We start from the raw sequence: 54,028 nt of genomic DNA on the forward strand, positions 1-54,028 counted from the left end.
GTAACCATAGCAATAGTGAACAAAATAAAATCAAAGATGGCAACATCCATAAAACTGAAAGTCTTATCACCTTCTGACATGAAAAGAGTTCAATTGAGCCGCGAGTTATTCCGTCAAATCTTCATTAACTGACAGCAGCTTTTATTTGGGTAGAGAGCGGAGCATATTTGAGTCGCACGCAGAACACAAAACTGACGGGAGCAGCTCCGGTGGAAAACTGATTGGGGCACCGTTTACACTAGTTTTCGTTTTAAAACGCATAACTTTTACTAAGGTTAAGCCTATTGTTTACACTACTCCGGCGTTTTCGAGGTTGAAAACGGAGACTTTTGAAAACGCTGCAGTTTTAGTTTGAAAACTCTGGGGTTGCGTTTCAGTGTAAACGGACCAAAACGTAGACTTTTGAAAATGATGGCATGGCTGCCCACATTCGCTCTGGGTATTCTTGACGAGTGTGTAAACAATAACATCATGCTCATTATTGTACCCATAGATATGTATAGGTAGATGCCTCATTAGCGACTGTTTCTACGGGCCACGATACTTAAGCCACCCGCTATTTTGGAAAGGTATGCAAACCGTTGATCTGTATATACTCCCCATCCTCCCATGATTCCACTTTTACTATAATCAACCCAAATAAAGATACAACGCCCATTGAATCAGAAACTAGATTCTGAGTCAGAACAGCTCACTAATTGATGATTGTCACAACAAATACATAACAACCAACTACTCATCATATTTTCTCTGGGATTTTGTGTTGTAGCCAACATGTTTGAGAAACACATGATTACAACAATAAAAGAAGAAGAAATAAAAAAATAACGCAAAAGTCAAGGGTCACGAGCCCAACTAAAGCAGACACTGATCTCTAACATGGTTACTTAAAATTAAACAAATCAACATCTAAACCATAGTTAATTCTCAATAAGATCTTCTGTAGATGTCTGACAGAAATAAAGTCAGTCTGGTTATTAATAAGTGGAGCTGGTGATGCTGTTTGTGGGGTTGTTTAATCAGATCTTGAGAGATTTAATGCATTTTATTTCAGTTGATTTTATCTAAGGCTGTAACTAAAGTTAGTTGTTGTTCTTGTGCTTCTCTTTCATTCAGTGATTCTCTTTCATGCAGGTGTTCATCACAATTATCACTCAATAATCAATTAATTGCCATGTATATCTTCTTTTAGTGCACTAAACTGAAATAAGTTCAGAGTACTCATAACTGTTAGTTTTAAAACTTAAATAGTTTAAGGCAATCGGTTTACTCAAACGGTTTGAGTTACCCTAACTTGTTGGGTTTTACAGTGAGTGAGTCTGTTTTGCAAACAGACATAGCCCTACCATGGAAGAGTCTCTAGTGGTCATTTTTCTGTTTTAATTTGCACTGCACTACTTAGCTGTCAATTTCCTACTCAAACCTTGACAAATAATACATAGTTGAAAAGATTTCAAGACTCAAGTGTTGTATCTTTGAATATTCATTGATTATTATGGTGAGTGACGTAAAAAAAAACATTCCAAGATGGCAGCCGCATCTATGTGCCTAGAGCGGTCAAATAGGGCTTCTACATATGTCTATGGTTGTACCCATAGATATGTACAGGTATAGGTTCCCCATTCGACCGCTCCAAGCACGAAGATGTGTCCGCCATCTAAATAATAGGGAATCTACCTATACATTTCTATGGTTGTACCTGCATGAATGATCACGTGGAATGCGTTTTCGGTTGTGTAGTGTAAACGGAGATCGTTTCTGAAACGCAGCGGAAATGTCAGTGTAAACGGGCATCGTTTAGTGTAAACGCACTAGTGTAACCGGTGCCTGGATCTAAAATTTTCAGATGACACAGTTCATATCTCCGTCACTGTAAGTTTTTGAAACCACACATGAAAACACGTAACACACTGTAGACGCACATTTGTGCAGCAGAGCGGCTCTCTCGCATGATGTGACAGACAACTAGTTGTCCAGTCCTGTTCCATTCACACACCGCGTTTTCCGAGAATGCAGTTGTGAGTCCTGAAAATTTACAGATGTGAGTTCAGTTACAGAATGCGATTGTCACGCCCGTAAATAACTGTACTGTGTGTGAACTTAACCGTATTAAGGACTCCGATACAGGACCGACAACCGTATTCTGCTGCTGTGTGAATGTAGCTGTAGCTTCATAACAGTATGGTTGAACCACTAATGTCACATGGACTATTTTAACGATGTCCTTACTACCTTTCTGTGCCTTGAACGTTTCAGTTGTGTTACTGGCAGGATCAGAATGCTCTGAGATTTCATCAAAAATATCTTAATTTGTGCTCTGTCTTATTCATATTACTTTCCAAAATAACACAGCGCAATTTAATCCACAGGTGTTTGAGCAGTTTTGCTTTACTTATACTGAATGGCCCAAGTTGCTGCAAGCTATAGCCTATATTAGCTAGTTTGCAGCCTGGGACGAAGTGATAAATCTTGTATGTCTATAAAATTGTTATTTCAAATTTTTTATTTCATTGTTTCAAAATTTGTAGGAGGGATGATGTACAAGTTGAGTAAGTTGATGAGTGTAGCCCTATAAAATTAGCTCTTCTGTATAAGCTGTTCCCTTGGCAGTATACAAAATCAACCATCAATAAAGATTAAATAAAGATTTCTTTAGTTTAATAAAAATAGCTATATCAGACATCAGTGTGCCGTGGGAAGAATTGCAGAGACATGTCTGAAATCTTCAATCTTTATTAAGCTGTTTAAACAAATTATATTTTGCATGGAAAGAAAAGTAACGCTCCAATCTCGGGGTTTCCCCTCTTGAGGGCGCTCAAAGATAAACCATGAAAGGAATCATTTAGTAGCCTACACCTTAATACCTCAGGTGCAAAATAACAAATATGTAATACAACTAAAGAAAAACAGAAATAGTACAGATAGTAATTTATTACACTTTTAAGACGAAACCCCTAGTTCAGAAGAAGAGCTATTCTAGAGACTACATTCATGTAAAACAATAAATGTTTATTTTATTTTTTAATAAGTGTTAGCACTGTTGTTTGCTTATAGTGTGTGACAGCTTTTGGACACAGTAGGCGTGACGTCAGACTTAACAAGCAGATAGTCGCGCTAATGCATGGCTGGCTGTTGGGCTCTTGAATAATAATCACGTTGCCTGCGTTTGCCCAAAGTTATTTGTTGTCAAAACGCGGACGGTGAAAAGGGGTATCCGCTTGCCATGCTAGCTGCAAAGCCAACGCAAGTGACCGGGGAGAGGATTCTGCTTGGTCTTAAAGCCTTCGGCGAACGTGTTCCCGAACGATTTGTACAAAAAAGCCGAATGGTTCTCACTGTTTCCAATTTAAAGTTTTATATTCGTACGCTCTCTCATATTTAGATGGGCATAGGCAAAATCCTTTTTAAGTTAGGTGATCATATTAATTAACTTTTTTTTTTTAAATGGCAATTAAAGAAATGCTTAGATATTTATTTAGCCTATATAGTGATGCCTATATCTACTAAAAGCAAGAATCTAAGCTGCAAATAGCGTTCTTTGCACAAGGTAACACTGATTAAAATAGGGCTAAAATAGCCTATAAACTATACAATCTGCAATGAAAAGTTAACTTCACTTATAAAGTTTGTGTCTAATAGGCCTAGCTAAACTTACATTGCGTGGTGCAGAGTGTCAGAATATAAACAAAACAATCTCTCTCTCTCTCTCTCTCTCTCTCTCTCTCTCTCTCTCTCGATTTAGTGACAAACCTGTGAGCCTTTTGTTGAAATGTTAGCCAATAGAGACGGATTACGCCACTAGGCAGCAGTGATATATAAAGGGGGCTTTATAGACGCATTTGTACAGTTGAAAAGGACATGCTAAAGTATTTTCCGACAGTGAAGCAGGTAGCTGATAATAGGACTTGAAAACACAAACTGAAATGCAAAAAGGAACGTTCTTTAAAAGAATCCGATTATACCCGTCGCTTTGTCCGTTTAAAATGGAATATATATTCTGCTAAAACGTCTTCATTTCTTTTTAGGTAGGCTAGCTAATTCGTTGCTCGAATAAATATTCTCAAGATAAGAACCACAGTATCTTTCAAAGTCAAGAGACCGTTGATACTGACCATTTAACATCATGACAAGGTATAACTTTTTGTTGTGCTTAACGGTTCTTATTTCTTTGGGACTGTCCGGGAGCGATGAGCCGGACCTCTTTCAGGATCCACTGAGTGAGATGTCCTCGGATGCTGGAGTCTCTCTCTTTGATCTGGAGGATGTGGACTCTCCAGAGTGTTCAGCGTGCGTTTGGAGAGAACAGAGTAAAGTCTTACGGCTGGAAACAATCAAATCACAAATCCTTAGCAAACTGCGCTTAAAACAAGCGCCCAACATCAGCAGAGAGGTGGTTAATCAGCTTCTTCCAAAAGCACCTCCGCTGCAGCAGCTTCTGGACCATCACGACTTCCAGGGGGACGCATCCTCCCTAGAGGATTTCATGGACGCCGATGAGTATCACGCCACAACCGAGTCCGTCATCACCATGGCCTCAGAGCGTGAGTTACAGAACTTTTAGATTTTTTTTTACTTTTTTTATAAATTATGCAATGATTAAGCTAATGATCTAAACACTTTAAGTGTTCTCTGCACTCTTTAAAGGCAGTTCCGCATCTATTAAAAGTTTAGTGGCAAATGGCCGTTTATTAGATTTTGTATGGGACAAATGCGTAAGATTGATCATAATTGCATTGTAATGCTTTATAGATAGATAGATAGATAGATAGATAGATAGCCTATACACACACACACGGAATTTGAAATCTTCTTCATTTGGTTGCGCTCGTGCCCGTTTACGTATAGGCTAATAAATCAATAAAGACAATGTAAAAAGGCATGATAGGCAGATGCGCTCAATGTCGCTTCCGAGTAGGCTACATTATAATATATATATATATACACTCTTAGAAAAAAAGGTTATTTTGGGTTCTATATAGAACCTTTTCTTCTAAGAGTGTGTGTGTATATATATATATATATATATATATATATATATATATGTATATATATATACAGATTAGTATTAATTAAGTATTATTAGTAGGATTAATACATATTAGTATTAAAAATTATATGCTTTAAAGCAGTTGCCAAAGAACCGTCTTGCACAAGCAGGCTCTGTTGCCTTTAGTCTCTGGTAGAAAAAGTGTCCCAAAACACTACTATTGTTTTCCTTACAGCAGCAGCAGCAGCGCCTTACGACTGCGCTTGCCTTTAAATGTGAAGTTTATAGGCATAGCCCGTTTTTTCACTTTAGTGTGGACACAAAGCCCGTGGAGGAGTTTGGGTCGAGGGGAGTGTGTGACCTTTTCGCTGAGAATAGCCGGGGTTCAACAACATTTACACACATAATGTATTCCGCACAAGGCAGGTGAAAAGCCGAGCAAATAATCCTTTTTTTCTGACCAGAGTGAACAAAGATAGGTTTGTGTTCCCCTAACTAACCTCTGCGTTGATTGTCACACAGCCCACGTTCCCGCTGGCATAATGAACGCGCTTTACATTCAAGAGACGAATCACATAAATGATCATTTAACGGCTGCAAAGCTCATGGATGGCTTTTATAAATAGCTTTTTTGTTGTCATAGATTGTTGTTGTAGCTGTGCAGTATGAGAACAGCATGAAAAATAACTTATAGCTAGTCATTTTGACCATCACATGGTTCAACTTCAGGGAGTGCATTTACTCATGTATTAAACAGCAACGATATGTATGTATGTATTTATGTATGTATGTATTTATTTATTTATGTGTTTGTTTGAAAATTTATCTTTCAAAATATTTCAAGGAAGTAGAGAAGTCTCATGTAATTAGTCACATTTATGTTCTTTTTGTGCTCCATCCTTTTCAAATACTAATTTGAGTTCATTCAGTGGGCTTTCATTTCATTTTATTCTATTATATAATAGAATCTATATCTGTTATATAATATCCATTTTAAAGTTTAAAATGAATATCATAAAAATTAAACCATTACTATATTCTTCCAATATTTCTTCCAATGTTGTTTCTTTGCAGTTTTCTTTTACTTTATCTTTACTTTTACTTTTCCTTTATTATTATTATTATTTTCAGTAATCCTTGTTTCTTCAGCTTCCCTCTCCCATCACTGCATCCATGATCATCTCCCATTCTCATTCTTTATCACACAAGCAGTCAGTTCTCCACTAGCTAACGAAAGCAAATGCTTGTGACATTAAATGCAATCCCACAAAAACAAAACTGTCTCTTTCTGATAAAGATGCATAAATGTAAATGTAAAATGTTCTCGGCAAAAAAAAAAAAAAAGACGGTATTTCTCTCCTTATACCCCTTTATGTAGGCTACAGTATGCACATTACTAGTAGGTGTCTCATATAATAGCCTGTATAAAAATTAAATATATACAATATTGTAAAATAAGTTTCTTAACATATTGCTGCTCTAGTAAATTCAAAGGAAAGTGTCTTGATATATTTTCCCACGATTACAAGCTTATATTTTGGGTGTTAGATATAAAGGTGGATGGATAAATTATATATTAGATGCTGCACTGGTATGTTTTGTTCTGCCTCTGTTCTGAATTTGGCTGTGCATGTGTACAGGCCAGAGTAGAAAATTGACCATTACAACTCAGTTGTTGCCAGTCTATATATTTAGACCAGACCTTTCTCCCTTGTCAGTGAGTTTTCATAACAGCCTGTGGTTTTTGTTTTTTGTCAGTAATTTGTCTGCTTATACCCTCACCCAAACAGTGGTCATTATGCTCTGCAACACATTTCCAAGTATTAAGGTGTAGTGGTCACATTTCCAAACAGTGGTCATTATGCTCTGCAACATTATACTTTTTTATTTATTGTTTTTTTGTCTGTTTAGATAGCCATGAACTATCATCTAACAACCACCAAACTGTGCCAAATGCTAGGAGAAGACATACAAAAATAAAATACAAATACAAAATGTAGGGCTCTCATTATTATGAGAGACTGAATTATCTGAGATATATAATTTGCCATAACGTCTCTTTTTGTTCTCCAAAAATTGTACTCTGCAGTACACTCCCATAGAAACACACATTCATCAAGTCAGAGAGGAAAAGGCCTCCTATTGACAAGAAGGGTCAGAGAGTTCACAGCAATGTGATATATTGGATGAGGAGCCAATTAACCTCTTCAGGTCTTTTTCTTTGGCCGCAAAAGAGAACTAGTAGATTAAACAGTACTACCCCCACCTAAAATGTCAAAAAGGACGGGTAGGAGATTAAACAACACTACAAGCACTGCCTCCCCCACCTAAAATGTCTTTCTCTCACACACACAAAGTCACATACACACATATACACACATTCACAAACACCAACCCACTAACCACTCCCAACTAGGAAAAAAAACCAAAGGTCTTTTATTGTGTTGACCCTATAAAAGGGTAATTTCCTGAAGGTGCAGGAACCATAAACATTAGAAGAGAGAATGCTAAAAAGACAAGACGGTTGTCCGACCATCCTCTGATCAATGGGAAGTGTGTGTGGGAAGTTTTTTTAGTATTAATTCACCATGTGAACACCTGTGTCTTAGACTGCTTGCAGTCCTTCCTGTTCATCTGAGAGAATGAAAGAGGAATAAAATACAGGAAGAAAGCAAACTCATGTTTTTCTTTCCTGTTTTGTAAACACAAAATAATAAGTGAGGTAATTAAAGAACAGAAGTGTTGTAGAAATAATGCTTCATGTAGTCCATTTTGTGGCTAATAAAGTTTCAATGGAACTGAAGTCCGTTATACCCTGGGTACAATTTCACTGCTCTCTCAAGAATGCCTCTCTTTCTTTCTCTCGTTCTGTTTCCTCTTCCCACGCTTCAATGCTTCTCCACCCCTTCTGGAGCAATTCCAGACCCAGATAAGCAGGTACTGAAGTCATCACATGCGACAAATAAAACTGCCTCTCAAACATGTAAATATAACTATATATATATATATATATATAGCTCAAATAGTAGAGCATGGCGCTAGCAATGCCAAGATCCTGGGTTCGATTCCCAGGGAAAGCAAGAGCTGATAAAATGTAGAAACTGTAACTCGAATGCAATGTGAGTCGCTTTGGATAAAAGCGTCTGCTAAATGCATAAATGTAAATAGATATAGATAAATATAGATATAGATAGATTTATAGATACACACACACACATACTGACAACTCAAAACTTGTACTATTATGTATTATAACCTGAAAATATAATAGTGTGATCTCTCTGGCGTTATATGTGTACTGTTCTTGCATCAAGTAATTGTATCAAGATCATAGTTTATAAATCAAAACCTCTTTTTGATAGAGTAAGTGACTACTCCAGGTAGACCAGTGACAAGGGGAAGAAACCACTGAAAACATTGAACAGAGTGAAACTGCAAACATGGATGAGTTATGTCATTAAGACAAATTAATACAAAATAGTACTGTAATGAAGTGCAAAAACACAGCTGCCTTATCCTTATCAGCCATTATGAACCCAGATTATTCAGGAAGCTATTAAGAACTCATAATGCTGCAGTAAAACAATATTTCACTCCTCCCCCGCTCCCATTATTTTCCCTAGGCTCTCAAACCTTCCCTAGGCTCTTAAATATTTCTATGTACATTTTGGTGTAAACAAAATATATTATTTCAATCTTTAAATCAATAGTTTAATATTTTTCTTGTTTTCAATGTACAGTATGTATTTCACAGTGTTTCATGGGATTGTAGTTCTTACCCTCATTATATTTCCTCATTTAAATACTTTTTTGTTCCAATTCGAAGTTTGTAATGTTGTTAATCATCTCTGGTTGATTTGGTTCTTGGCTTGTAACTCTTAAACAAAGACCTATTTAGAAATATGATAAAAATGAACTGGAAAAATACTTCCAGAACTAAGGCCACTGAAAAAGAGGATGGGCACTGTTGCACTCTATTGTGGTGCTAGAGCTTTACAGTTTGAACGATATGACGTTAGAATGTAACAGCCAGCTGTTTAGCAACAAACAACCAATCATAAACTGAACAACACTTGCATCATTAAATAATGCACTTTCTACCGTCACAGTCACAGCATTTGAGTGAAAAATCTAAATGTCACCCTGTGATGATAATGCAGAATTAAATAAGTGAGAAGGCAAGGCATTATAGTGTAGAAAGAGCCCATGTGCTCTGTTCATCTAATCAGTGATATATATAAACAGATTTACAAATATACAACCTCAAAACATGGATACCCAGGATTCATTTGGAAGCCAAGCTAAAGACATATTGTTGTTTAATATGTCCTATTTATGAAGAATCACATGATAAACAGTTATAAGTATAGAATCACATACCACATGAAAACAGGGGGGGGGGGGGGGGGGGGGGGGTAATTCAACAATGCTGAACATATCTGTTGAGTAATATCAACAAAATATGCACCATCACATATGGGATATACAGAGAGAAAATGAGGAGCACAGAGGTCAGAAGATACCCCCTTTTTCATTGTCAGTCATCTCATTTTCAGGTGCCAAAAAGAAAAATAATGTCAGCAAACATGAATAGAATATAAATTAATTCATTTCATGAATGATTTATTTGGACAGATTGCCATTTAAAATTAGGCCACAACAATGATCTGTGAGCCAAGGGGGAACTGAAAAAAAAAGGCTCAGATGTTCTTTTTTTTTTTTAATGGAAACTAAAATGGAGGCACACATACAGCTTTAGACTTAGCAGTTAATTGCCTTAGTATTTAGTCTTTCCACATGTGTGTATGTATACATATATATATATATATATATATATATATATATATATATTTTGACAAATATATACATTTTGAGCAAACTATATTATATGTAAATTTGTGAGTCAACATAATTGTAATAGACGCTATCATATTAAAGGGGTTTTTAATGGCAAGTTTAATTCATATTTTAAATATTTCAGAATTTTTGTATGGTGACATATTTGCAAATTAATTGTAGTCATAGTGAAAAGTACTGTACAGAATAAAAATTGACTACACTTGGTTAATCTTTACCCAAAAGTTAAAAGACAGTATGGTAGGTAACGGTAAATCTTTAAAGCACATATTATTGCATAACATTTAAGCAGGTTTAGGGAAACCATCAATGTTCTTTATTGAGACAAATCTGCAAAATTTGCATAGATTTTTTGCAGCCAATTGATCAGCCATTTGTCAAGAAATTGTTTATACTTCTCTAGTACATCTGATATGAAGCCAGTTTTCTCCAGGTTTGTTAATAATAATAATAATAATAATAATAATAATAATAATATGGTATATTTTCTAGTTTTGTGCAACAGTAAGATTGCACCTTAATCACTGTTTCTAGATTCTGATGGCTCCAATGTATTCCTTAATGCATAAATGAGTATAATCATAAGCAATCTCATATCTGCACTTTTGTGTATATTTTCATTGCGCTTGGTTAATGTATACAATAGAGATTTTTTAGAACATTTTTAGTACACTAGCTAAATACCCCCATTATTATGGGGAGCGTGCAGGACATGCTTTTGTTGAGCATGGGGGGCTGCGCTGCCTAAACTGTCATAGGAGTCTTGTGCCTGGCCCTGTCCCCCAGGAGCATTCTGAATGAGGGTGTCACTTGCGATCTGTACCCCCCATTTTCTCAACACACACATTTTCTCTGTCCCATGTCCTCCCCCACTTCAGCTCTCCAATCTCCTGGGATAGGGGGCCAAACAAAGAAGGAGCGAGGCGCTGCGATGGTGGGGGGGGGGTGCTCTGTGGCCCCTGTCTTATTAGAAGGGTCGTGAACGTGTCAGAATGATTAATTTGCAGAGGTGCACAGGGATACCCTTGAGCCACATTTATCCAAAGTCTGAGCTCTCTAGCACACATATCCCTTGATGTGTGTTTGACATTTGCTATTAGGAAAATTAAGAAAAGAAAATAGGAATATGATGCATGCAAAAACAAATCCAAAAAATGCAAAAAATGTTGATCAACCTAGACAGGCATTACCACAGACTGTTTGTTTATAAAAACAACAACAGGTGATACATTACTGAAATATCTAAATTTTGACATTCAGTCATGTAGTATTTGTAGTTTTCTTTACAATTCCACTATTTCACATCACATATAATTAGTAATTCAATTATAATAATAAGTAATTCAATGATAATCTATTTGTTTAGTTGGAATAGTTTGAAATTGAACAAAAAACATATCAGGCATGGCCTGCAGAAGAAACCCCTGATATTACATGTAAATAAAAGTCCAAAATCTCTGAATTGTTTTTATCCCCTCCCCCATCCATCATTCAGTATTAGTCCCTAGAGAACTAAATGTCATTATCTGTAATGTGCTCTCGTTTTCAATATTAATTTCCATCCTGAACACCAGTCTTTACCATCAAACCATCTGAAACAGACATGTATTGATATACAGTTTATGAAATATGATTAAACGTTCAGTAGATTGGAAGGCAATGCAGATATCTTTAATGTAATCTTTAGGGCTTAACTCTAACCCCTGACCACTGGGGTTTGTGTGAATAATCTAAAGAGACAGGCAGCAGGGTATGTTTGCTATGGTCTCTGTCACTCTGTTGTCAGTTTCTGAACTTGTTGCTAAGAGCTTGTTGCAAGGCCTGTGAAAAGTATGGTTTTGCAAAAAGCTGCGAGAATCATCAAATAAACATGTCATTGTCTTGTGGCCTTTGGGCAAATATTTATTTTGCAATGTATAAAGCTGGGATGTTAAATGGGCTATTTATAAAAATTTTAGAGGTGCTTGTTTTTGCCATGTCTTCAAACATCTCATTTGAAGAATACAAACACAGTTTAGCATGTGCATTATGATGTCAATGTTATCAAGGGAAATAAATAGAAATATTTGCTAAGTAGGTTTTGCAGTATATACTGTAATATTGACTGTCAGCAGTTTAGGGGGCCTAATGGTTTAACCTGAAGGTCGCGGGTTCGATTCTCAGTACAGGGAGGAGTGAATTAACAGTGCTCTATTCCACCTTTATTACCCACAACTGATGTGCTCTTGAGCAAGGCACCAAACCCCCTAATCACTCTCCAGGTGCCCACTGCGCTGAATGTGGGTTCATTACTCACTGCTGTGTGTGTGTGCACTTGAATGGGTTGAGCACAAATTTCCGATTATGGAGCGGTTACCATACTTGGCCTACACGTCCTGTCACATTTGAAATGGGTACTAGTTCAAATTCAAAATATTGGAGAGTGTTGTTTCTCTTTAGAGCGTTGCTTTTTAGATGGATGCGGAGGGTTTTTAGATTAGGTATAATCTGCGATCTCTGACTCAGTTTGCTGGCTTTCCATGACTTCAATATCAGAATCAGAATCAGAATCAGAATGAGCTTTATTGGCCAAGTATGTTTACACATACAAGGAATTTGTTGTAGTGACAGAAGCTCCACAGTGCAACAGAAAGACAGTAACAGGACAGGACACAGGTAATAAAACTAAATAACAAGAAATAGCCAATAACCAATGTACAAAGCAGCAAAAAAATAAAAAATACACAATATATAATATATAATATAGGCGACTATGTATGTACAGGTCAAGTTTTGCTCTGAATGTCAATATGCTCTGTTTTCCACCATTTAGCAACTTGGGATGTTGAAATACTACTGGGTAAACTAGCAGTGGGTGAAATTACACAGCCCAAGACAAAAACAGACATTCTGACATGGAATGCACATTACAAATTTGAATAACTGGCTGTAGCACTATTTTTCGGAGAAACAAGTAAATTAATTTAACATGCTTTCTGAATATCTGCAAACCCATTATGGTATTTTTATGCTTTAGTACAAACAAAAAATTACATAAAGCATCTGTAAATAATTAAATAACAGATGAAAGGCAAAACAGAAAACAAATCACATTTAAAATGTTACAATGATCAAAGATTAAAAATCCTCCATGCGCAACAATGACAACTTTGTAGACCTTATGCATTCTTGTAGTCTGTTTCTACGGTGACCGGGAGGGGACGTCTTCGGTTCACTTAAGCTGTGTCTCATTTAGAAGGCTGCATCCTACGGAGGTCTCATTCGAAGGGTGCATACGTCATCAAGGCGGTCTCATTTCAGAAAAGCAAGTAGGACACTCCGAATGCGACCTTTGAATGTGACCTTCTTTCACTGGAATTTGGAGGATGCATCAGGTGTATCCTTCACTGGTACAGATAACGTCTCGGTTACGTATGTAACCCTCGTTCCCTGAAGAAGGGAACGGAGACGTCACGTCGGTGACCGACGAATTGGGATCTTGCTTAGAGAGACCAATCCCCTACGAGAGTATCTAAACAAGCCAATGGATATTGGCATGCGATTATTGCATCCAGCTGCCGCTAATCACAGCGTGAGTATAAGTAGGCAGCGGGTGCAGCGCATATTCAGGTTTTCGCTGAGGAGCCGAGCCGGTGACCCGGCCGCTCAGCGGTGGTACAGCAATCAAAATCAGTCGGTCACTCCGAGTCATTGGGATCCCTTTGATGACATTGGGAATTGGGATCCCTACCAAAGGGCCACGGGTACTGCCCCTTCCAGTGTCCTGTGGAAGCCTCCTGAGCCCCTATTTTTTGGCGCAGGTCAGGGCTACCACAGAAGACCAACTACTGTTGCCATGGCACTACCCACTCAGTAAGACTGGATAACACTCGGAAAACGTACCCGTTCCAGTTGGAACCGGACGCTACGGAAGCTCGCCCTTCCCGCTAGAGGTTCGGAGCAATTACGCATATGATGAACCTTAGGCACATATGGAGAATTAGAGGAAATTGTACCTCATGGAGATTGGCAGAAGACGTGCCGGGGAAACACGGGCTCTCAGGCTATACCGTGGACTATACACATATGGGGTCCAAAAGGCCTTTCATATGGAACCCAGCCCTCTACCGGTTCTCACGGATTCAACGAGTGAGGGCCTAGCGTCAGATGCTCCGCCACATCTGACTGCCGAGGGGACGGAGGAACTCGACAGGGTCTACAGTACGGACTCTCTGGAGCAATTTTAGCAAGCCGACCCGAAAACGGAGCCTCTCAGTGCTTCTACCCGTTTGAGATGAGAACACAGGAGGAAACCGGTTCCACACGAAGGCTATAGAACCTAGTGAACGTGTTAGGGGTCACCCAGCCCGCAGCTCTACAATATCTGCCAGCGAGGCGCCACGAGCCAACGCCCAGGAGGATGCAACAGCTCTAGTAGAGTGAGCTCTCAACCTGAACGGGCAGGGCACACCCTGTACCTGATAAGCCAGGGTGATGGCATCCACTATCCAGTGGGCCATCCTCTGCTTGGAGACGGCCTTCCCCTTCTGCCGGCCTCCGTGACAAACAAAGAGCTGGTCTGAGGTCCTGAAGCTTTGTGTCCTGTCAACGTAGCATCTCAAGGCCCGGACGGGACAAAGCAAAGCAAGGCTGGGTCTGCCTCCTCCGAGGGCAGCGCTTGCAGGCTCACCACCTGGTCCCTGAAGGGAGTAGTGGGAACCTTGGGCACATAGCCAGGCCGGGGCCTCAGGATTACCTGGGAGTCAGCCGGCCCAAACTCTAGGCACGAATCGTCGACCGAAAATGCGTGCAGGTCCCCTACCCTCTTGATGGAGGCCAATGCAAGCAGGAGCAGAGTCTTCATTGAAAGAAACTGCAGCTCAACTGACTGCAAAGGCTCGAATGGGGCCTGCTGTAGTGCTTCGAGCACTAGAGACAGGTCCCAAGAGGGTATAGAGGGGGGCTGTGGGGGATTTAACCTTCTTGCCCCCCTAAGGAACCTGATGACCAAGTCATGCTTACCCACCGACTTCCCTTCCACGGGGTCGTGGTTGGCAGCAATCGCAGCCGCATAGACTTTAAGGGTGGAGACAGCCTTCACTCCAACCCCTGCTGCAAAAAGGAAAGCACGACCCTGATCGGCACTTCCTGGGGGTCTTCTCGGTGAGAAAAACACCACTCGACGAACAGGTTCCATTCCAAGGCGTAAGCCTGTCTCGTGGACGGCGCTCTAGCCGAAGCGATGGTGTCAACTACCCCTTGGGGTAGGTCACCTAGAACCTCCGCGTCCCGTTCCAGGGACCAGACATGAAGTTTCCAGCTTCTTAGGTCTGGACGCGGGTGCCATAAGGTGCCCTGTCTCTGAGTCAGTAGATCCTTCCTCAGAGGAATCTGCCAAGGAGGGGCTGTCACGAGGAGCATCAGTTCTGAGAACCAAGTCCGAGTGGGCCAGTACGGCGCCACGAGCAGGATCTGCTGCTCGTCCTCCCTGATCTTGCATAGTATCTGTTTTTGCGAGAAGGCTCACTGCGGGAGACGCATACTTGCGAAGGCCCCGCGGCCAGCTGAGCTGGACCGTCTGGGGATGGAGTCTCCATTCTCCGGGGAGCGCAGCTCGTGACAGCTCGTCGGCTGCCTGGTTGAGCAAGCCCGGAATATGAATGGCACGAAGCGACCTCAGATGCTTCTGACTCCAGAGGAGGAGGTGGCGGGCGAGTTGCGACATGCAACGGGAGCGTAGACCACCGTGTCGATTGATGTACACAACGGTCGCAGTGTTGTCCATGCGGACGAGTACGTGCTTGCCTCGTGAGCGCCTTCTGAGACGGATCAAGGCCAGACGTACTGCTAGCAACTCTAGGCAATTGATGTGCCAGTGCAGTAGGAGGCCCGTCCAAACCCCCGACACTGCAAGCCCGTTGAACGTGGTGCCCCAGCCGGTGGTGGAGGCATCTGTGTAAATCACAGCAAGCCTGGAGACCTGTTCCAGGGGCACTCCTGCCCGCAGAAACGAGAGGTCTGACCACGGGGTGAGGGTTCGGTGGCAGGCCGGTGTAACTTGGACCCGGTGAGTGCCGCGCTGCCACGCCCACCTCAGGACTTGGCCATGGAGCCAGTATTGAAGCGGTCTCATATGAAGCAGCCCCAGCGGCGTGACTCTGAAATTGTTTCAGTGGGACCGCTAACCTGCTCTTGAACCTATTCAGGCAGTTCAACACCGACAGAGCACGTTCCTGCGTGAGGCGTGCTGTCTGGCTGACCGAATCCAACTCCATACCGAGAAAAGAGAACCTCTGCGTCGAGGAGAGTTTGCTCTTTTCCCAGTTGACCTGAAGGCCCAACTGGCTGAGGTGTGACACCAAATCCCTGTGTTCGCACAACTGGTCCTGAGACTGAGCCAGTATGGGCCAGTCGTTGAGGTAGTTGAAAATGCGAACGCCCTGTTCTCTCATGAATCGACACATGGAAGTACACGTCCTTCAGGTCGACCGCTGCAAACCAATCTCGGGGACGGATGCACCCAAAGATGCGTTTCTGCGTGAGCGGCTTGAACGAAAGGGCCCAGTTCCAGACACGCAGATCCAAGATTGGTCGTAACCCACCGCTTTCTTGGGTACAATGAAGTAAGGGTTGCAAGCCCTGTCTTCATATCGGCTGGAGGGACCGGCTCCATCGCGTCCTCCGCCAGTAGGACAGCGAGCTCTCCACACGAGACATGAGCATCAGCTGCCTTCACTGCTGGGAGGTGGATGCCCCTGAACTTGGGAGGAAACTGAGCCGCATAGCCGAGTCAGATGGTCCACTGGAGCCAGCAAGACGGGCTGGGTAGACGCAGACACCCAAACACCGTACAAGCGGACCAGCGGGACCACCGACGTACCCGCGGTGGGGCAGCGAGGTGGAACACAGGAACACGGCCCGTGGCAGACCAAGGGGTCCGAGTGTGCGGTGCGCGCTTACCTGGTTCCGAAGTTTGGCAGAGGGTGCGTGAGTAGGGCCTTTGATGACGCTCTCGAACCGCCCACTGCTGCCAGATGGCGAAGAGGAGGATGAGCGCGGTCCGGAGTTGGTCCGTCCGTGACTCTCCATGCCCTCTTGGGACCCAGAGGCAGAGACAACCGCTTCTTGTCGAGATTTTTGAAATAGAAGAATCTCCACCCGGCCCTCCTCCGGGGGAGGGGGAGGCGCATCCGCCACCTCCCAAAGCAGTCCTCTCTCTCTCTCTGGGTCGCCCGTCCTGGGCCTGCCTACGCCCAGCTCAATGGCACCGCTTCTGGAAGCTGCTGCGGATGCGGTGCGGGAGCAGGGACAGACGCAGGGGCCGCCCTCGGCGACAAGCAGGTTGGGGCGCTGCAGCCGGCGGACGGGTGGAGGCAGCAGCTGCCCGCCGGGGCAGGAGGTGTTGGATCGCCTCAGCCTGCTCGTGAGCAGCCGAGAACTGCTGGGCCATGTTCTTGACTGCGTCGCCGAAGAGGCCAGTCTGGGACACAGGGCCCTTGAGGAACCGATACTTTGTCGGTGTCCCCATGTCGACCAGACACAGCCAGGAGTGAATGTCCTGGACCACAAGTGTGGACATCGCACGACCCAGAGACCGCGTCACCTTCGTCGCTCGTAGCGCGAGGCCCGAGGTACAAGCTCTCAGAGCTTCCGGATCGTAACCACCCCCGTGCATGTCCTCAGTGCTTTTCGCCTGAGGACCCTGCAGTAACGCCATAGCGTAAGGTGGAGGCAGCTTCCCCACAGGCCATATAAGCACCGCCGGACAGACCAGACGAGTACCTACAGGCCCGGAAGGGGAGGCACGGTTCGCCCCGCCGAGTAGAGACGGTATTAGGACACAACTGCATCGCAAACGACCGCTCCACCGGGGGGACCCCCGTATACCCCCTAGCTGCGCCACCACCGAGGGTGGTGAGGGGGAGGAGTTAACAGGGCGGTTTCTGGCAGTAAAAGGTGCCGTCCACGACCTGGTAGCTCCCCATGCACCTCCGGGAAGAGAGGCACTGGGGCAGGGCGCTGACAACCAGCGCAAGCTACCCCGAGAAACCAGTCGTCCAACCTCGAGGGCTCGGGACACGGTGGGATCTCCACTCAAGCTCTACCCTCTCAGTGGCCCGGGAAAGCATAGCCGTGATTTCTAGATCCGACTCAGGCACTGCTACTGCCAGAGCAGCAGCAGCCGAATCTTCTTGCCCAGAAATCTCCAGCTCACCCTCCGATGCAGCAGTCGACGTCTGGTCATCGGGAGGAGCGCCAGGGTAACTGCTGGTGCTCCCCTTGTAGAGGGCCCAGCACGTTCCACTGACAGCTCAACTGGTTGGTTCCCTGGAGGGTTTGCCACCATGCCACCGCCTGAAATGGTCCCCGTCTGTCTGCAGCCAGAACGAGAGCCAAATCAAGGCAGAGGCAACAGAGCTCCGTCCCTTTGTCGAGGTATCAGAGCCTGGCCCGCAACTCCAAGATGATCATCTTCCCACCATGAGAAGATGCCTCATCCACGAGCGCCACCTCAGCATGCTTACTGCCCAGGCATGTGAGGCAGCGATCATGACCATCACCCGGCACCAGGTAACGACCGCATCCAGAAACGCACGGGTGACACGTTGTCTGAAGCAAGACCCAACTCGTCTTTACAAAGACGTAACGTCGAGTTTGCCAGATGCAACGTCGTCTTTAAAAAGACGCACCCGTGAATGCTCTTTTAGAGAAATCACTCTTTCAGTGTGCTGAAGCGCACAGGGGAGATGGCCGTTTGCAACACAATCAGGGGGTAGTGCAACCTGATGTGTGCAATCCACTCGACACAGGAAGAACCACCGCCGCTGACGCGCCGTACCACCAGCACAAGAATGCCTCGAAGAGCACACTGACTTGCAGACACTGTAGGTTGGTCAGGAGCAGAACGATGAACGCTCGGCTCCGAAGCGAAAAGCTGAATATGCGCTGCACCCGCTGCCTACTTATACTCACGCTGTGATTAGCGGCAGCTGGATGCAATAATCGCATGCCAATATCCATTGGCTTGTTTAGATACTCTCGTAGGGGATTGGTCTCTCTAAGCGAGATCCCAATTCGTCGGTCACCGACGTGACTCGGAGTGACCGACTAATAGGGAACCCACAATTCTTTGTGTCACCATAAACAACCGTCGTTAATTTAAAAAATGCCGGCGCCAGCAGATGTACACACAAGCACAGATGTGGTGTTTAACTTAAAGTGCCTCCAGTAAAAACGGATAAACTTTGTTCTTAATATCCTCCTCCTTTTTTTTCTCTCTAACAGATGTCTGTTGTACGTACTCTGCAGCTCCTCAAGCATTGAGCAAAATAAAACAAGTAAAAGCATTTTTTTTAAATTACTTTCCAAATTTAGAAATAATTTTCTTTCATTTAAGTAGCGTGTGAGCGCAACGCTGCTCTAAATGTGTTGGCAAATCAACGTGATACCTCCCGTTTCCTTTTCCGCGCATCCTACAAAGGCCGTCTCGTTTAATTCTAGGTTGAGGACACTTCGTATACTTTACGCATACTACAGAGGATGCAACCTCCAGAGGAGTCGACCTCCGGAGGACGTAGTCTTCTAAATGAGACACAGCTTTAGTTTTGTCGTGGCCACGACATATTAACTCGTGGGAACGTGATAATATGTCGTGACCATGAGATATTAATTCGTGGGAACGTCATATTAACTCGTAGGAACATGATATGTCGTGACCACAAGATCATTTTGTCGAGGTAACAACATCCTTATGTCGTGGCCTTGAGATGTTATGTTGAGGGAACAAAATCCATTTCTCGTGGCCACGAGTTTACATAACGACTAGTTTTGTAAGTAAGCCTACTGTAAATGCTCGACATGCCAATAAAGCTTTGATTATGCTGCCTGGAATTTATACGCTATTGGAAATGCAGTTTAAAGGTTGAATTTAACATATTTCTTTTTTTCTGTGAATTAATAATTATTAATATTAAAGCCTACTGCCTAGTGTTCCCTTGAGGAATGGATCATTCACTAGTTTCATTTGTAAATGAAAAACACAACACGCTCATTTATCATCACACACTGGCATAAATAGCCTACAATCATAAAGTATTGGCAAAATTGTCAAGTGTTTACAGTATTTGCTAAATATATGGTAGCAAATACAGAATGTTAATTAGGTTAAGCGATACACAAATTGAAAGGGGAGATAATAAAATTTTATATTTAGGCCTATATGAAATAAATATAAAAATATAGCCCTAACAAGTTAATATAACCTAATAATAATAATAATAATAATAATAATAATATACAAATATTAAATGAAATGTTAATAAAAAATGTTTTATCCATCTCTGATAATCCCGGGTTGCTATGGTCACGTAGGTTTGTTTACGCATTAAAATCGTGGGCACGAGAAAAATATGTCGTTCCCTCAACATAACATCTTGAGGCCACGACATAAGGATGTTGTTACCTCGACAAAATGATCTCGTGGCCACGACATAATATCCCGTTCCCACGACTTAATATGTCGTGGCCACAACAAAACTAAGTGAACCGAAGACGTCCCCTCACTCTATGTTTCAGATAAAGTTGGTGTTAAAGTTAAAGAAGCTGTGGTGACACTTTAGATTAGGAAACACATATTCACTTTTAACTAAGAGCTAACGTTAATAGTAAATAGTGTTCTCTAATCTAAAGTGTTACTGGAGCTGCCAGCTGAGAACCATTGAGAGGTCTATTTATCAAACTGGATTCTCTGTATAGTATCTACAGATGTTGTTGTGCATCTGGGACATTTATTTTTGTCCTTATCTTGGATCCTTATCCAGATTTTTTATTCTCCTTTAAAGCAGTATACGACATAGCCTTGCTCTTTCAAAAAACAACAACAACAACAACCTGAAACTGTCTTTTCCACACTATATTAAACATCACAGCTATTTTTAATTGTGCCTTATATCATCATTTAATTTTAATTTTAATATAATTTATATTCATTTTAATTGTAATATTTTATATTTAATGCCATTTTAATTTTAGTCAGATATACTTCAACTTTTGTCTAAACTGTCCACAGAACATTTCCCCAGAAGCTTTGTTGAACATTTAGATGATTTGGGCGTGAGACATACCTTTTTTTCCCAACAGGTTGTCCTTTAATGGACAACATTCTTGTATTAGACACATTAACAAAGACTTTCACAGTTTGCAGAGTTTTCTGGGGATTTTTTGCTATGTTTTCTCACCTCTTTCAAGATTGTCCTTTGTGCTTTTAGAATAATCTTTGCAGTATGTCTGCTCCTAGGGAGAGTAGCAACAGTCCAGAGTATTTTCACATTTGTAGGCGGTGATACAAAATGGATAGTTCTGCTTCTTGATTAAGATCGGCTGAGCTGCATTTGAAGCCATGGTTAAATACTATAATCACACACCCTTGACCTTGTTACTGCATCAGTATATCTGTGTGTTGCTTAGCAACCATTCTGCCAAACATTGCTAGAGAGATATTGCTTGGTAGAAGGATTATTATTTGTCATAATTTTGTTGCTGTATGTTTATGTTCAGGTTTGGAGATGTCCAAACCTGTTCCTGGAGGGCCACTGTCTTGCAGAGTTTAGCTACAACCCTAATTAAACAGACCTGAACCAGCTAATCAAGTCCTTCAGACTGACTGTCAAGCAAATGTGTTGGGTCTTGTTGGAGTTAAAGTGTGCAGGACATTGGCCCTGCAGAAGCAGGATTGGACACCCCTGTAGTAATTGTTTTATAAAAGCAAAATTCCTCTGAAGCCATTGTTCACAGTGATTTTAAACTGGAAAATACAGCTTCTTTGGGGTTATTGATTTGTCATGGATTCATGAACTTTGTCTTTAGAAATGCTTTTGTAGCCTTTTCAAAGTTTGTGCATTTGTCTAAAGCATTGGTCTCAAACTCAATTCCTGGAGGGACGCAGCTCTGCACAATTTAGCTCCAACCAGCTCCAAATCACACCTTGGAAGCTTCTAGTGATCCTGAAGAGCTTGATTAGCTGGATCAGGTGTGTTTGATTAGGGTTGGAGCTAAACTGTGCAGAGCTGTGGCCCTCCAGGAATTGAGTTTGAGACCAGTGGTCTAAAGGGTTGTTAAGGTCCTGTGAAAACTTTTAGGATTGAGTAATTTCACACTAACCAGTCTTTCTTGAAAATAACAAATTAGTCAGTAACCAGGATTTGTGTGCTTTTATTTAAAAGACAGACTACATGTGTGACCCACAGTTCCATGCTCATTTACACTTGGTTAAATTGCATGTGGAATGCATCTCCTCCTAAAAATCACCTCCTAAATTGTTTGTGATTTGCAGTATGATGGATTGCAGTCTGCCTTGAATGCTTTCCAGACAACTTTTACACATGGTCTTTTTGAATAGCTGGTCAGTGAAAATGCGTGTCCAGACAGTATAAAATGTAACTTTATCATTGCTGTGGTAGTTGTCTTTTTGCCAGTGGTTTGATCATTGTAACTGATTTTTTATTTATTTTTTTCTTACTGAAAGCTTAAATTTAATGTACTGTTTTTAATCATAAAAATAATTCAACTTGTGCAAGTTCAAGTTGTGTCAAGTTTGGCAATACAGTTACTGTTGTAATGATTATTTAATAAATTAGTGATTAGATTTGATACATATGCTTCCATGCATGCATAGTTTTAAAAACTCTGAATTAACTGAACAATTGCTCCTCAAAATGATTCTCAGTTTGCCAGTTTCAAAACACTATACATTGATGACACCTGCTGGTCAAAACTGTGTAAATGCAACGAGAACAGACTAAATATGTACTAGAACTGTCTGGAAAGTATCTTGCCAGATAATATGAAAAACTGAGACATTTATTGAAGAAGATACAAGATACAAGAAACACTGTACATAGGACAATGACACCTTAGTCCCCTTCAAAGTTGGCACATTGGGACCTCACATAGCTCTCCCACTGTTCAAAACACTCTGCCAAATCCTGTTACAATCATCTGTAATGAATCATCTATAATTCATCTGCTGCCTTTTCATGTTTCCTGAGTCTTATTGACAGTCTGAAATCTTTCAAAGATGAGTTTCAAATGTGAACTTCTTCAAAAAATATCTCTATTTTTCATATTACTTGGCTGAATGCTTTCCATACACCCCCAGATTACACCTTTTACAAACCAAATGTTTCCATGAAAGTGTAATTATCACTATTAAAACTGAACTTGTTCATTTTATTAGAAATTATAACATTGACCCGAGATCATTTATAACCATAAATTATGCACTAGTTAATGGATTTACCATGTCAACACCACCTAGAGGTTAACCATATATTTTGAAATGTTTCAAAACATCACACCTTTTCTTTTTATAGCGATTATATGCACACTTATGTTTTCCCGCATCAGTTAACTCATCTTTTCCTAACTCCAACCACCAAGCCAAAAACCTCCTATAAACCTCCTTCCTCAGCAGACAGTATTTGAAGTATTTGTGTCCCTGAACCAAAATTTGATAAATACTGCAGCTAACACTTTAAATTTTACATGGCCCCAAATATAATGAACTCAAGTAAGCCCTGACATGGCGAAAGCGTGATGTGAGGTCTTTCCTTTTGTGTCCACTTCAAGTTGAAACCAAACTAATAACAGCATAATTGAGGGTAAAATGTCGACAGCTAAAATGTTGGTGGATGCTTCAGCCACAAACGAGGAATTCTTCCTGAGCATGCTGACTACAGAACGGAAAGGCAATGCAAATATCTCAAAGAGGTCTTCACTTGCAACTTCCCTTGTTATAAGTTGGTTATGAGCTGGTTTAAGCTTGTCAAGCTCCTGCCCAGGACCAGCTGATGACCAGCTCATGACCAACTATGGACCAGCTTAAAGCTAGGCTCATGTAAATACGTGCCTCTAAACTTACCTTACTGCACGTTTCGCTTCAGTTTCAAAGTAAAATATCCAGTGAGTGGCGCTAAAAAACGGGTTCAATACATGACCCTAGCACATTTTTATTACATTGATATAGACATAAATTGCTGTGTTTTTATTATGCTACTTCAGGTACGTATTGCAGCAGTTCAGAATTTAAATATCCGGGGAGTGTCGCTAAAAGTTAATGTTCTATCGCAGGGGTGTCAAACTCAGTTCCTGGAGGGCCGCAACAAAAATAAGTACAAAAATAAGTTGAGAGAACTCAAAAATCTGCAAAAAGCTGGTTACCTTAACATTTTAAGTTGCCTCAACTTTTTCTTTTTTTTTTACAGTGCATGTAGTTTTCAAATTAGCCTGAAGGACGTGTTTAGCTGAATCAGGTGTGTTTAATTAGGGTTGGAGCTAAACTCTGCTGGGCTGTGGCCCTCCAGGAACTGAGTTTGACACCCCTGCTCTATCGTGTTATCCCCTACTCCAGTATGGGGATAACTGGATCCCCTACTCCAGTATGGGTATATATATATATATATGTGCCTAAACTGTATACTTGCACAAAAAATACACATGGGGTAAAAGGCTCACCAGCACACGGTATTGATCCAAATATTTCAGCGAAAATAATGTTGTTTTTTAAATAATGTCAAAGTTAATACTTGTTCAAAACAATCACTTTAGCAAATTTTGTACTATTTTCTGCTTATTTTGAAAAATAACAGAATTAATTTTTGTTCAATAAATATACTCTCATTAAAATATTAATATAAAAAAATATATTTTAAAATACAGAAACAAAATCATTTTAGTAAGTAAAGATTGTAAAAGCATTAAAGGAGATCCAATAATAATTTAATATATATTTACAGTAGGAATAACAAATGATATTTTATTATATGATATGATTAATATCATGTTTTAAATATGATGGTTTCATTCTAGACATGGTGGTTATCCATGGACACCCAACATATTATATATTTACCATCTGAATCGAACCATATCATGTCAACAAATGGAAAAGTCAGCCATCTATTAATTATCATGTTAATTACTGTACTTTTTAGCCCCAACAGCAGGGGCGCTTTTTACCCCAAATACCAGACTTTTACATATTCTTTTGTTATTTAAAAACTGTTGCTTTAATTATCTTAAACAAAACTGAAAATTGTTAAGTGGACCTTTGTCTCAAAATATATGCATTAATTTTTAGCGATTTTAATTTGCTACTTAAATCTACATTTTAAAAAACTTAAAATATTAGATCAAGTAAGCTCAGAATCAACTTTGCGCTGCTGTGTGCGATCTCGACAAGGATCAGACAAATATGCATCTTGAAAAGCGAATGCTTTGGAAAGTGCTACGTCACGTTTTTGTGCCATCTACTGGTTTAGATGAAAATAATATCAAAGGCGCCTTTTACCCCGAGGCACCTTTAGCCCCGTTGTACCCTATATATAGGGTTAGGGTTAGGGACTGCATATATACAATCATGGCCAAAAATATCAGCACCCTTGGTAAATATGATCAAAGAAGGCTATGAAAATTAATCTGCATTGTTAATCCTTTTGATCTTTTATTAAAAAAAAATACAAAAATCTAACCTTTCATTGGATAATAAGAATTTAAAATGCGGGGAAAATATCATTATGAAATAAATGTTTTTCTCAAAAACATGTTGGACACAATTATTGCCACCCCTAGAAATTCTTATGAGTAAAATATCTCTGAAGTATATTCCCATTTATATTTAAAGTATCATTTCCACCATCAGGGCAATAATTAAGAATTTCCAATCAACATAAAATGTTACGAAACTACCTGGAAGAGGACATGTGTCTATATCGTCCTAATGCACGGTGAGAAGGAGCGTTTGAGTGGCTAAAGACTCTCCAAGGACCACAGCTGGAGAATTGCAGAAGGTAGTTGAGTCTATCCAATGAAAGGTTAGATTTTTGTGATTTTTTTAAATAAAAGATCAAAAGGATTAACAATGCAGATAAATTTTCACAGCCTTCTTTGATCTTATTTATATATTTATATAAATATATATATATATATATATATATATATATATAAAGGAGCAAGTAGAATAGAAAATGAATAGGGAATTCTAGTGTTAGAGGGTCTTCTTTTTTCAAATAAAAATAAAACAAGTCAAAAGAGCTGAAAAAATAATGAAAGCTAGTGTTTAGAAGTTTTTATATATAAAAAAGAAAACAAATAGATAAAAATAGAATTAGAATAGAGAGTGTTTGAGTTAGAGGGTCAAATAAAAATGGAAAAAGGTTTTTAGCCATTTCTTGAGGATGGCTAAGGACTCAGATGCTCGGATTGAGTTAGGCAGGTCATTCCACCAGGAGGGAACAGTTAATGTAAAAGTCTGTCAGAGTGATTTTGTGCCTCTTTGGGATGGCACAATTATACACTGTTCACTTGCAGCACGCAAGCTTCTAGAGGGCAGATGCCTTGAATTTTATGCAAGCAACTATTAGTAGCCAGTACAAATTGCTGAATAGAGGTGTGACGTGCGTTCTTTTCTGCTAGTTAAAGACTAATCTTGCTGCCGCATTCTCGATTAATTGTAAAGGTTTGATAGAACTGGCTGGAAGTCCTGCCATGAAAGCATTGCAATAGTCCAGCCTGGACAGAACAAGAGCTTGAACAAGGAGTTGTGTAGCATGTTCCGAAAGAAAGGGCCTGATCTTCCTAATGTTGTATTAAGCAAATCTGTAGGACCAGACAGTTTTAGCATGTGGTCTGAGAAATTCAGCTGATCATCAATCACAACTCCAAGGTCTCTGGCTGTTTTTGCTGAAGTTATGGTTTGGATGGTGAAATACTGGATGGTGAAATAGTGATGAAGTGATGGGTTTGATGGAACCACAAGCAATTCTGTCTTGGCAAGATGTCTTCATCCAGCAAGAAATGTCTGTTAGACCTGCTGAGATGTGAGCAGCTATCGTCGGATCATCAGGATGGAATGGGAGGTAGACTTACTAAACAAGATGTGAAAGTGGAGCAGAAAGTATCAGTAGCACAGTTAGCATCAAGAGATGATAACTGTTTAGAGGGAGGAAGAGAAGATGAAACCATAGCAGATGAGTGTAGGTTATGTCAAAAGATGATGTGGAGGGGTATGTGTTGTGTTAGGAACCATGTTGAGGTTAAGAGTGAGGAGGAAGTGATCCGAGGTGTGCGATGGAGTAGCCAGCACATGATCAGTGGAGCAGTATCATTTGTAAATAAGTAGTTAACACTCCCTTGAGATCAAAAGAAGCAAGCAGAGTGTGGAAGTCTGCAGCCTGAGGTTTATCTAGGTAGACACTGAAGTCTCCAAGCATAAATAGAGGAGTACCATCACAATTCTTCCAGAGAAGTTACCCAGCAGTCCTGAGGGTCGATAAATAACTACAAAATGGATTTTAAGAGGGTAATAGTAACTGGATGTGATTCAAAGCTCTTGATACTCAGAGATGGTAAAAGATAAAATTTCCAATCATTAGAGATAAGCAGACCAGTACCTCCACCTCTTCAAGTCAGACGGGGGGGGTGCAGGAAAATTAGAAATTATTGGCGAGTTCTGCAGGTGTAGCATTGTCCTCTGGTTTGATCCAGGTCTCTGTCTGGGCCATGAGGTTTAGCCTTGAATGACTAGTAATAGATGTAATGAAATCAGCAGACTGGCAATTCCAGAGACCAATAGAAAAATAAAGTAGTGTATTACCAGACATAGGCAAAGTGCGCAGGTTGTTAGGATTGCGCTGCCTATGGTGTGTGATGCGTGGTTTGCGAGTAGTAGTAATAGCAGAGATGTGGAAAAACAGAGTAAAAATCAGACAAAAAAAAAAAAAATTGAAACGGAAGTGAAACAAAGGTGTAGGAAAGAAGATGAATAAAAAGCCATACTTATGTCCTTGCTCGGTGGAGTCACACGGTAGAGTTCTTTTAGCAGTGGAGACATTAGCAGAGAAGGAAGAGAGGAGTGACACATTAAGGTCAGTAGGATTTTTTGATTTGTGAAAGTGAAAGTGAAGTGACGTGTGGCCAAGTATGGTGACCCATACTCGGAATTAACCCATCCAAGTGCACACACATACAGACAGTGAAAACACACCCACCCAAACAATGAAAAAACGACCAGAACAGTGGGCAGCCAATGAGAGTGGAGAGAGCACTGGTCATTCAGTCCCCCCAACTGACAATTCCTGCAGGACCTGAGACTCGATCCTGTGATCTTCGCGTTACAAGTCCAACTCACTATCCATTAAGCCAAAACTTCCCCACAAATCATTTTTGTCCACATCATCTTTATACTCTTCGGTCTTCACACGAGGGCTGCCGCGACCGCTGTGGTATACTAACCTTATTTATACCCCTCTAAAGCTGGACACGCTTTACTGTTTATCACAACAAAGGGCCAAGTAAGCGCATGACACTAACAAGGTACACGATATAGTACGAGACCAAACTTTTTATTTGTCCACTTTCCTTCAGCACGTCTCAACACAGTGAACAAAACAACAGGGCAATCCAGATTACTACAGAAATGTTTTACAATATTATGGAATTGTGGTTAACAACAGCTGGAGTAAACTTTGCAGCTTATCAGTAGAGGCAGACACAGCTGAGCTTAAAGTAACCAATGCTGCACTGTTAGACGATGTAGACTACTGGTCTAGACAACCTTGCGCAGGGCGATCCTTTGGATCATAAATGTCCTAGAGGAAAGCAAAAATGGAATTGAATGGACATGATCAAGTTTACTTTGGGCTTGCTGAAAGAATTAATGGGAGAACAGATTTTTGAGAAACCACAGAACTGGAAAAAGCACATTGTTAACTGGTTCTTAAACCCAGAAATGGTCTGCTTTCATGGTCCATTCATGTTTGCTTCAAACGTTTCCAGAAGAAGGAACAAACTCTGTGCTGGGCCAGGCAACAAGAGCTGCAGATTTTACCCCAGCCTAAGCACAGCACTCTCTAAGAAGTGTGCTGCTTTCGGAAGCATCAAAATGATGACCTACTAGGAAGGAATTTGCCGCAGATTTCTCTACCTGACCTGTCTGCTTCTTACACATGAAGGGGAAACCTTCACCTTTAAAACTAAATCTGAAGCCAAAGCTTTTTTTGAATGATGGACAAATATGATAGTTGCTGCTATAGGGAATCATTTGACTTGTACAGACTGTTTTAGACTGATTGGTCTAAAGATGTACATATTAGTTGCTGTGGCTATTTGTATGCTTTGACGATTCACACCTCTGCTTAAGAGGGTATTGCTACAAACAGCATGTAGTTATATGGATTATACAACATACTATATTTATGTTTTATGTTTTACCTACCCTGTTTATGTGTCTGATTACAGTTGATATTTACATACAACGGTGGTATTCAAGTCGTAATATTTAGGATGGTGGGAGTTCAGTAGTTGTGTGGTTAATGAAGAGTTGCTGGGAGAGTAATGGTGCTAGAGGAATTCTGCAGCTTGCCTCAGTTACTTCAGTAAACATAGGAAAGAATGTTTTTTAAGTTTTTGGTTTGGTTTACGTCCTTCTTGGTTATGCTTTTTCTGCATTTTTTTCTGATAATTTCTAGAGATTATCGTCAATTTGATTTCACAGATACCATTTAAACTAAACTGAGCTAGACAACGGCATCTCTGAATTCAATAATGAAATGCCTTTAACTGAAAATTGAGTGTTTAATCTTATTATTATACATTACTGACACAATCTGTATTGTTAAAAGCATTATATAAATAAAGGTGAATTGACTTGACTTGACACTATCTAAAATGGCTACCGAAATATCAGCCTTCATGTGCTAGACTTGGTATGTAGACTCCTGGCGTTTTTTTACCCGCAATGTTTTTTGTTTTGTTTGTTTGTTTTTGTATTTGTTTTCATTCAGCTGGAGTTTTATTCAGTACATCGTGGAGTGTGATCATGGAGCTTTCTTTCCCACAGGCATAGACCTGACACTGCTGTCAGATAAATAATTTTGCCAATTTGAGTCATCTTTTATTGTCAGTTTTCAAAATTTTGATCAAGTCTCCCCTCTTTCATCTGGATGATGCTTAGGGAGGACATATTACAATATCCAAAATTGTCCATATTCTAACTCTCCTGCTCCTGAGCTTTATAAAGAAGTGATTGCTCTTCAGTCCCGATACAACAATGTCAACATCTTGTGAAGGCAAGCCTGCAACCATTAGCTGAAAAGCATAACAGCGAAAGCTAATGCTTCCGGTATGTCAGTACATGGGAAAGGAGACCACAGGCCACTATTTTTTTTTTTTTGAATGGATGTCAATGGAGGAGAGACTTCACTATGCTGAATAAACAGCTTTTTAGAAGAAACCGCTTATCATAATGAATCGACAGCCTATCTGCTAATCTTCAACATGTTTTACACTAAACAATACTTTTGGATTTAACTATTTTGAGTTTACCACAAAAAAATGCTGTTTTATAAGAAATTTTGCAACAGGTGTGATTCAGTTTACAGCACTTCTCATTCATTCCTATGGTATCCGTAAACGGCGATTGAGTGTCGCACAACTCTGTCTGAAATTCAGTGATGTCAAGGCTGTAATGTGATTGGTTATTAAGGGACATGTGATCAAAGTTAGCCGTTATGCTTTCTCCAATATTAAGTAATACAGAACCTCTTACAGACATCTCCCTATAGTAAGACAATCTCTGCTTTGTAAGATGTTTTACAGATGTAGCAGATTTATCCCACATGTTTTGGTCTTGTACATTGACTGTTTACTGGTCCACTATATTTGACACACTTTCTAAAGTGTGTGAGGGAAAGCTGAAGCTGTGTGCTGAAATTGGCATATTTGATATTCCAGGTGATAACTAAATATTATTGCTTTTGCATCCTTATTGGCTCGCAGACAGGTCTGACTGAATTTAAAATATGCAAGCCCATTTAAAGCAGTGCATTTCTTTGAATATTTGATGTTGTCTTTGCACTTGGAACAGATTAAACCTTCAATTAGAGGTTCTGATATTTTTTTCTATGTCTGGCAACCCTTATTGTCATGTTTTCTCCATACTTTCACTTGGGGAGTCATGGGATTGGTTTATTCTTGCACTCTAAAAAATGCTTGGTTAAAAACAACCCAACTTGGGTTATTTGGCAACCCAGCGCTGGGTAAATATTGGACAGAACACATGATGGGTTATTTTGACCCAGCTGGTTGGGTTAAACGTTTTTTTAATTTATTGTTTAAAAATTATTAAATTGCTGGCTTAAAATGGGCTGGAAATTAAAAATCAGACACAGAATTACTAGAAGCAACAGCAACAATCAAAGGATGAACATTTATTATTAAGCAAGAACACCCATAGACAAAATACAAGACAAATTGAATTTATTTGGGTGATTATAGAATAGTTTACAATATTACATACATTTAAACTAGTTTAACAAGCATTTTAGAAATAAAAAAAGCACCTTTAAAAGTAGCATTTTAATTTAAGTGTATTCAACTGTAATCACTTATTACCGAAATAGTGCTAATTCTCATGCTGGTGTGTTGCCAAAATCTGAGCCGGTGAAGGGCTGCTATTAGCCGGGGGAACTATGAACATCAGACCTCGCGTTTCACTCGTAGCTGAGAGATGGACATATTTCAACATCAAATTAAATTACACTCACTATTAAATTAATCACACACTATTTTAACAAATAAAATCCATTTATGTTATGCAAGGCAAAGGCGTTTCCAGAGCGAAACGACCGCTGCTGACGCAGCTGACCAACATCTTGTCCTTATGTAGTGTTGCATAAAATGATATTATTTACACCACATTAAAGACTTTATAAATGAAATACAAACCTTCACTGCTTGTAATTTTGTATTTCATGTCTTCTAAAGCAGTCTGTTTCAGGCTTGTTGGGATGGGATTTAAACTGTAAAAATCATGGCCTTTGTACAAGTAATAACATCTGTTGCTGAGAGTAAAAATATTAATAATAAAAAGAATAAAAGAAACTGGTTCAACAGATAAGAGCACCCTGTTATTTGACCATCAACATGTTGAAAAGTTTTGAAACAGTATGACATAATGAAGCCTTGATTTCTAAAATAAAAAGACTTGGGTTTGATACTGTTTAACCACAGATTCAATATACATAAAATTATTATTACACACACACACTTTTGTTTCTGTGAATTGTGGGAACTTTCCATGGAATTCTATTACTTTTATACTGACCAAACAATATTTTATCTCTCTTAACACAGGAGTGTCAAACTTAGTTTGTCAAACTCAGCATGCACACGCACGCACGCACGCACGCACGCACAGACAGAGGTGGAACCAAGTCATTCCTTTCAAGTCACAAGCAAGTCTCAAGTCAAATCCCAGTTCCTCAAAGAGTTAAAGTTAATGAGATAATTAAGTGACTAATTAAATGATGATTGTGCATTTTTGCATTAGTGATGAACACCCGTTGTTACTGAGAATTACAGAGGATCAGATGTTGATTTTTTTATTGGTTAAAATTATGCCACCATCATGGAGATCAGTGTTTGCTTTAGTTGGGGTCTATACTTTGCGTGTTAGCTATCTCTCTGTAACACTGTATGTGGTGTTATAAAGCTGAGATCAATGTTTTACATTAAATAAATATTAGCTGTTTTTATATGACGAGATAGTCATAAGAAGCTGGCCTGATTATATCTGAAGTTACTTATTCTTTTCCATTTAGATTTTGCATAACCAACCCTGTGAAACCACAGCATGCAAGCAGAGTGTTGCTCTAATAATTATTGTGATTGAATTTTAAATTTACATAATGCATAAAAACATTTGAGTTCTTCTATTACTCAGACACACAGACATCAAGAACCAGCATATGAATCTCAACAATGGTGACAGTCAACAAAATGCTTCATGCGGCAATGCATGCTGGGTAATACCATAGTTAAAACATCATGCGCTGCAGTATGACTAATTATTGTCACCACTGTTGAGGATCATATGATGTGTTCATTTCTGAAAACCTGAGCTAATACAGCTTCTTGTTTTCAACGTTGAAGTGTCACAGTGGCATTTGTTTAAAATATTTTTTTTTGTTTTTTTTTTCAATTCTGTTATAGCTGAACAGTCAATACGCCACAGAGACAACTTCATTATGTTCGTTCAATTGAGTTATAAGCATAAAGTATTAGCTACTGTTGCAAATGTTTTCTGTGAAACACTATTGAAGTGGCTTAGATGCTAATTATTTTCTGAGACATACTAAAGCAAACCTTGACCACAATTATGGTGGCATCGTTTATTTGATTTTTTTTCTTGACCTGTTAAGTCTCAAGAAGAGATTCTGTAGACATAAAATCTATCAGGGGCGCGTTTCCCAAAAGCATTGTTAGCTAACTATGGTGGTAAGTCCCATTGAACTCTATTGGTAACGACATAACTTGTGACCATAGTTGCTTTTGGGAAACGCACCCCTGGTTAGTAATGAGTGAAGCTGTTGATGCTGTTTGTGGAGTTGTTTAATCAGATCTTGAGATATGTCTTCTTTTAATTCAGTTGATTTCATCCAAGGCTGTTGCTGAAGTCAGTTGTAGATCTTGTGTTTCTCTTTTCTTCAATGAGGCTGCTTGTTAACAGCAGGTGTTCATCACTAATGCACAATCATCATTTAATTAGTCACTTAACTATCTCATTAACTTTAACTCTTTGAGGAACTGGGATTTGACTTGAGACTTGAATGCAAAGACTCGAGACTTGAAAGGAATGACTTAGCCCCACCTCTGTGTGTGTGTGTAATATATATATATATACACATACACACATATACATATATACACACATACATATACACATACACACACACACACACACACACACACACACACACAGTAGCCTATATAGATAGGCCTATAATGTTAAAGCTTCAGTAAGCAGTTTCCAAGTTTTCATCATAGAAAAAGCTAGGAATTAATGTAACCATTGTTTAGTCAGCAGTATGGTTTAAGGCAGGGGTGTCAAACTCAGTTCCTGGAGGGCCGTAGCCCTGCAGAGTTGCCCTGCACACAAACCAAGTAGTTTTCAAATAAGCCTGAAGGACGTGATTAGCTGGATCAGGTGTGTTTAATTAGGATTGGAGTTAAACGCTGCAGGGCTGTGACCCTCCAGGAATTGAGTTTGACACCCCTGGTTTAAGGCAATTCTGGAGGAAACAGATATCATTGTTACAAAGCTGACCTTGACCTTTAAATAGTAACCCCCCTCTTGCAACACCAGGAATGTAAAAGGCTGCCAGTGTTGACCCTTGGCCCCGTTTCTTAACTGGACCCACTTCTCTAAATAACCCTTTGACCTGCTGAGTCTATTCAGGTTGCCTAAGTAACCTTCAGTTTACCTATGAGTGACAGTTCCATGTTCTTTATGCAAAGAGGGGGAGGTACATTCCACTCAGTGCATGGACAATCATGAATCAAATCATGGGTTCTTAAACATTCCCTGCTTGGAGCACAATAAGCAATGTACAGGTGTTTTTTCCTTTTAGGTTATTTCTACATACAGTATATGGATCAAACTATGTTTCATTGGTTGTCATTTAATGCATGATAAAGGACAGATTTCAGTTTTGTCTTTTATTATTATCTAGGCATATTTGTCTGTTTTTGCTTGAAGTCTTTTCAAAATGTATTCTCCACAATGACCATGAAAAATGGTCAAAATACTAACACATTTGCTATCTAACACCAACATAATAGCCAAACATAGCACAATGACATGTTTTTCGACATCTATGTGTTATTGGCAGGTTAAACCCTGCTTTATAATAAATTATTTTATGTAGGGTCTAATTAGACTCCAACTATGACTTTTTGAAAGAAATCAAGCACAGTATTTGTAAATGCCTATTAACATATCCTACTGTCCATTTACATGTCTGTCAGTTTACATGTGGAGTAGCATAGTGCACAACTTGCTATAGAACAAGACATAATGGATAAACACCATACCTGGACATATTGATGCCTGAGTTCCTTGACCTGTTTACTGTTCCTTAAAAGGAATTGTGTACCACTGTTTCATTCAAATTCTGATAAATTAAAGATACATTTTGTAGGAATCTGCACATGTGATAATGTATGCATGATTAATGACCCCTTGTGCATAATAAAAAAGGACATTGAGCACTTGTGCTCCTATTGTAAAAAAAATGAGCTGCAGAGTCAAAAATTTAGGAGCGCATTCTGATCAATTACAAAAATTAACCTTCTCATTACGAGGCAATATTTAACTCCTTAAAGGGATTTGCAGAGACACCTTTGTAATGGCATTTTTCTAACCTTATATCAAGATCAGCAATCTATATTTATAAACTTATATATTTCTTTAAAAAATATATGTATTCATATAAAATATAAATGTATAAAAAATAATGAAAACATTAATGAAAACAATAAATTAAATTAGGATAATAAGACACAATCAGGAAGAATAAGTTACCAATCAAATGAAAATTCATCTGCACTACAGAAGTGGCACTGAACAACACAAAAGTCTCAAGTCAAATCCCAAGTCCTCAAAGATTTAAAGTTAATGAGATAATTATGTGACTAATTAAATAATGATTGTGCATTAGTGATGAATGCCTGCTTTTATTGAGAATTACAGAGGATCAGATGTTGGTTTTATTGGTTAAAATTATGCCACCATCATGGAGTTCAGTGTTTGTTTTAGCTGGGCTCTTGACCCTTGACTTCCTGCATTAAGTCGCTGTATTGCACTCCATGTGGTGTTGTAAAGCAGGTCATTGCTGTTAATGCTAGATTGTATTCAAAGCAGTTTTGCATTACCAATCCTTGGAAACTACATCACAAAAACATTATGTTGCAGTTATAGTGGTAGAGTTATAAACCTATGCAATGCACATGAAACTTCACTTCCTGTATTATTAAAACACACAGAAGTTTAGAACCAGCACATGAATCTCAACAATGGTGAAAATCAACAAAATGTTTCATGCAGCAATGCATGTTGGGCAACACCATAGTAAAAACTCACATCATGCACTGCAGTATGAAAAATTATTGTCACCACTGTTGAGGTTCATATAAGTGTTCATGTCTAAAAGCCCGAGCCAATATAGTTCCTTAAACCCCAATATTGAAGTGTTAAGGTAGTATTTGTCTATTTATTCTTCTTCAGTTCAGTAATAGCTGAATGTCAGTCAATAAACCAAAGAGTGTGATTGGCTGTTTGTTTCACGTGCTATTCCAGAGTTAATCACAAACTCTGAATCAAACTCTTGAGTTAACAGAGAATGTTTATATCGAGCTTTGTGAGCCCAGTGAACCTGATATAAACCAGGCTGGCTTTATAGGGTTTTGTCAATTCAAAACTTACTCTGCAACTCTGAGTTTGTTTGTCTCGCTTCATGCTATAGGCCATTGGTTCCACCTCTAGTAAAACCAGCAGCTGAGTTCATGGGTGGAATAAGCATATGGCAGGAATTTTACTTTCGGACCCCTGGACTTTCTACCTCTGTTCAAACTTGTCACCTTTTGGCGAAATTCACCATTTTCACCTTAGGTCATTCACGTGAATTGTGTAGATCTGTAAAAAACGTCGTCGTATCTGCAAGTCATCTCTGTGTCATGTCACCTGTAGCATTTTTCCCCCTGTTGGCAAAGGAAAGGACCCACCCTACTCTGTCTCTGATTGGCTTACCTTAATGTTCTTTCCCTCATCTAACCAATCTCACACTTGAAGCCTAACTTTTAGATGTTACAGGCAACTGTCGATATGTCGGATGGAATAAATTTGTATCTGCTGTAAATTAACATGTAAATCCTACTCTACAGCATGACTTCACGATTCAGTTAGGCTTATCAATGATTACCCCATCAACTTCGGTCAGAAATCTTGGTGTATTCTTTGATGACCAGCTGACCTTCAAAGAGCACATTGCAAAGACTGCTCGATCCTGCAGGTTTGCACTACACAATATCAGAAAGATCAGGCCCTTTCTGACAGAGCATGCTGCGCAACTTCTTGTCCAGGCCCTTGTTGTTTCTAGACTGGACTACTGCAATGCTCTTCTGGCTGGTCTGCCATCAAACACAATCAAACCTCTACAAATGATTCAGAATGCAGCGGCGCGACTGATCTTCAACGAGCCCAAAAGAGTGCATGTTACACCTCTCTTCATCTCCTTGCACTGGCTACCAGTGGCAGCTCGCATCAAGTTCAAGACACTGATGCTTGCGTACAGAACTACCACAGGTTCAGCACCCTCCTACTTCCACTCACTATTACGAAACTACATCCCCTCCAGAAGTCTGAGATCTGTTAGTGAGCGACGCCTTGTGGTTCCATCACAGAGAGGCTCAAAATCACTCTCCAGAACATTCTCGTTTATCATTCCTGACTGGGGGAATAATCTTCCCACCCCTATCCTGAACGCCGGATCCCTGGCAATCTTCAAGCAACAACTGAAAACTCATCTCTTTCGGCAGTACTTGACTTCATCCTAAACTCAAAAAAAAAAAAAAAAAAAAAACTCTTTCCCTCTATCTTTCTCTCCGCTTACTAGCTTGTACTTATTTGAACAATGACTGAGACTTGGTGTTACGAGCACTTCCTGTCTGATTGCCTCTTCAAGATTAATCGCTTTTTGTATTCCCCAATTGTAAGTCGCTTTGGATAAAAGCGTCTGCCAAATGACTAAATGTAAATGTAAATTATGGTGTTCCAGTTTAAATGTGATTACCACGTGAGGCTGCTGTTTTTGTTTTTGTTTTTTGCGTGAGGCTGCAGTTGCGATAGCTATGAAAGTTGTAAGTTTCGTTAACGCTACATTAGTTCGCTACCCGTTGCAAAAATGCTCCTCAGTCTCGACCTTAACATTTGTCTCACATATCAGTAAGCTATTACTCTGACATGAAGTCGATTTGAGAACTGTTCGACCTACAACTACAAGTAAAGCATAGCGTTTAATGTACAGTAATATTAGTATCACTCAGCTCAAGTGGACGCAGCGTTAAGTCATAGCTAGTGTCAGCCTGTAACAGCCTGTTTCAAGAATGAGGAAAAACACCTCACGTTTAGCCCGTCAGCAGCTTCAAAAATTTTAGTGCTGAAATTAAGATTTACAGTGGTTTATTTGCCCTAAGTTCATGTAACATCTTAACAACAATCCTTTTTGATTGTAGACCGTAGTTGTCACTCAAACGTCTTTTAATCATATAAAGGTGTTTAAGCTTGAATGGTGAACTGCAAAAAAATGGTTTCCTACTTAGAGTTTTTGTCTTGTTTCTAGTCCAAATATCTAAAAATTAAATCAAAAATTAAATATTGGTCTTAAATCAAGAAGCATTTTCTAGACAAGTAAAAATTATAGTCTTGTTTTCAGAAAAATAAAAAAGTCAAAATTAAGGGAGTTTTTCCTTAAAACAAGCAAAATAATCTGCAAATTGGGTAAGCAAAATACTCTTATTTCAAACCGAAAACAAGATTATTTTGACTTATTTTTTTCAGAATTTTTTTTAAATATTTGATTTAAGAATTATTAGATATTGGGTATGTAAGTAACCATAGTAACTTGCTTTCTGAAGATAACCTGCCCCAGAGCAGCTTATGTTCAGGGTTAGTTCACTTCAACGCTATCAGAGCACGCGTGGCATATATTAGATTATATAATATAGCCTTATATATATATATATATATATATATATATATATATATAAAGCGCTAATAAATAAGGTAATATATTATTGTAATATGGTTATTTAATTTTTTTTCTTTGCATATATATAACAGTTATTTGTATAAATTATAAAACACTATGACAAGGCAATGTTTAATTTATTATATTATATATACTTATTACATTTTATATTTACGCTTTTTCTTAGCGTCCGTTTCCATAGTGACTCGTCGATTCGTCGCTCTGTTGAGAATGTCTTGAGTCTTAACCAGGAACATACTCTGAGTTGAATGAACTTACTCCTGGACGCGTTTTTGGAACCACATACCTCGAGTAAGCAAGGTTTGGGGTTAATCAACCCAAAGTTCAGGGTTCAGGTGTAGGTAAGTTAACCGTGCTTTCTGGAATGCACCCCAGATATCTGCACTGCAAAACCCAAGAAGGGTTAGGGTAACTCAACCCGTTTGAGTAAACAAATTCCCCTTGGTTTAAACCATGCAAGTTTTAAAACTTGCAGTTAAGTAAATAAGTGATTAATTAAGTGCTGATTGAGCATTAGTGATGAACACCTGCTGTTAACAAACAGAATCATCGAAGAAAAAAGAAACACAATAACTACTACAACTGACTTCAGACACAGCCTTAGATGAAATCAACTGAAATAAAATGCATTAAATCTCTCAAAATCTGATTAAACAACCCCACAAACAGCATCACCAGCTCCACTTATTAATAACCAGACTGACTTTATTTCTGTCAGACATCTACAGTAGATCTTATTGAAAATTAACTAAGGTTTAGATGTTGATTAATGTCTGCCTTAGTTGGGCTCTAGACCCTTGACATTTGTGTTTGTTTTTTCGTCTTTTTCTCTGGCTGTGTAAGCATGCGTTTCTTGAACATATTTGTTACAACTCAAAAGCCCAGAGAAAATGATCAGTCGTTGGTTGATATATATTTACAATGACAGTCATCTCTTAGTGAACTTATCTCATTGTGTGTTGAATCTCTGGTCAAACGGATGTTGTATTGATTATAGTAAAATGATTCAAAGAGCTAATGGTTCTGTGACAGTCAATATAGAGGACCTTTCTAAAATTTTTCCCTCAAACAGTTTTCCTTTATAGTCTTAACTAGACTCACACAGACATCAAGAATCAGCTTGTGAACCTCAACAATGGTGACCATTAAAAAAACAAAAACAAATCATGCAGCAATGCATGCTGGGAGCCATGGATGAGTTTTGTACTATGCTAGTACCCAGCATGCATTGCAACATTATTATTTTTTTATTTAAATTTTTTAATGGTCACCATTGTTGAGGTTCATATGCTGATTCTTGATGTCTGTGTGAATCAACTACTCCCATAAGCGAAAACTTTTTGTGGACAAATTGTTTGGAAAGTCTTTTGTATTAACTGACTGTCACAAGACCACTTTTACTGTAATCAATTCAAAACCCGTTTAATCAGAGATTAGACACACAATGAGTCTGTGTCCACTCTCATTGAAATCAGTTCACTAACAAATGATTGTCACTATAAACATACAACAATCAACTACTGATCAATTTCTCTGGGCTTTTGAGTTGTAATAAATATGTTTGGGGGAAAAAAAAAAAACCCCTCAAAGGTCAAGATATGAAAAGCCATGTTTCTGAATGACAGAACCTAGTGATGCCATGTAGACAGAAAAGAGAATTGGTCCAAGAACTGAACCCTGAGGCACTCCAGTAGTTAGATGTTACCTCACCTCTCCAAGATACTTTGAAGGACCTATCAGAGAGGTAAGACTCAAACCACTGGAGTGCGGTTCCTGAGATACCCTTTCTCAATAGGGTTGACAAGAGGATCTGATGGTTGACCGTATCAAAAGCAGCAGTATGATAAATCAGGAAGATTACTTACAAAGCAGTCTATTGTGGTAGAGGTGATGGTTCTACCATACTTGTAACAAGGAGTAGAATTTACAGTTTTAGCTATATAGAGTTTACACAAGACTAGATAATGATCTGAGATATCATCGCTTTGCTGCAGAATTTCAACACCACTAACATCAATTCCATGTGACAGTATTAAATCTAGAGTATGATTTCGACAATGAGTAGGTCTGGAAACTTGTTGTCTAACCCCAATAGAGTTCAGAATGTCTATGAATGCTGATCCTAATGCATCTTTTTCATTATCGACATGGATATTAAAATCGCTAACAATTAAGACTTAATATGTGCTCTATAAGTACTAATAAAAAGCTTATATGTTAATAATAGGCATGCTAATAAGCAGCTAGTTAAAAGTAGTTAATAGTTAATGATAATGAGAATTTGTCCCTATGTGAAAGTGTTACTCAAAGTATTTCTGGTATTACATTTGGATGCATATTTAGACAATATAATTAAATTTTTAAAATTTTTAATTTATTTATTTATTGTAAAACATTTTGATTAATTTTTTATTGTAACTGAGTCTGGTATACTGGTAAGCAGTCTCCATCTGAGACTTTGACCTCTCTCTTTGTCTGTCTGTTTTACACTCTTGATGTTTTATGGCTGAATTATGTATTTTATTTTTAAATATATATATATATATATATATATATATATATATATATATGTTATAGTCACAATAGTTAATATGCATGTAATTAAAAGGCTGTGTATTTTCGTATTTTTTGTATTTCTCATTTGTTTGACATAGAGGTAATTTTAGAGAATAGAAGTATGACTATTAAGAATAGAAGTATTATTATTTTTTAGGACCATTTATTCTTTTCCGGTCATATCTTTTGTATGTTCATACTGCAAGTATGAATTGTACCATACTTCTTGGCACCAGGTTTCATACCATTTTCAGACGCCAGCATCTGAAGACTAGAAAGGGTTAAATGCATGTGTCCACTGTGCATTGTTTTCCTGAAGCTGCTTGCAGCTATATTTCTATTTTAGATTTATATTGTTTTGTTTATTTCATACTGTCATACTGTTTGACCATTTTAAATACAATTTCAGTGAATAATAGCATTTTATTTTGTTTCCTTTAGCTGAACCTTTGGTGCAGGTGGATGGGAAACCCAGCTGTTGTTTCTTCAAGTTCAGTCCAAAACTGATGTTTACCAAGGTCCTGAAAGCCCAGCTGTGGGTTTATCTGCGGCCACTACAGCAAACTTCCACTGTTTACTTGCAGATCCTTCGCCTTAAACCTATCACTGAGCAGGGAAGCCGACACATCCGCATCCGGTCGCTCAAAATCGAGCTCAGTTCACAAGCTGGTCATTGGCAGAGCATTGATTTCAAGCATGTGTTGCAGAACTGGTTCAAGCAGCCACACACAAACTGGGGCATTGATATAAATGCCTATGACGAGAGTGGCAATGACCTGGCTGTGACGTCTCTGCGGCCTGGAGAGGAAGGACTGGTAAGGACCCTTAGACCTGCTAGAGCAACTGAACCAAATGTAAATTTTTTAATGATCATAAATGATCGTACGGAACCAAATGTAATTTTTTTTTAGCTTTATGTCACTTGAGAAGCATTTGAGACTGCAATTTCAACAAGGTGCTTGACCTGTGTGTCTACTTCCTCCCGTAATCTCCAGCAGCCTTTCCTGGAGGTCAAGGTTCTTGAAACAACCAAGCGCTCACGGAGAAATCTGGGTCTTGACTGTGATGAGCACTCCACGGAATCCCGCTGTTGTCGCTACCCGCTCACAGTGGACTTTGAAGCTTTTGGCTGGGACTGGATCATTGCACCCAAACGTTACAAGGCAAACTACTGTTCAGGCCAGTGTGAGTACATGTTCATGCAGAAGTACCCACATACTCATCTGGTTCAGCATGCCAATCCTAGAGGCTCGGCAGGGCCATGCTGCACTCCCACGAAAATGTCGCCGATAAACATGCTGTACTTCAATGATAAACAGCAGATAATCCATGGCAAAATCCCAGGAATGGTGGTGGACCGTTGTGGCTGTTCATAGAATTATGTGTTTTGGTTGAGCTAAGGGAAAGTGATGGAGGGAGGGTGTTAGGGTTAAGTCTGGCACCTTCAAGTCTCTGCAATTTCCTTTTATTTTCCTTACATTCCTTGGAAAGAATACTACATGATGTACAGAGAACAAAAAGACATTTGTCGTTTCTTTCATAACTCTAGTAGAACACTCTTAGGTCCAGGATCCTAATAAATCCTAATTTCTCACTTTATTATTTGAATCTGAATTTTAGTTCTACCATCATTTTGTGTGTATATATATATATACATATATATATATATACACACACACACACACACACACACACACACACACACACACACACACACACAAACACAAACACAAGAAGACTTGGTTTCTTGGTTTTTATTTTTGATGCATTGTGCTGGGTAGTTCTGAGATTCAGGTCCAAAATCTTGCTTTACATCAAATATATCCTTATTGTCTTGTTGCTTTGTGCAGTATTACACATTCAGAGAAAATAGAAAGAAAAAATTACTTGATGCTGGAAACTTGTTGAATTATGGCTGGTAAGGGGACAGTGTCAAAATGGAAGATGATATAAAAACGTAGTGCAAGATATAATAGAACATAAGACAAAATACTCATTAATTTGTGGAGTTGTGTTGATCTATCATTTAGGAAAGTATAATATTATTATATATTTTTTCATTATTATTTGCATTATATATATATATATATATATATACACATCTTTCATTTGTCAGAAAGATGATTTTGACATTGAGTCCAAAGTGTTTAAGCCAGCATACTAAATCTTATTCTAGGTTTCCTACATGTATTTTTATTGTACTTTAATGTTATGTTATGCATTAAAGAAATCATGACAGGAGACAAATGCACCCCACCCCCTCCACTAAAGCTGCTTTCACTATGGTGTGACAAATAGTCTAGGCACCCTTTCGTGACTACTTTGATCCTCTTTTTACTCATGAAAATGACAAAGGAAAAGAAAGGAAGACATTTTTTTATTTCTACCAATTTTAAGAGGAAAATGTTCATAACCATTTATTTTAGACACATGAATTTATGATGTAGTACTATTCATTTGTTTCTACATCTGTGATAGACAAAATCATCATAACAAAACTAAATAACAAAAATAAATAATTTAAAGAAGTGAAAAGAGTGTCACAAACAGTAATTTAATAGTAATTTATGTAAAAAAGATGTTTTCCATGAACTTCAATTTAACATAAATGCTATTTTCAGAAATCTCTTCTCTGCTTACATAAACTCTGCCTTAACAATCTGTTATCAATTAATCAGTGTCAAGGTAAACCAAAATAAAACAAAAATGTTCAAGGCTATATGCAGTTGTACTGAATACAGATGAGTTTTCAGCTGTACTGAATACAGTTGCATATACTGTAGGTCACTATATTGGCACATGTATTTACATGAATAAAAAGAACAGATGTCACTGTGGATCACAACAGTACTATAATACACTTATCTGCATTTTAGAGAAAAGTAATTTCATTTAACTTTAGTTGTATTTAATTAAATACCCTTCCCTGTCCCTTACCAAACTTTAATGGTACAGTAAACTTTGGGAGTGCTGAAAAAGCAAAGGATGGAGAGGGGGAGCGATACAGTAGAATAGAAACCTTTTTCTATTCTTCAAATATGTCCCGTTGTTAAAAACAAAAGCACTATGATGTTGGATAAAAGAGGAGCCTTCTTACACTAAATCTAAGTCATATATGTATATATCACAAAAGAGAAAAAGACAAAAAAGGATGGCAGTGTGATGGTGCTGAAGGGTATAAAAGATTATTTTGGGCACTCTACTTACCAACAATAAATTTTGCACTATGAGTAAGAGTAAATGGCAAGAAGAATTTTTATTTCCATTTCTATTTGACCTTTTCAAGCACAAGAACTTTGTAGATGGATTTTAATAACTTAGTAATGTCTATGGCGTTTACACAAGGGATAGTCCATCCACCATATCTGTCTTTATGCCTTTGAAATCGTTCTGCTGAAGCAGAGACCAGTTGTTGGCCCAATCTAAAACAAATCATATCTAAAAATTCAAAGCTGATCTATGTCTGAAGTTTTAAATTGCTGTTTTGTAATACTATCAAATCCACAAAACTGAACTGTATAAAGCCTTAACATAACACCTGATTTGAAAGGCAAGTTTTGGCAACTATTGCTTGTGGCTTGAAAAAACAGTGTCTATGCACCATGAGAACGCAGGTCTTGAATTTAGTATTAACTAGCAACGAACATTTTAAGGTACACAACAGAAACAAGGTTATATGGGCCACAAGTAATTATTTCTTCTGAAAATTAAATCAGTCACAAAATAAGTCAAATCTACCTCATCAAAACAGTTTGAAACCTTGCTATGAAATTAAACTTGACAAATTTTATAACATCTGAAAACAGCCAAAATCCTCTATATTTATGGTCAAAATACAAATACATGTAATTGCATCAGACTTTTTATTCTTGCCATTTCAGTTCTGTCAATGTTTTTTAGAACATTATTACTTGAATGATGTACAAGTCTTCTAAAATGCCACAGGGTCTCTATATTAAGGTCCTTTAAGGATACAAAGAATGGAAAGTATGATATGGAGATCATAAGCCATCACCCTGTTAAGTTGTACAATTCGAAGCTTCTGTATAATGTAATGTTCTTAATGTTTTTGTCATACAATATGTGGAGAAAAAAGAATTGTGATTTGTAAATGTAAAAAAAAATCCAAATGAAAACATTCTACATTATATACAGTTGACAGACTTTTGAAGATTTACCTACTTATTTTAGTCATGTTCAACCACTCTTTATGTTGTGTAGAGAAATTAAGTAGTTTGGTTTTCATGCAAATAAGAAAACATCATCATTATTTCTGTCCTTGTTTTTGTTTGATCATGTTTTGTACAATAAATACTTTATTTAGAATACAAAAGGACTGCCCCTTTCTTAATACACTGACTATTTTGACTGACTGATTATGTCAAGAAGAGTTGTTTGAGGTTTTTTTTTTTTTTTTTGGTTCAAGAGGTTGCGATGGCTCGATTTCCAGCAGTTTTCTTTTTTTGTTTGTTTGTTTGTTTTTTTACAGAAGATCATGAGGAACTGAGTTTGAAAAAACAAAAAAACAAAAAAAAAAACTATACAGTATCTGCACAGTTTCGAATAATTCATCCAAATGCTGTATGTCTTTAACACAGTCCACCAAAACAAAGTTTAGTCAATGTGCATGGCAATTACTGTACAATGCTTGTGGGACATCTTTTCTGATTTTCTCAGCTACACCATTGTGATCAGTATTTAATCGACTGGCTGGAGAAAAATTAAGGAGAAAAAAGAAGTTCCTCTAATACAAAGCCACCGTGCAATTAACATTTCACTACAGACACCTGCCATTTTTTGCTGACATGCTTGCTTTCATCCACTAAGGCAAACAATCCAATCTCAATCTCTCTTACCTATTTAACAATAAATATTTAATGTCTATTTAATTCAATTTAAATTGTTCTTCAATAAAATTCAATAATTCTTGTTTATTATATTGTGGTGCGTGTGTGTTTTGCATTTTGTTGATTGTCAAGTATTTTTTTTTTTTTAACAAACTTACCAATAAGATGTAAAAGCTCAATAAAGGTGCCTTAGTTGGCATGAATTCTCCTTTTTTACTGCGACTTCTTTGTGCAATTGTCTGGCACATGATTCAGCAACTGCTCGCATCTTTTTCCTGTTTTCATGTACTACTCTTACATGCCCTTTACTCAAACATTTTTATTATTATTAACCTTTCTCTCTTCTAATAGTAAATTCAATCCAATGTTTTGGATTTTTCAATGTTTTGAAAGAAGATGCTGCTTTGCACCAATTCTGAAACCCATCGTGTGTAAACATTCTCTTTCTGTGCTTGATGGGCACGAAAAATGTCTGTAAAAAAAAAAAATGTATGGCCCTTGGCCAGTTTTCGCCAACTTTAGTCCTTGCGGTTAAAGGAATGAACCTGTACCAGGATATTGCCAGGATATGTCCTTAGGAGAGGGTGCTCTGGGCTGACATTAGATTAGGAGCACCAAATTAGTAAGGGTGCTGATGTTTGTGCCACTCCGTTTATTACACCCAGCAACAGCAATTTGTTCTTCCCAGGGGATGACAAAGAAGAGTTTTTCTTTCGATCTGTAATTTCAGATTCCAGCAGAGGCTGTTAACTTGTGTTATTATACTCTTATGAGCTTTTCAGAGATGTGTCTAAAGTCTTATGCTTTTCGCTTGTTAAACTGTTCTCCATTCTGACTGCTGCTGATGAACTTAAAATGATAGCTAATGTGCACCATCCATGAACACAGTCAAACGACTCCTCACCAATCAAGACGATTGTTTGTAGGCACATAAATCATACAGTATGCACATTTTAACCTTAAATGGGTCATGAACTGCCTTTGTTTTATCATTTATACTGTTCTCTGAGGTCCACTTATAATGTTATAAAGATTGCAAAAAAGTTTCAAAACAGTGCCACCTAGCAGTGTGCAAAAATACTCTGTGTGCTGTTACATTCCTGGGTTAATGTCGATTCTGACAATTTAGGACCAGATTTACTAAACAGGGCAAATTAGCATGAGAGCACTGTCTCATAAAAGGGAGTGTAAAGTTTTTCTGGTGATCTACTGACAATGCACTAGATTGTCATTAGAGTTTCAAATGACCTGCTTCTATCATCTGATAGTGGTTGTATCTCTTTATTAGTTCTACAAGATCTTAGCGCTGCATTCGACACTATCGACCACAACATTCTCTTTAGACTAGAACACTTTGTTGGCATTAGGGAAGTGCCTTAGCATGGTTCAAATCATACTTATCTGACCGCCATCAGTTCGAAGCAGTGAATGAAGATGTATCATATCGATCACAAATGCAGTATGGAGTACCTCAAGGCTCAGTACTAGGGCTGTTACTTTTCACGCTTTACATGTTACCCTTGGGAGATATTATCAGGAGACATGGTGTTAGCTTTCACTGTTATGCTGATGATACCCAGCTCTATATTTCTTTGCGGACCGGTGAAACACACCAAATTGAGAAACTTACGGAATGCATTGTCAATATAAAAAACTGGATGACGAGTAACTTCTTACTGCTAAATACTGAAAAAACAGAGGTGTTAATAATCGAACCTAAAGACACTTGACGGCTGCTCTGTCAATTCTTCTTCATCAGTTAGGAACCTAGGTGTACTGTTTGATAGCAATCTTTCATTTGAAAGCCATGTTTCTAGCATCTGTAAAACTGTGTTTTTCCATCTCAAAAACATGTATTGCGACCTATGCTCTCAACGTCAAATGCAGAAATGCTAATTCATGCGTTTATCCTCGAGGTTAGACTATTGTAATGCTTTATTGGATGGTTGTTCTGCACGCTTGATCAACAAACTACAGTTGGTCCAAAATACAGCAGCTAGAGTCTTACTAGAACCAGGAAGTATGACCATATTAGCCCGGTTCTGTCAACACTGCACTGGCTCCCTGTCAAACATCGTATAGATTTTAAAATCTTGTTAATTACTTATAAAGCCCTGAATGGCTTAGCTCCTCAGTACTTGAGTGAGCTCTTATCACATTATAGTCCTCCACGTCCGCTGCGTTCTCAAAACTCTGGCCGTTTGATAATACCTAGAATATCAAAATCTACTGCGGGCGGCAGATTTTCCTATTTAGCACCCAAACTCTGGAACAATCTACCTAACACTGTTCGGGAGGCAGACACACTCTGTCAGTTTAAATCTAGATTAAAGACACATTTCTTTAACCTGGCTTACACATAACACACTAATACGCTTCTATTATTCAGATCCGTTAAAGGATTGTTAGGCTGCATTAATTAGATCAACCAGAACTGGGAACACTCCCAAAGGTTCTCAGTAGGCTCGCAGTGCCCCATATGAGGGCCCACTCCACTAGAGGAATGCCTCCTCCTGGGCATGGTCTAGCAGAATTTCTATCAGTGAGATTTGTGCAGCCGCCGGTTGGTCATTACTCTCCACCTTTGCCAGATTCTATAACTTAGACTTCCCTGCTCTGCAGGCACGGATTTGTCTATTTCTCCCCAAGAGTGTCAACAGTCATGGTTTTTGGTAGTTTGGACTGTGTTTGTACTGTTTTTCACATGGCTTCTGATTTGAGTTCGTCATTGTGTTCACAATGTCAATGTTACATGTGTTACAACCTTTCCTCTACGTGGATATACCTATCTGTGTATTTATTAAAGAGTGTTTACCTTCATCTTCATCTTTTGTGCGTTTAGAACACAGTAACCCATAAGAGAAGACCCAACAAACATAAGGTATAAGTGGCGTGATTCTCTGCATTTGTTGTTTTTGTTTTTTAAGTTGCTACTTTTTTTTTTTTTTGGTCATGGACGATCCTGACGTCCTCGACCACACAAGAGACTTTGTGGGCCTCACCAACTTAACACACTACCTGGACGACTGCCTCACCACGTTGTACTGTGTTGGATTAAACACTGCCACACAAGCGAAATTGTCTGTATCCAGTCTGTATCCAGATCAGATGGTCACTGCAGTCACCAGGATCTGGTTCATATCCAGCCCAGATGGTAGATCAGCACCTAGAGATGACCTCTACAGCCCTGAATGTCAACGGAGACCAGGACAACTAGATGAGCCCCAGAGACAGATCCCCAGTGAAGACCTTGTCTTCTAGACGGCCATCGGGGCAAGACCACAGGAACAAGATGAGTCCTCTGCACAATCTGAGTTTGCTGCAGCATGGAACAACCTCCTGATTCGTCTGGCCAGAGGAGAACTGGCCCCCCAACTGAGCCTGGTTTCTCACAAGGTTTTTTTTCACCATTCTGTCACCGATGGAGTTTTGGTTCCTTGCCGCTTTCCCCTCTGGCTTACTTAGTTGGGGACACTTAATTTCCAGTGACATCGTCGACTTGATTGCACAAATACTATTTAAACTGAACCGAGCTGGATGATGACATCACTGAATTCAATGATCCACTGCCTATAATTGAAAATTGAGTGTTTACTATTGTCCTTTTGCATTATTGACACACTAAAGCTACTTTTTAAATATAATTTTTTTATTTCATTCTTTACAGACTCCCAACAGAAGACTCTTCTTCTTCTTAATTTTTTATTATGTAGGACTCCTTTTTACTGTACAGAAACAAATGATCCTTGCTGCTATTTATTGTTATTTATTTTCATTATTATTGTTTACTATTATCATTGCAATAATATTGTGTATCTGTCTGAAATGGTGTTGTTTTTCTTGAAGTGCTGCTCAATATGCCTTTGAACTGCCCCAAATAAAGTTTTTTGAATTGAATTTATTTTTTATTTTTGACACAATCTGCACCAAGTTTCAAGTTTCAAGTTTGTTTTATTTATATAGCACATTTAAAAACAGCAAGCACAGCTGACCAAAATGCTGCACAAACAAAGACATAAAACACAAGATAACCCACAAATTCATACCATAAATTCACAGTGAATTAAAAGCCAAAGAAAAAAGATAGGTTTTAAGAGATGATTTAAAAACCGTTAAAGACTGTGCCGATCTAATATAGGCTGGAAGGCTGTTCCACAACCTAGGACCAGCAACCACAAAGGCTCTATCCCCTCTATGCTTTAACCGTGATCTGGGGACAGAGAGAAGTCTTTGATCACCAGACCTCAGACTTCGAGTAGGGTTGTAAAGATGGAGTTGGTCAGATAAATAGCTCGGTGCCAGATTATTTATAGATTTAAAAACGACAGGCAGAGAGTTCACAGACAGCCTCCTTGGTCATGACAGGATAGGCTGAGTGTTCACAGACGGCCTCCATAGCCATGGCGGGACAGGCAGAGAGTTCAAAGACAGCCTCCTTGGTCATGACAGGATAGGCTGAGTGTTCACAGACGGCCTCCATAGCCATGGCGGGACAGGCAGAGAGTTCACAGACGGCCTCCTTAGCTGTGACGGGACAGGCAGAGAGTACACAGGCGGCCTCCACAGCCATGACAGAAAAGGCAGAGAGTTCACAGACAGCCTCCTTTGACCGTAACAGGACAGGTAGAGAGCTGATAATTGGATACCACTGACACCTCTGGAGGTTCTGCAGCGGATGCCGCCACCTCTGTTGATTTGTATGATGATATGCCCCCACTTATTCACGCCTTCATCATCATCAGTCTGCCCCATTACGACCAATTTTAAACTGTCTGTCTGCCCTGAACTGGTCTAGGGTTAGAACATATTCGTGGCTGTTATTCCTCAGCTAATACAACACGCATCCCCAAGAACGAACAGCTGAGCATCTCTTCAGCAAGCCGACGCGCAAACTGCCACGAATGAAACTGAAAGTAAGAAGCAGTAAGAAGCTCAAGACACAATCATCTTCATTAAAAGTAGTAAGACAAACTCATCTTTCCAGTGCTGATGCCGCACGCTCTCCTATCGCGGTCTTTGATCTTGAAATGAGCTGATAATTAATAAAATGCAGCGCTTATCTTTTGATTTCGTTGACGTGAACACCGTTAAATTTAAATATTGTGCGGGAATTGAAAATCACGACGATACATTTATGTGGCCACTTGTAAACGGAAACATTTGAACAAATCAGATAGATATCTGATCAGCAAAAACGCATGAAATGACCAGGTGTAAACAGGCCCTTAAAGTCCTTCTAATGTGAGACAGTTGTGAGCTGATGAGATCTAATGAGAGACAGGTGATTGCAATCGATGATGTGTCCAGGCAGAGGATTATGGGAAATGGAATCCAGGGTGAGTGATAAAGAGTACAGGATGGGGTGCCCTCTAGCGGAGCTCGTGGGTTAGAGATCATGACAAAGCCCCTCCACCCCCCTAAGGAGTGGCTTCCAGACACTGCTTAACAGACCAGAGTCCAGCAATGATATAGATTACACAGAGGTCTTTCTTTCCCTACTTTTAGACTGTATGCTCAAGCCTTTTTCCTCCGCCCTTTAGCAGGTTGGATTTGATCCTGACGCTTCTGTGTCTTGGAGAGCAATTGAGGAATCTATTGTTTATCCGTATAAATTGAAGCATCTTGTTTTTTCGGGAGTTCCACTTAGGCAGTGTAAATCTCGGTTTGGTCCCATTGTAACCCATCTCCTCCACATGGAGGGATGTTGAAAGACGTTCACAACTAATTACAAAATGGCATAGGCATTCGCCTATTTTCCACAATAATAACCTTTTGTCAGGCAGTACTCCATTTGATTGTCCGCAATGGACTCATAATAAAGTGAACACTCTGGGAGATATCTATGATTATAGTGGTTTAAAATCCTTCCAGAATCTTAAAACTCAATATAATCTGCCAGGCACCTCCTTTTTTATGTATTTGCGCATTAGATCGGCCCTACAGGCATATGGGTTCCTTGGAACTGTCAACTGCCTGTTCACCCTTTGCGCAAACTAAAAACTAATCCTTCCTTCTGAGGAATCTCCCTCCTCTGCTTCAGTCATCTATCTCTTTCTTCTTGAGCATTCATACAAACCTTTATCTATTACAACTGTTTGGGCTAAGGATCTTCATGAGGATGTGCATGTTTTATTTTCCAATCAGGTATGGGGTATGTTTAAATTGTCTTCTAAAAATCATCAAATGATTCATTGGAAATTGCTGCATAGGGTTTACTTGACTCCAATGAAACATTTTTATATGAATCTGTCATCTTCTCCTAAGTGTAATCTCTGTTCCCAAGGAGTTTTAGGAACATTTTTGCATTTTTTTTGGGAGTGCCCCTCTCTCTCACCTTTTTGGACTCAGATCTCACAGGAATGATCATATTTGTTGGATACTGAGATATGTTTGACTCCACGCCATTTTTTCATGAATGACTTTTGGGAGCAGATGGAGCAGAAGACCACCAGGGCGGAGCAGGCAGAGCAGACGACCACCAGAGCAAGGAAGAAGACCACCATGGCAGAGCAGACAGAGCTGAAGATCCCCATGGCGGAGCAGAAGACCATCAGAGTAAGGCAGAAGACCACCACGGTGGAGCAGATGGTTAAGAAAACCAGAGCCAAGACCTTGGAGGAACTGAAACATAGGAAGGAGATGAATGAATGAATGAATGAATGAATGAATGAATGATGCATTTATATAGCGCATTTATTGTGTATTGCCGTACACCCAAAGCGCTTTACAATCATGTGGGGGTCTCTCCTCAACCACCACCAGTGTGCAGCATCCACTTGGATGATGCGACGGCAGCCACAGCACAACGGCGCCAGTGCGCTCACCACACACCAGCTACAGGTGGAGAGGAGAGTGTAGAGACAAACAGTTCAAAATCAGACACATTTAGGAGAACTGGACAGGCAGACAGTCCATAATTCGAATCATTAGGGAAAACTGGATGGGCAGACAGTTCATAATTAGACTCATTGACTGTGTAAGGATTAGGCCTTATTTTAATTTAGCTTTTAGGGAATCTATTCTTAAGATTCAATATTGATATTATATCAATCAAAACATATAAAGGTTTTAACGACTCATCCAGCGAATTGTTAAATTCAGTATATCTTTAACAATTTCGTTTATCTTATTCGTGGCCAACGATAAAACAAACCAAACAGTACTTTATCAAAATTCATGAGCATAGGTAACACAATCTTTGGCAAATAGTTTAAGACTTGAAAATCACATAGCACCAGACACAAGATTTCTTAATAAATCAAAGTTTATTTGCTACTCTACAACACTACTAAGCTAAAATAACACAAAACAGAATACGTACACACACAACCACACTTATACGCTGTAGGTAATGAATTGTTTTGATTTGAAGAGAGTTTAAGGTTCTAATGCTCATTTCCAAGAATGCTCTAACTTCAACCTGAGGGAGTCACAAGCAAGGAACTTTACTATCTTTACTCTTAAAGATGAATGCAACCAGTTTCCAGCAGAATTATTTGATTACTTGCTCTGAGTTGTTTCGTTCCTTTCCTGGTTGATGGAACCCCGGGTGCGGATTGGTTGCTGAAGTCGTCGTTGCATGATGTCACTGGGGATGCCCTCTTGCAATTGGTTGGTTTCTCTGTGACGTGATGATGCTCTTAGGAAGTCTATTTAGACTTCTTTCGGCCTCAGGTGTTAAAGTTTCTTTGGTCAGAACTTTGAAGGCATGTGTGGATCCTCGCCAGATGGTGTATGGCTGAGAGCGCTTAACAGCGCGATCAGATGAGGAGCCGAAGTTTCAAACAGCGCGCGAGAAAGCAGCAAGCATCCGCACACCGAAGTTGGGTGTCTGTCTTTATTGGGCTGATTTCAATCTGCCCCTTTTTCTGTTTGATCCAATCACAATCCTTTGCTGAGTTATTTCATAAAATGAAGAACATATCCTAGCAGATTCCTATAAGTGTTTTAATCATACATTACGATGAGAAAAGTCAACTTTCATCCACACCAAATTATTGCTGATGCAACTAGCTTTCATTCAAAATCAAACAACAGGTATTTGGTATACACAAAGTACATACCTTAATTTTATATACTACATGGGTTAATGCATCGATTACCATGCTACCGTCTAAATAATCACACCAAGCATATGAAAG

The 54,028-nt window shown here is 39.2% G+C and overlaps 1 protein-coding gene across 1 annotated transcript; it reads left to right on the forward strand.

The window, feature by feature from the left end:
* Window positions 1-4,123: 4,123 nt before the first annotated feature.
* On the forward strand, window positions 4,124-42,416 carry gdf11 (growth differentiation factor 11; the record flags this gene model as incomplete). The annotated part of the gene is made up of 3 exons (XM_079395865.1): window positions 4,124-4,541; window positions 41,482-41,855; window positions 42,036-42,416. The coding sequence occupies 3 exons, from the start codon at window positions 4,124-4,126 to the stop codon at window positions 42,414-42,416; spliced, it is 1,173 nt and encodes a 390-aa protein (XP_079251991.1).
* Between the last annotated feature and the right edge of the window lie 11,612 nt (window positions 42,417-54,028).

Source organism: Barbus barbus, assembly GCF_936440315.1.
Source record: "Barbus barbus genome assembly, chromosome: 37".
In the NCBI taxonomy this organism is placed as follows: domain Eukaryota; kingdom Metazoa; phylum Chordata; class Actinopteri; order Cypriniformes; family Cyprinidae; genus Barbus; species Barbus barbus.